The 72,089-nt window shown below is 40.6% G+C and overlaps 4 protein-coding genes across 4 annotated transcripts; 2 read left to right on the plus strand and 2 right to left on the minus strand.

Annotated features, from left to right (window-relative positions):
- Window positions 1-667: 667 nt before the first annotated feature.
- On the plus strand, window positions 668-5,504 carry LOC109856147 (ATP-binding cassette sub-family D member 3). The gene is made up of 12 exons (XM_020431104.1): window positions 668-1,256; window positions 1,319-1,364; window positions 1,438-1,625; window positions 1,784-1,853; window positions 2,028-2,125; window positions 2,486-2,666; window positions 2,910-3,122; window positions 3,414-3,483; window positions 3,613-4,088; window positions 4,191-4,490; window positions 4,726-4,887; window positions 4,966-5,504. Exons 1-12 carry the CDS (start codon window positions 1,141-1,143, stop codon window positions 5,041-5,043), a joined length of 1,998 nt encoding a protein of 665 aa, XP_020286693.1. The 5' UTR covers window positions 668-1,140; the 3' UTR covers window positions 5,044-5,504.
- Window positions 5,505-7,635: 2,131 nt separating this feature from the next.
- Window positions 7,636-31,674, plus strand: LOC109856140 (midnolin-A-like). Its single transcript, XM_020431092.1, has 5 exons — window positions 7,636-8,108; window positions 21,062-21,149; window positions 27,499-28,656; window positions 29,192-29,531; window positions 29,692-31,674. Exons 1-5 carry the CDS (start codon window positions 7,636-7,638, stop codon window positions 29,967-29,969), a joined length of 2,337 nt encoding a protein of 778 aa, XP_020286681.1. The 3' UTR covers window positions 29,970-31,674.
- Window positions 31,675-31,771: 97 nt separating this feature from the next.
- LOC109856154 (E3 ubiquitin-protein ligase MIB2-like) lies at window positions 31,772-45,784 on the minus strand. Its single transcript, XM_020431127.1, has 15 exons — window positions 45,417-45,784; window positions 44,419-44,605; window positions 42,873-44,288; window positions 42,235-42,520; window positions 37,478-37,932; window positions 37,282-37,397; window positions 36,810-37,198; window positions 36,512-36,724; window positions 36,233-36,395; window positions 35,882-36,140; window positions 35,505-35,816; window positions 35,001-35,361; window positions 34,706-34,926; window positions 34,311-34,546; window positions 31,772-34,230 (listed from the first exon to the last, which is right to left on the minus strand). Exons 1-15 carry the CDS (start codon window positions 45,451-45,453, stop codon window positions 33,926-33,928), a joined length of 4,956 nt encoding a protein of 1,651 aa, XP_020286716.1. The 5' UTR covers window positions 45,454-45,784; the 3' UTR covers window positions 31,772-33,925.
- A 10,196-nt stretch (window positions 45,785-55,980) lies between these two features.
- LOC109856163 (nuclear RNA export factor 1-like) lies at window positions 55,981-59,387 on the minus strand. Its single transcript, XM_020431139.1, has 2 exons — window positions 59,143-59,387; window positions 55,981-59,010 (listed from the first exon to the last, which is right to left on the minus strand). Exon 2 carries the CDS (start codon window positions 58,822-58,824, stop codon window positions 57,205-57,207), a length of 1,620 nt encoding a protein of 539 aa, XP_020286728.1. The 5' UTR covers window positions 58,825-59,010; window positions 59,143-59,387; the 3' UTR covers window positions 55,981-57,204.
- Window positions 59,388-72,089: the final 12,702 nt, after the last annotated feature.

Genomic DNA, 72,089 nt, shown 5'->3' on the forward strand with positions numbered 1-72,089 from the left:
TGGTTTTTCGAGAGAGAATTCAGTTTTAATTTTTTTACTAATATCTTATTTATTCTAATATCTTTTTACTAATATCTTATTGTGGAAGGTCCCCTTTGAAGGTCAAACGTTGGAACGTCAGAAACATAGAAAAATATTTGCTTAAATGTTTTTGCGATATATACGCGATGAAAATAAAAAAAATTCTTTTTTTCAAAATCCAATTACAATCGATATCGTTGAAAACGCAAAAGTATGCAAAAGTCTGTGCTTCGGTCTTTATATACGTGCTGTATGAAAATTTGCATGTATAAAATCTATATCTATGTGTATTTCCGCGATTCGCCGTTTTAAAAAACTTAATACGATGAGACAAAAGAAGGAAAAAAAAAGAAATATTGAGACCATTAATATGTAAATATGTACGAATATTTTTATCTTCTTAGAATTGCAGTGATCCGCCAGTACATAGGTAAGTGACAATTGTCCGAAGTATTTAAAAATCTTACGCGAGACGTGAAATCCCGCCTATCTAATTTCACTCAAATTATATTAATCGCCGTATCACTCGCGGCGATTGTTGCAATATCTTGGGCGCACTCGAAGAGGACGTACTTTGTACTCGCGTTGCAAGAGAAAGAGAGAGGATGGAACACGTGAAGTGACAGTGTTTGCTTGAAACGAACTTGCCGAGTTCAAGAGGGGAAGGAAACGAACGTAAGACTAGAATTTCCTTGCACGATACTTATGTTCCGACGATGTGGTAGTTCGTCGCAACTCCGTCTACATAAATGTATGAGTACACACGCTATTATCAAGATTGCGGAATGTCAGTAGCGACTGATTAAACCCAAGAGAGTTGACTCTTCCTTATACCTCCTTTCTCTTTTTTTTTTTTTCGCGGTGTCATCGCGCGCAGCGTGTTCCCCCGTCGCACCGATTATCTCTTCCCTACACTCCCTCCACCACCACCTGTTCGGCGTGACTACGCTCGCTTGGTTGTGTTGTGCCGCGATCAACCGCGATTCCGCTTTTGTGCGCTGCGAGAGCCACGCGCGTTGTCACGCAGCGAAAGTTTTAATCAGTCCTGATCGTGCCCGTGAGCTCTACTGGAGTGAGTCTGCATTTGTAAGAACGTTTGTAAACTGTCGAACATCCGAAATGGCACCAGCTCTCAGCAAATTCGCTACCAGGCGCAACCTGGCCGGTGCGGTCGCAGTCAGCACGCTTATTTGGATACTGAGAAATCGCAGCAGGCGAAGGACGAAGAAGTCTAGGTAAATTGCGCATTTTTTGCGTTCGCAACGTGCTGTTGAGCTGAGTAACGATGTGCTTGCAGGGATCAGTGGCCGGTGAACAATGACATTCAGTACATCATCAAGGAGGTAAGAAAATGTAGAACCCGTGCGTCGATTGCGAGTCGGATTTGCAGTCGTGCTCGTTGACTATGCTTTACAGGAGAAGCCGAAAGGTCCGAAGGCGCAGGTGAATGCCGCCTTCTTCCGTATGCTCTATCAGTTGCTCAAGATCGGTATACCCAGTGTGTTGTCACCTGAATTCGGTTGTGTTGTACTAGTGGCAGTTGCTTTGGTCGGTAGGACTCTGTGTGATTTGTGGTTGATCAAAAAAGGAACTCTGATAGAAACGTACGTGTTGTTTCAAATGATTTTTTAACTACAGTTAAACACATTGATATCTCAAAGTTTGTTTCTACGAGCTGTTTGAAAACGTGTATATCTATAAGATCTTGAAAATTCATGTGTTCAGATCACTATCAGATCAGTAAAATCTTGTATGTCACCAGGTCAATTGTTAACATGGATGGTCCAGTGTTTAGAAGTCATTTGTTGAATCTGCTTGGAATGGTGCCTGTGGTAAGTACAGTGTATTGTTGTCAATCAATAAGGTTGTTTTTTCATAAAATAAAATCCTTTCTCTGTGTGTGATTTGCTAAATCAATTTAATTTCAATATTTGTGACTCCATCTTGTTTTAACAACTAAAATGTTGTTACGTAACGTGATATATTTTGTGATTTTGTTTACTTAGATATCTGTGGTGAACAATGTATTGAAATATGGTTTAAGTGAAATGAAGTTGAGGTTACGTACAAATATCACACGACACTTGCTGGATCATTATCTCAAGTAAGTGACCTCATAAACAAATATATTTTGATAGAACACATTAAATCATCATTATATATCTTATTTATAGAACAACAATGTCAAAGGTATTGTCATAATTAATTCTGATTAAAAATAAATTTATTTTCACTTGGCATAATAAAATTGACTGACTTTTTTATTATATTGTACTGGAAGTATTTAAATCGTAAGCTTAATAAATAATTCTGACTGTATAAATAATAATGACTTGTTTGTGTAAGATACCAAAAAAAATATATTGAAAATGTTTTATTTATATTTTAAGAAATTATGTGTGTAAAATCTATAATAACATAAAAGAGCTATAAATATTTACAAAGAAGTTGTTTGTTTTAATAGGAGTTTTACTTACTACAAAATGAGCAATTTGGATTCTCGTATTTCAAATCCTGATCAGCTATTGACTACAGATGTTGATAAATTTTGTGATAGCTGTACAGACTTTTACAGTAATGTGGCAAAGCCTTTGTTAGACATTGGTATTTATGTATACAAATTAACTTCCACTGTCGGTGGACAGGTATGTGTATTTAATATTTTTTTGATGTATATATATTTATTTATTACTAAAAGGTATAAATTATATATTAAGAAAGATAAATATTTACACACACACACATATATTACATTTAATAACTTAAATGTAGTAATACTTATGTACTGAAATTAATAATATTTATATAAAGCTTATTTCCGAAAGTTTTATCTTGTTTATTCGATAACAATTAAATCAATATAGTAGAAAATGTAATTGTTTTTACAGACGCCGCTTTTGATACTTTCCTACTTAGTAGTGGCTGGCATTTTTCTGACTCATCTTCGCAGACCAATCGGAGCGATGACGGTGAAAGAACAACGACTAGAAGGAGAGTACCGTCATATTCATTCACGATTGATCACCAACTCAGAGGAAATATCGTTTTATGGAGGAAATAATAGAGAAAAATTAACGATGTTAACCAGTTTTCATAAACTGGTAAGTTATAATTAAGTTATAATTAACTTGTTTATACGAAGATATATACATACACGCACATATATATACACACTGTGGCATTGATATTCATTTAATTTATTTTTTGCGATTATTTTTATCGATCCTTGACAAAATTGGAAAATGAATGAAAACATTCAAGAATCGATAAAAATAGCTGCCGATAAACAAATAAATTTGAAAAATTACTTACATCTAAAACACTACATTTGAATATGCATTTAATTCTTTTTTTTTTTTTTTATTTATATCAATTCTTGAATTTTTTTACAGGTGACACATCTGCGTAAATTTTTGGAATTCAAAGTCTTCACGGGTGTCATAGACAATTTTGTTGGAAAATGTATGCAGTGCTATTTACGTATAAATTGTTACTTTAATCTTTAACAATATTATCTAGCGTGCTTTTGCTTATCAGCTGTTTAGAATTTGTAATATTCTAATCTCTATCATTTCCATAATCCATTTGCAGATTTTGCCACCGTAGTTGGCTTCTACGCGGTGAGCTTGCCTTTCTTTCAGAAAAATCATCCTATACTCTCGGGTACGCCCGATCATCGATTCAAGTCGTACTATACGTACGGTCGAATGCTGGTGAAGCTGGCCGAAGCAATCGGACGACTGGTATTAGCCAGTAGAGAACTAACACGTTTAGCAGGATTCACAGTGCGAGTCACCGAAATCAAAAACGTTCTCGATGAATTGAACGCTGGGAAATATGTACGAACGATGATCTCGGATTGCAAGAACAATGCAATCGGTTATCCTGGTGGCGGCAGAATTGTACCTCGCGACAATGTCATACGATTCGATCACGTGGCTTTGGTAACGCCGAACGGAGACGTGCTTATCAAAGAATTGTCCTTTGAGGTAAAGTCGGGAATGAACGTATTAGTTTGTGGTCCGAACGGTTGCGGCAAGAGTTCTATGTTCAGGATTCTTGGCGAGGTACGTGTTTATTTATAAGTTTCTTTGCGTATTGTAATAATGTTTTGTACAAATATTATTCATATCAGCTGCTTCTCAAATATGCTAATTTATATTGTTTAGTTGTGGCCTGTGTGGTCTGGCACTATTACAAAACCACCACGTGGAAAGCTTTTTTATATTCCACAACGTCCTTATATGACTCTGGGTACACTGAGAGATCAGATAATTTATCCGCATACAAAGGCGGAAATGATAAGACGAGGAAATGTCAGTGACGAGGATCTCAAAAAGTTTTTGGACTTGGTGCAGTTGACTCATTTATTGGACAGAGAAAATCTCGTCAATAGCGAAGGACAAGGCTGGGACACAGTGGCCGATTGGATGGACGTTTTATCGGGTGGCGAGAAGCAACGCATAGCAGTGAATATTTTTCTATTTTATTCTTGTAGTTATTGAAATTAATGTCTAATTGACAGTTATTTGAGTTTAGAAAGACTTATTTCTACTTTTCTTCAAGTATTTTAATTTCTACAATTTTTCACGGTTGCATCAGTTTTATAGAATTCATTGTTTCATTAATCTTAAATAGATAATCAAATCTTTTTCATATTTTGTATCATGTTTGTATTTTAATTTGTTTTTATTACTCGTATAGATGGCTCGATTATTTTATCACAAACCTCAATTCGCGATCCTGGACGAATGCACGAGCGCAGTTAGCGTGGACGTCGAAGACTCTATGTACATGTATTGTAGGAAAGAAAATATTACGCTTTTCACAGTTTCGCATCGACGCTCGCTCTGGAAGCATCACGAGGTATTATTACCACATATCTTTTCTATATAATTTTGCTTTTAGTCGTAGCTTAACTACAACAATTTCATTCTTGTGCAGTACTATTTACATATGGACGGTAGAGGAAGTTACACGTTTAAGCCGATCGATCAAGACACGGAAGAATTCGGATCGTGAATTCTTGCGTCCCTTGCACACGCGAGAATGCGTTTGCATGCAAGGGACATTTAACTTAGACTATGTTATATAGTGTAATAGACGAAATTTTAATGTCTGTGAAAAAAGTGCTATATATATATATATATATGTTAAATATTATATAACATATATTTTTTCTCTCTGCAAAAAAAACGTGTACAGGGTATGTATGTACTATACGAATGAGCACTGTATTGCGAAGCAAAAAGTAAATGACGCATTTTTGCGATCATTTTCAACGTCATCGATCCTTTCCCGCACATAGATATTTAAACTTACAAATGCACAAATTTATATTTTGATCTATTTTTCTATCGATGTTTTTACGGGATGTAAAATGATGTGTTCTTGCTCGTGCTCCGAGGTGAAGACCAAAGATGTTTTTTTTAAATATATATATACATACATGTGTATATAGAATATGTGTAATATATATATGTATTATACACAATATATATATATGTATATATATATATATATATATATATATGCATGATATATAATTATATAGTACATATATTTATAAATAATCGAGTTATTAGAGAATCTAAAGTTCTATTGTAATCAAATCGGAGTACAAGCGAGAATATATTTATTATTGTGTATATATAATTCTATAGTCATACATATAGACTAGTTGTTCTACTGTTAGTGCAAATTTGATTAATTAATTAGTGGACGACGGATATGCTTAAGTTATTCACAATTTCAATAAAGTGAGGATTTGCCAAATGTTTTGCTAAGCTAATTAAAATATATTTTATTATATAATGTAAAGCCAACATTATATAAAAGCACATTGACAGACCGACCGTGATTTAAAAATCAAAGAGTTGTCAAATCGTCATGGTGCTCGCATACGATTCATGAAAAAATGTACAATCGTATGCCGCAGGTTTGAACGAATGTACATTCTACAATTGAAACTCTGAAAGAGTTATATCAAAAATCTGTATATATATGTATATGACAGAATTTGTAGACTTTATTTTGTAAGATATTGATAATCATATTAATGTATTACGTGGGAAAGTGTGCAAAATTGCAATGCGATAAGAATTCGCTACAATAAGAAAAAGTTTATTGTAAAAATTATATCATTACGTTATATGAACTATTGTAAAATTCAAAGCAAAGAAAAATATAAGTATGAAGTACACAAAGAAGATGTTTTCTAGAACTGCAGCTGCAAATTTTGTTCGCGCTTATATAAAGGTAACACAATGCAATACCTTTTCCTTTCTATAAAATTGTTATTTTTGTTTACTAAATTTCTATAATAAGATTGACTTTTTTGTTAGAACATTATCAATTAGCATTATGTTTTACAGCGATTGCAAAGAAACATTCCAAGAATTTATGTGAAATTTAAGATATCGATAACAATTCGCGCGAAGAAAAGAATTAAAAGCGCGTGAAACAAATTCGAACGATTCGCGCTCGGTTGGCTTCGCGCGCTTTTCATTCGCGTCGCTGCAATTCGGCGCGCGTTTGCGCACTCGCGCTCGCTTGCTGTAAAACGGGTTTAGCGACGGCCGGCGGGTCTGGGAATCTTGCAGAAGCTCCGGGAGCTCCGGTTTTCGGTTTCTAGTCGCAGGATCTGTGCGCTCCGAAGTGGATTACGGTGCGTGTCGTGTATACGCGAAAGTGCGCGCGTGCGTCAAAACTGGTTAAAAGGCAGTAGCGGCGGATGTAAGATCAGAGAAAAGCGAAGAGGAACGCCAAAGTACACGGTGCAAGGTAGAGAGATAAAATAATAGGACATAAAGGTAGTGCTACGTAAAAGAAGAGTAGGAGTTCTCACAGTGTTAACACGGACAGTGAGCCGTCGGGAAGAAGACGAAGGTAAGAAGCAGTTATCTCTGCGCCTTTGAGACCCATCGGGTTATTCGCGAATAACCTTTATCGCTTATCGATCGTGCTCCTCAACGACTTCTTCGTGTGTCGCAAGGGACAAGTGTGCGATTCGTCTTCCTCGCTTCTTTCGCTCTTCTTTCGGCTCCCGTCTCTCTTTGCACCCATTTTTTCTCCCCTTCTCTCTCTCCCCTCTTATAATATCCGCGCTTGTTGTTCTCCAATTCGCCGCGTGCGCGTTTCTCGCGACCGCACTCCTACCGGCTTTACGTACCCTCCTTCGTTCGTCAACGGGCTCCGTGCCTGTAAAAGTAGCAGCAGCAGCAGCAGTAGTAGCGGCGGCGAAGGGACGCCGAGCGAGAAGCACAGGTGCACCCATACCAGACGGTCGCGACACAAAGTAACGCGCGCGGTGGGCGGCGAACGCATAAAAAGAGTGCCAGATCGGTGTTAAGCGGGGGAGGAAGAGACGAAGTAGCGTAGCAAGAAGAGAGCGTAGCTGAAAGGAGGGGAAGAACAGAGATCGAGAGACACACACGACGAGCGACGCGGAGCAGTTGCGAGCGAGCAGGCGAACGTGTGTCATCGTCGTTGCTGTTGTCGTAGTATAATCGTCATTGCCGTCGCAGTGTGTTGTGTTGGTTTTTTTTTCACACTCGGTAGTTCATTATCGCCGCTTACAGTGCCAGTCGATATAAATCGCCGCATCGTGGCAGGATGGACGAGACCGCGAGCTCTCCGCGAGCGTCGGACGTGACGTCGGCGATGGGAAGCGAGAGCGAGGAGGCCTCTCCGAAGATGCGGACGGTCGACGACAAGTCGGGCGCAACCTCCGCCGCCTCCTCCGCGCCGGATAGCACCGCCGTAGCACCTGATCACGTTGTCGAGTGTCGCGACCAGAGCTCGATCGGAGCCGTGTCCCCGGGGCCACGCGCCGCTGCCGCTACCTCCTGCTCGACGACGCCGCAGTCGTTGCCGCTGGCACCGCAACCGGGGTGTGGCTGCGTCACGGCCACCGCCGCGGCCAACGCGGTCGACAAGGACGAGATCACCGTGTGCATCACGCCGACTACCGGTGGCCAGTTCGATCTCACGGTGGACCGCAACGACACCGTGGAAAACCTCAAGAAAATCATCTCCAAGAAGCTGAAGGTCGCCAAGGAGCGCATCTGTTTACTGCATCGTGAGAGGTGAGTGTTTCCCGTTTTTTTATTTTTTTAATTTTTATTTTTGTTTTTATTTTTGTTTTTATTTTTCTTTTTTTATTTTTGAGCGCGCGTGTTCAAACAAGAAAATAAAACAGCAAAGTATGTACGCGAAACACCGACGTTCAGTTCCGATGAATCAAAGTTCCGAGAATCTCTGATGATATCCGCGTCTCAACTTTAATCGCAAGAATAGTATATGTAAGATTTATCCTCGTGTATTTGTGCAACGCGAGGTGTCCTAACTCTCGCTGAAGTCATCAGGGATTTTAAACTTTAAAAAAGAATTTGTCGAACGTACCACGCCAAGTTTTTTTTCCGCGTTAAAAGATAAACGAAGCACTCAGAAAGAATAGGTAAATAAGAGATAAGTAAAATACGTGAGCGCGATAAATATATAAATGTAAAAAGATTCTTTCGAATTGTATACTCTAATCATCTTCCGTATGTAGAAACTAATAACAAATACGTAAAACTGAATAAAAAAAAAGATATAAAACTTTGCGAGGATACTGAGATGTGACCAGAAGAAAGTTAAAAAACAATAGATCCAAGACTTTGACAGCAGAAACGATTCAAGTGTAAGATTATCTTTTTACGTTTCCTGTTCGTGGATTAAGACGATTATGCTCCATAGAGCATATTTTGAACATTAAAGAAGGGAAGGTAAGATATTGAGATACTAGAATAAAGAAGAGAGATCCTTATATAAAATAAAACAATAAAAAAAAAAAAAGAATTCTTACAACTACACTTTTATCGTCTTCTTTGTGCTATCGGAATAAAACATGTGTATGCGATACGTTCGTAAAATTAAAACAAAAAAAAAAAAAAGAAAAAGAAAAACCACAAAGGTGTAAAAACGATAGATGAATCATGAGATATTATTGGTCAGCTGAAGCGTTCGTGATATCTCGTAATGTTGCGATACGACGCGTCTCGCGAACTCGTGTTAAATCGTTCGCGATCCTATCTTCGAAGACATCAAAAGCGGAGGAAGAAGAAATGCCCCGACGAAGCGGACTTTACGAGTGGCTCGCTCTCCGCGTCGCTTCTATTTTTCCCACGAGCGAACGTGCATTCGAATCGGATCGGACCTCGCCCCCTTTGCCTCGCTCTGTAAAGAAAGAAGAGAAAGAAAAAGAGTGACGGAGGACGTAGAGGGGAAGATACGAGGGAAGGCAGAATAGAGAGACCCGGGTAGAGAACCGGCAAACGTCTGGCTCGTCCTTCGTGCCGGTGCACTTTTGGACGTGCGTCGGTGAGGAAAGAGAGAGAGAAGAAGAAAAAGAACGTATAACTCGCGGTGCATGTATGCTGGCGGCGTATACCGGGTGTTTCAGCTCGACGAGTCGATACTTCGGAAGTCAAACCGGTTCCGTCGAATGCAAAATCCTCACGCACGAATCCACTTTTTGACGTTTGAGTTATTGACGTCATCGCATTCCACGCCTGATGTATTCGAGACAATGTGTGTACATAAATAAGAAATTTTGATAACATTGATAATGTCGGACTATGGAAAACAGTATTGTGTTCAGCTTGTTGGTCAATCGCTTTTTTTATGTATTGTTTTCGCGTTTCCATATATATATACAAATGTATTTCGTAAGTTAAATGATGTTTTGAAAGTCATGATCTCTTTTTTTTTTTTAACTATTCACTAAGTTCTTACGTTCTTACTGTAAACACATTTTTTAAATAGTATATAGATATGTGATAACAGATTTTCGCGTTCTATCGTTCATAACATCATATTTTTTATTGTTGTAATTTAAATTTCATGTTTATGTGATGTCATTTTGTTTATCTTATCGGTTCTACAAATTTGTGAGATTTCTCTCTTTTTTTCTCCCTACGAATACACCTTTCTGAGATTCTTTTCTTTATATTTATTAACACTTAGGGAGGAATATTTAATAACAAAAAAATTTACAGTGTTTCGGTAGAAAAAGAAAAAAATCAGGATTGAGAAATAAAAACCAAAACATATATATATATATATAAAATACTTTGTACGTATGCATATTTCGTATGTGTGCGCGCCTCATTTTAATCACAATACCCGAAAAGAATTCCAAAAGTCTCGGTGATGCCGGCGATGATCGACGACTCCGTATTATTTCCGATGAAGCCAAGGATCGTCGTCGTTGTCGTATCTTCTCCGAGTTTCGCCGAGTACTGATAACCCCGCGATAGCATCCTCGAGGTATCGACCTATCCTCCTGAAACCGCCTGTATACATGCTCTCGTGGGCGTCTGTGGGGGCCGCAGCGCGGATCCCCATCCACCTCCACCACCTCTTGGTTGCCGCCGCTTCGTGCGAACACGCGAGAGAAATATGGTGGAGTAGAAGGTTGGCGCGCGCGCATACATGTACATACATACACACACACATTTAATAAGAGAGATAGAGAGAGGCGAGAGGTCGGAGGACGTAGCGCGGAGGTGGCTTGTAGTAGTAGAGTAGGTAGAGGATATCTCGGGAAATCGCGCTCCCGTAAAGTGGAACAGTGACAGCCGTCTGCAACGGCGGACGGTGCGAGAGAGATGCACCACCATCGTCGCCGCCGTCGTCGTACGGAACGACCGCGCGGGAGAAGAAGGAGAAAGGAATCTATTTGTTATTCGGGGTAAGCCCCCGGTCGGAATGAGTATGACTAAACAGAAAATCGCAGGAGAAAATTTACGGGAAAAGATTCGGCAAAAGTAACCGAATGTACAAAATGAGATAATCATTTACGGTGTAATAAAGAAAAATAATACATATCACTTTGTCGTTGAAAGCACAATTATTACGCGCACAAAAATAATAAAGACACATGAATTATTTCGGGGAGTAAATTTCCTTTTAAATATAGAAATTTGCAGTCGATTTCTGGTTTCCCATTGTAATCATTTTTTAAATCTACGTTCCGTTATTCAAATAAGTTAAAAACCAGTAGTATAATATCTATCGATACACGTACAAAACGAGCGAGAAGGATAAAAGAGAAAGATCGAAATGATGGGACCGGCTGTACCTCTCTACATTGCGCGAGATATCGGCGGCGGTCGCTTCTTCTTTATTCCTTTCTTACCTACTTGCTTGCTTTTTAGTCGTCGGCGTTTTTTTCTGCTGCCTCGTCTCTTACGTGTCTCGATCGGGACCAGCAAAATTCTCTCGGGATCTCTCACCGTCTCCCGATCTCTTTCTGTCTCCTTCTTCTTCTTCTTCTCTCTCTCGTTCGAGCTTTCACGAGCCTGCCCTCTACTCGTCCGTAGCTCGTTTTCTTTGTGCATCGTCGGGACAGTTTCAGGCGCAGGTAGCACCGCCGGATCTTTTTCCTTCTTCGAACAACAGAAACGCACCTGCGTGCGCGTAGACGTGAGGATGATACTGGCAGCTGTGCCGTGTGCGTCAGTTCAGTCACATCGCGTCGGAGCGGAGAGACTCCGGTCGCGTTTGCCGTCAAGAAAATATTCTCAATAAAAGGTTTATCTTCCTCGCTTCATGCGCTACGTTAAAAGGAGGGTAAAATTTATAGGGCGTGTAACGTTGATTAAATCGAGTGTGAGAAAGAATCGATTTCGTGAGAAAGAGAGAGAGAGAGAGAGAGAGAGAGAGACTTGAGAGAAATTTCGATGACACAGGTGACTTAGTCACGTGCAGAAGAGACGTTACAAGTGTGCAGGGAAAGAGATATATATAAATACTTTGTTATATTATTAAACGTTACGCAAGATAAAGGAAACAACAAATGAGAAAGTAACTTAAATGTCACAACATCTTTCCTTGATATTTCTGCCGAATAACATTATAAAATTGAATTGTTAATAGAGAAATTCGAGAGATAAAATAACATTTGCATACACGCGATATTGCATTATTATTTTGTAACCTTTGCGTTGTGTCATCGTCGTTTTATTACGTATAGGACAAAGATAAAATTAGAAGGTCAACAAGGAAATGGAAATATCAAAGGGAATTCGACGTCATTTCCTGTGCGATTCAAATTAAACATAATAAGATTGGCTTTCGCATCGCGAACATAAATTTACAAAACTTGAAACAACACGCGCCGAAAGATTTGCTTTACACAGCAAGCTGTTTTGTCTCTTTTTATTCTTTTCGCAACACACGTGTGCCTGATGTACGTGCATACAACACGCGAAACTGGTGAATTCGATTCGGTTGACCCAACCTCGTTGCGGGATTCTCCGCGACGTCGTGTTCCCGAATTCCCGTCGGGAATATTTCGCGGCGACGATTTTAAATAGTTGACGCGACAGCCGTTACGATAGCGCGACATTGGTTAGCCTTTGTAACACGACATTGTCACCATTGTGCGACATATTCCGTTCTCGTAGAACGTTGCGTCACGAACGTGATGATGAGAGTGTGTCTTATTCTCGTCGCTTACTCTCTCGTCGTATTTTTGTGTAATAAATATATTATCCTTCTTCTTATAATTTTAGTAATTAATTGAATGTAATTCATTTGAGTTTTTATTTTTACTCTTATAAAGTTTCTCGAGTGTTTGTTGTTAGTGAAGGTTTTAACGTCACGAAGATATTCAGGTCAACGTTTACGCTTGTCGTTTATGGACTTGGAAGACTTCTATTGCAGTCTCTTTAAAGTCTGTGTTGATAAAAAAAAATGGCAAGATACGCTCGATATGTCTACGTCAGTATGCGGTCGATCATGCGGATGTGTCATCGTGAGATTTCTGTTAGTCATCAGGTTGCTCGCAGAAGAAGCGAGTTTGAACGTTCGCTTTTAATAAAGATTGATCATGCGCATTGATCATGATGCGCATTTTATTTAATACCAAAATCAAGAAATTGTAAATAGTAACTTGGTGGTTTTTGTTGAATTTTATTGAAATCATACTATTAATTTTATTTTTTGATGTAGACCGGAATTTTTTATACGAATTCCGAGCAAAGAAGCGTTTCTTATTAACCGCGCTAAACGTGTCGCTTTTATTTCAACCTTCTGCGAAATTCGAAGTGAGTAATTGACACGGTGAAAAAGTAAGACCTCGTCTCGCCCCCGCGCATCTCGTTAATTTTCGCTTATATCGGTGAGCGAAAACATGTTTATCGGTGTCGGCAGTCCGGGATAATCCGGGAAAGTCGCGAGGCGAGTGAACGCACGCGTACTTCGCTCAATCAGGTATGGCCGGTCGCCAATTCGAGAAAACGCGCGAGCATGATAGATATAACATTCCTTCTCGCTTCTACGGTAGATTTTTAAAAAGCGTGTACTTGCTTATAGCAGAATTGCCAATCGAGAGATAAAACGCTTCCCGACCGGCACAGCTGGTTGAACTGTCACTGCTGTGTATAAATTGCGAGTTATCTGCGTTTTCCGAGAAGAGAACGTTATCTTTGTTTTGCGATATTGACCGCGATTTGCGATAAACTCTTGTAATAGAACATGAAAATGTGTTTATTTAGAAATATTCACCTTACAATGAAAAATTGATAAATTTTTTAGCTTTGCTCGAGATCGCACGTGATAACTATAATGAGATTATAATGAAGATTATATAATGTCAGTCCTTGCTCGTAAACCAGAGACAAAGTGCGTGGCAAGATTACGCCGTGTAAGACGATAAAATTACGTCTACATAGTTTTTTTCATAGCGTATGCATACGTCTGCGTGAAAAATCTTTTCTCATGCGTTTTACGAGCTGCGCAAACTTAACCGATATTTTGCGAGTGTAAAGTGAGACTACAGTTTTGAATAAAATAACGTTTCTCTTTCATTAATTTTATTAAATATTTTAAATTTATATTTAATTAATTACTAATTTATTTCTTTAATTATTATTTTAATAATGCAACTTATAGTATAGTCTCGTTTTTTTATATTAATGCGATTTGAATGTACTTTTTGTCTCGTTTTACTTTTTAAGAAATGATTATTTTTCTATTTTTATTTATATATAGACACATTAACTTAAGCAATTATTTACGGATTAGTAGTAACTTTCTTCAAGCCAGTTTCTATGGCCCTAGCATCTTACGAAGGCCAGTATTGACAGATATTTGTCAAGCGGAAACTATTGTCCGTAGTTTATCACACTCTCTTGTGTGAAATTTTCTTTGTGACACTTAAGAAGAGATGATTTTGTGTGTTTTATATTTAAATATAGAATATATGCGACATAACACAAGGTTTTAGACTCCACGTGCTGATAAAAAAAATTTCAAATAAATCAATGAAATGGAACCGCGTGTTACGAGATGCTTTTGTGAATGTAAAGTGCACTTACTTGCGCGATGACATTTTGTGTAAATATTTCCGCGTAATTGGGAATCATATTTTTACACGTAATAGATAATTTTAAGTACTTTACACACTCTCTCTCTCTTTTTTCTTTTGGAAAAGTTCGAAAATTCTCTTTGTTTACAAAACTGTACTTAATTATTGTTTGTGAACGCTCGGCCGTCACAAACTATCGGTGTCAAAATCGATTTCGCATTGCTTACACATGTTGACGCGCAAAAGCTCGATTTGCATGCATAGCCCACATATAGGCGTGGGCTAGCATTGTTTACGCGCCACGTGCGGCGATGGATGCGAGGCCGGTACACGCGTGCAGATATTTCGCGCATGAGGAACGCGAGGAAGGTCGCTCCTCCTTGTCTCTCGACGTCCCTGGACGTCGTAAAAAAAAAAAAAAAAGGAAAAATATATTTCGCAGCCGTGCCTCTTCAAGGATTTCGCTGCGCGCGTTTCCTTCGCGACGGCGTATAACGGTTCGGCGAGACTTCGGCCACGTATACATATTGCCGAAATCCACAAAGCGGAACGGGGAGAACAAAGCGGAATTAATCCGATACCTTGAAGACCGAGTAATGTCGTTCTGCGACTTAAACGGCGAATTAAACGAATCGACTCTCTATACACGTGTCTATGTACGTGTGCGCGCAAGTTATTTTTATTTGATGCAGAGGTTGATTTTATTTTTATCGAAATGCGTCCTCCCATTTGTCGCGCAAAAATATTTATAGCGGTGTAAGTTAGGGTTACACAGGTGCGTTGAGAAGGAGAAAGAAATACAAAAATAGTAGAAGTACATTTGTATGTTTTAATTACACGCACACACATACACACACACACGCACTTGTTTGAATTGTGTAAAATGTGCGTGTTTTCTCGCATGCATCACTCTCGAAACGCATTTGGGGAAGTAACGATTTTCCTTGGCCACACTATATCTATTCGCGGCTACATGTGTTAATCTATCCTTGGCGAGATTATCTATATTCCGCGACGTTGCATGCGAATTACCCACTGCAGAGCCTTATCGACCTGCGCGGTTTAATGCTAAATTTTGTTTTTAATATATAAAACCACAGAGAGAAAGAGAGAGAGTGAGATTCTCTCTCGAGAAATTTCAATACCTCTCGCGACTGTGTTCGCCAACGTCTCTGTAATTTGAGAAAATTAATAGTGTGTCTTTGTGCACGCGGCAATTGTAACTTTGCTAATTTCATTGCAATCAATTATTTTGATGCTCTGCAAATCAGAATTATCATTAAAAACAGTGTAATTTACGTAATGAAATTGCATAAAGCACAGTTCCAACAATCGATTATTATACCGGTCCAAGAATAACACTACATTAAAACACATCGTATAGCTATTTATAACCCATAATGAGAGAGAAAGAGAGATTGTTATTTTTAGCCGCGCTTTCTACCTCTATTTTCCGCCTCTCTCTTTCTTTCTCGGAAAGGTGCGTATAATCGGATTAGTTTAAATACAAGCGAATGAGAAAAAGTATTATTTAAAAGACGGAAACTCTCTTTCTCTGAAATGATATTGTACGTATCCGCTTAAAAAAAAAGAAAAAAAAAAGAACTCGAAGACGATAAAGGTACACCTTGAACAAAAGAACCGGCAATTTAGTCGCTTATATTGTTTCACAAAAATTAAACTCGAAAGAAGCGCTTAGCGTCATTTAGAGCGTGTCGAGTGTAGAATACACGTAGCGGTCGAAAGAACGAACAACTTCGCGCAAGATAGAGTTCTATCAGTTATATTCGAAATTGCGCGTAATTGCAAAACTGTGTACGTAGAGTCGTTAGAAAATTGAAGGTTATTTGCGAAGGTTGTTACTCGATGCATTTCGCAGAGCAAAAATTCGCGACTCGAAATGGGCGCGCGAAGAACGAAACAACGAAAATATTTGCGCAATTACAAACGTGTTTATTCCGTTCTTCGCACAAATATACATATGTTCCGCTTCTGACCTCTCTTCTGAGATACAGAACGGGCGTGAACGATAAGGACAGAAACAGAACGATAATATTTATAGTATAAACGTGGATGTATAAGTGCGGGTTGTCTTCTTTCTCTCTCTTTTTGGCGCCGAATATCGCGTCTTCCTTCAAAAGCTTATTTACGCCCGCCTTAGAAAAATGCTTACTCCACCTCTTTCTTTCTTTCTCTTCTCTTTTTGTTTTTGCTCTAGTATCTGCTGTAGTCATTCATAAACTTGATGATATAATTTATGTGATCCATGGGTACATAATTATAAAGCATCCATATTTATTCATGAAACAATTAATTGCTTGCGCAATGAAATATCGCATTGTCCGGGAGAGACGTTGCGACTTCTCAGCCGCTTTACCGTTCACTTTTGTATTTTCGCGATTCCGCCGCCCCGAGTCTCCGTTAGTTTAATTTATACAAAAAGCCGGGAGTTTACCGCTACGAATAAAAGCGAGAAGACGAAGAACAGGAGGACGCTTCGAGAGAGCTTGTTCTATTGGCGTTATCTTCGCCGCGGCTCTCCATATCGAATTATTAACGAATTGTTTCGCCGTCAAATCATCGCGCACCCGCAATTACGCAATTACTAAATACGTCGATTAACCGTCATTCGGGACAATTAGCTCCGATTAGATTCTCGAGAGCCTTGCGCAGACTGTGGCATGCAGAAATTAAATTACGAACGTGTGTGTTTGCGTGCATTCACGAGAGCTGTCCACGTAAATGCTGATGACGGGAATATTCGGCGCTTTTGTTTGCGCAATTGCTTTATCGTGCGCGCTCAATCGACACGTCGACTTCTTCCGAATATGCGCGAGCCCAACATGTTTCGTCGCGCGATGCCGAGTTTTCATTCTTCGCGAAGGAATTATAACGCGAAATTTTATACCGTGCTGCAAAAAGATATCGCACCTGACGCCAGTCGTGAACATCAGAAAAAAGAAGAGAAGTGAATAATCGTCATCGGCAACGTTGAAGTAAACACCGTCTCTCGCACGCACACGACGAAGTATCGGATAACTGCCGAGTGATCGCGATTGGTGCGAGATGCATGGTTGCCAAGGTCGGAGGAGAGTTTTGCCTTTTCTGATTCTCGTTTCGATCCCTTACTTATGTATGTGTTCAGAGCGCGGGGCCGACGCGTTTCGCAACAAGAGAATCGTCGCGCAAACCGTTCTTACCTATCGAAGGAAAACGACAGCGCCGCTAATCTAGACTCCCAACGTAGCCGAACACGTTGCTCAAGTGCAGCCGAGGGTGGGATAGCGGGGCGTTATCCTGTATATAAAATCTTCCGCTGTCGGTTACTCGAGCACCGAGCACAATGCAGGAACGTATAGCGAAAATCGCGTACGAACGTGTTTTTGTATGTTATTGTATTTGAATATTGTTTGCACTAAACAAACTCTGAATACTATTATTCACGCGCGTGCGAAAAGTGTAATTATTTATATGTTAAATTTATTGAATTATAATAAAACACATTTGTGCGCTCGCTCTTTCTCTCTTCCAATATTATTTACTTGCGTAACATTGATCGTATTGTTGAATTGGAGAAATTTATTTCCTCTTGTTTGCTAACAAAATGTAATTTAACGGATAAAGCGAACGCATATATTGAAAATTGAAGGATAACACATTATATATTGTTTGACGGACATAAAAATGTCGCATTATAATTAGTCTCTCGAAAATCATTGTGCAGACTCCGATTTGTTGCGCCATGCAAATTGCTATCTTGTATGTCGCGTAAATATACGCTGAGTAAAGAGAAGCGACGTCAAGAGAATGGCGAAAAAGCGACGAAGATTAGATAAAACCTAGAAAATACAAGCAAGCCTACGCCCTAAAATGTTTTCAGTGTCCGATAACTGAGGATGAAGAAGTAAGAGAGCTTAGGTTTGGTCGTTCGTCAGACTCGATATAATGCCGGGCTTTTGGCACTCGAAGAATGGCCGAAGAGTACAATAACCCGGGTGTGCGACACGCGGCTCTGGCACGACCATTACCTGTCAACATCTTTCTTTCTCTCTCTCTCTCTCTCTCTCTCTCTCTCTCTCTCTCTTTTTTTCTTTCTTTCTTTCTCTCTCGTTTCTTTCCACTTCGGTTATATCTGACCAGCGAAGCGCATTTCTGTGTGTCTTCGTCGGGCGTTAGATCTACGTAAAGTCTCGAAATACGCGACCAGTTTCCTGTGCACGAAGAATAAAGCAGGCCGATATAAGTCAGACAAATAATTCGACTTGAGTATTCGAAATCCTGAAATTTTGCAGGACTAAACATGTTACTAATTTTATGCAGTTTACGCATTGTACAATCATTGTACTATCATCAACTGCCAAAACACATTTGACAGCAACTTAAACTACATGTATATGTAAAACTAATTGCACAAACGATTAAAAAACAAAAGTCAAATCAGAATAAAAGTGACCTATCAAAAGACCATATTGAGCGAAATTTGACATTGGAGCATCGACTTTACATTTCACTTCTTACTTGAAAAAGTAAACCCAATTATATTTTTTATCACCAAAACGGATTGTTGAAAACAAAATTACATTTTAAAATGGGATTGTTTCTTCGAAACGATGCGGTTTTTCGTTCAAAATCAATTTTTTTTTCAGAGGCAATCTCGCGATAAATAGAAGTGGAACACCCAGTGTATCGAACACAGTTTCAAGTTAAATACAGATTCCCGAGAATCAATTCTAGCAGCATGCGCGCTTGCTCCGATTAAGATCGAGCGCGAATCGGAAATGTTACATTCGCGTGCGACAAGGTCTCATTCCTTCGATCGAGGTCCGATGAACAGCGCGCAACCGCCAATGAAAATAGCAGCGTTAGCGGATTTTAATCTTTTCTCTCTCTCACTCTCTGGATTGGCGTTTTCTTATCGACACCTCTTTTTTACATAGATTGTTTTATCGCTCGCCGCCGTCAATGCCAACCGAGGCCGTCATGAATTTTTATATATTCCAAAAGACTTACAATGTGTATTCCTGTGCGTGCGATACGCACATCGCTCGCGTTATATCACACGCACATACATATCGGCAGTATCAGCCAATACCGGAAACTATCGCGCGTTATCGCAATTGTGTTCGCAGTAAAATGATAAAGAAAATCAAGACACCGGGGTTAGTGAAGTATTTGCGCTTGGAAGTAAGCGGACTTGAACGCAAGAGTTAACGACACGGCAGTCGATAACTTTTATCCTATTTTTAGCTTTATCAATGCGTAAATTTTTTTTCTATCGATATATGTATACACACCGGTCTAGAAATAATAAACAGAAAAGAGTATCGTTTATAAAATATAAAATGTTGAATATTACGGCCGATTTGTTTATTTACTTGACATAAATTATTCGCGCAGTGAACTATTTTTATCCTGACAGATCACCGCAAAAAGGGAGAAAGCTAAAGAGATATAAGAAAATAATGTCAAGAGCGAGAATCTCACTAGTTTTATGTAACATTTCTCTACGCACTCCGCTTTTACGCGCGACAATTTTTTCTCTCTGATCTCTCTGTGAAAGGATTGCATTCTGGTTTCCGCTCATTCCTCCAAAGTGGCGTTGTTTTATCGCGTGCGTGTAAACACACGCGTGTTTATTTCGGTCGATTTCCGCTCGTGCTGGCGGTTGCATCAGAACGGCCTCGCGATAGCGCGCGTGGCGTGCGAACCGGGTCGGCGGCGAACTTTGATTGTCAGAAAAAAAACACGAGGCGAGAGAAAGAAGTGTTCCTTCTTTTTTCTTTTGTCGTTATCATCGCGCCATTTTCTATCAAACAGCATCTCGGGAAGGAATTCACGTAACCGAATGAAAATTGACGCGCATTATTTCGATAAAATTTCTAAGCCGGTAAACGAGCAAGTACACATTTCTCGTGTCGGCTGTATTTCACGAGGTATAGACCGGGAAAATGCGATTTGTATCCATCACGATTTATTCATAAGGCTGAAGAAACCCGATATATAGAGCGGGATGTTCTCTCTCCAGGCGAGGCGAGATGAGACGAGGCGAGGCGCGACCCAATTCTGTCGGCTGTTGCATACAAGTATTTTTCATCGACTTGCGATTCTTGCCTCCTCTTCATCTCGCATCGTGCCGGCCTGAATCGCTTTCTTTCTTCACGCCACTTTTCGAACTGCCAAACTGTGACAGCTCTCGTTTAACACGTGTTTGAATGGGATGATTTCTGATGTCTGTGCACGAGTTCAATTTTATATCGTTGTGTAATATTCACGCGATTTGAGTTTTTTTGAAAAAGAAAGAGAAACTCTGACGATTCACAAAAGCAGAAACTCTTCCGAACAAATCGTTTACAACTCATGTACCATCTCGACTAATTAAAAAAAAAAAAAACAAAGATTTCGAAATTGATCTGAAAAAGAGAGAGGAGTTGTTAGGAACTAACTAACTACAATTATTTACCGCACGTAATGTACTTCTTTGACTTCGGAAACGATTAAAGTTTAATTGTTAACAGATCTTGTAGAAAAAAGAAGAAATTAATTAATAACATAAAAAATTCTTGATGATTTTGCGATAAGTATATGCGATAAATATGTTTCCGTTGAAAGTCTTCTCAAGTTTTAATTGCGACGATTCTGAGACGATAAAAACGATAATCTAAGTTATTTTTTTTTCTGTTTCAGGCAGCTGCGTGAGGGTACGCTCGCGGAAAACGGCCTACAGAACGACAGTCGACTCACGCTGCTACCGAGCGTGGAAACCGGACTGCTGGTAAGTTCAACTCTCGTGTCCTGCACTTGCATGCGAAGTTTTAATCAAATCAATCCATTGCACTGGCGCACGAGAATAAGCGGTTATCGCGGTACAGTTTTTTTTATTGATACATCGTTTCCGATAAAAACAAACTACCAATTTGCATTTAAAAAAAAACTTATTTTCTCTATTCTATATTTATCTAACTTGAAGTAACAAAAAGTGACGGTATAAAATTATATCGTGAAATTTGTATTTAATATTTTCTACCACACAACAAACCAATAGTTCGACAAAAATAGTTCTACAGAAATAAACAAGTAAAATTGATGTCGAGACGGATCGCGATTCTTGGAAGCGCGAAGTTTCAGCTGGATCGGTAGAAAATAGCAATAGGTTTGTTTCTTTTTCGTCGCGTCCGCAATTGCAACCCGGATCTCCTCGCGCGCTCGAGACACTCGTCGGCGTCCCATCCTGGAACCGTTCTTCGCTCGCTCGTCGGAACGGAGGACTGCCGGTGACTCTCGAGGACGAAGAGAACGTAACGTATGTTACACGAGGAGGTGCGCACGATCCGCGCGAGCAAGCGCCGTTAACTCCGTGCGTTCACGTATATCGCCGGGTCACTTGGTTTCTCGGTCACACACCATATCGTCCCCGACACCTTTAGCCCGCGATTCGCGGATCCGGCCGAGACCGTCGTCGAACAGACGGCGCTTGCACCGTCTCTCTTCTGCGTTTCAAGAAAAAAAATTGTATTTTTCGTCTTTATCGGTATCAAGTAAATCTTCATGCTTTTTTGAGAATTACCACTGCTTTTGAAATTTAAAAATAACACTATTTTTTAAATAATAGTGTTGTCAATGATAGTGTTATCAATGATACTATAAATAAAAAATATGTAAAAAAATGTAACGAATTTTTCGAAAGAACGTGACACAATTTTTGTATTCGTCGATCACACATGTGCGAGCATCTGTTGCAGAAATCCGAGCGCACGAAACATATGACGTCCAGACCATATGACTGCAGGCGATACAGTCTTCCTTAAAGTAACATAATATAACACAATCTAATCCTAACCGGCCACAAGCATACAGGTGTTGTCCGCATGGAACAGTCTTTAGGACACAAGGTGCAGTTTCACGGAAACTTTTCTCTCTCTCTCTCTCTCTTTTTATATTTCCGCTTGAGAATTACGCGGGGACGTATTCATGAAGCGAGATAAAACAGCGAATACGAAGATTGGCGCGAATGTAACGCGTTTGTAGCAGAGACACTCAAAATCTTTTCAGTCAGTCACGTACACGAATGAAGAAGAGGGAAATGTATGTAGTATACAACACTCTTATTTCCCATCAAGAGATGTCACCGATTCGATTTCGGATTGACGTTATATTTCGGAAAGCGTTTATATTTATTTTTGAAACGCACGCGTGCAATTATTAAATTATAATATTTTATGAAATCAGTTCATAATAAAAGTAAACCTACACTAAATTATTTGTTGCGCGGGGGGAAGGGAGTAATATTTTATGTTTAATTAATGTAAAACATTAATTCTCCAGATTAATCAGGCATCTATATGCTCCGGTTGGGACTCTCGGCTACGAATAAATTCCCAATTCCAGGCGTCGGTTAAGGGATTGAAGGCATTAGAGGGAAGAAGAGGGAACTCGGGGGTTCTTCCCTCTTTACCCCGGTGTCTGAAATTGACTCCGACCCGGGCTCGAGCCGCTAGCAACAGCGCGCGTGCGTTTCCCGGGTCCTTATCGCGCGGCCGAGACTTGTTCGCATGGCTGTCAAGGGGGACCGCCCGCTCTCGGCTCTCGGTCACCGGCAGTCAATTTTAAAGCCCGTCCCTGTGTAGGTACGTGGATACGCACGATCGAGAGCCGAGTGTATATGTGTGTATGTGTGCGTTGCGCGCGCGTCTCCCTTTCTCTCTCGCTCTCTCTTACGCGCCCTCGCGAGATCGCTACGACGCATACAGGGTGTCGTGGAAAAGGAGACGCACACGTGTCGACGCACATAATTACTATGTCGTACAATATCGATTATTCTAGATACCGAATATTTTAGGATGTTTCATCTGTTTATCAATTGAAATCAATAATTTTATGATATACATGAAACATCAGGTTGTACATAAATATACTGCAATAATTTTATTGAAGTTCTTGTTTTGCTATTTAAGCATTAGATAAGTTTCGTTACATCAACGTCAGCATCTGAACTCATAAGAATCGTAGCTACCAGCTTTGATCTCTTGTTTCTTTTCTTCACGCGAAAATTTAATCGCTTTCTCCGATTTGTAGCCGGCAGTTTGCATGCTCGCTGGCACACCCTGTAGATATCATTCGTGGGTGGTTACCGGGGACGAGGCGAGATCCAACGGGGCCGGGTTCGCACAGCTCGGCTCGGCTGCAAGAGCGAGCGAGCGTCTCGCGATCGAAGAGCAGCGCTTTATCTCTGAGTGTTTCTTTTTTCCTCGTCCGAGCGCTCGCTCGACCAGCCGAGAGAGAGTGACAGAGATGAGAAAGAAAGAGAAAAAGAGCCGGGTCTCGGCTTTTCGGACTTCGTCCGGCGCCGCTCTCACTTGACTCGCGGAATCACCGTTAGATGTTGGCAAAATGGCAGAATCCATCTTCGCCAGAACCTGCTCGATTAATTTCGATGCTGTTAAACCAGTCCTCTCACGATGTGTTAAAGTTTATACTCGCCCGGTATTTTTTTTCTTATTTTTAACGCGTGCGAGATAAACCAATTTAATGTAATCCTTAATTTACTTCTGCCGATTGGCATTGGAATAGTACGCTGATATATTTCCAGGTGAAAGTATGTTTACCTCACAGTAGAAAAATATTTTTCTTGTGTCTCTATATGTGTATGATAAAACGCGTAACCTTGCATGCATAAGTTACACAATTTCAAAATATATACGTGCGTATATTACATTTATATTGTTACGTAGTTTTCGACATTTCGAAAAATAGCTTTAAATGTAAAAAATATTTTACGTTTAAAGCTGAATGCACACAAAACTTTATTTCTTTTAGTGAAAGTACAACATCTTTTCGACAATGAGACAAAGAGTCGAAGCTACTCTACTTGCTAAAAAAAATTAGTTCTATATTTTCTGATTATTTCTGACTTCTGCTTATAGACAATAATCTTATTTTGAAAAAAAAAAAAAAAAAAAAAAAACTAAATACCGCGTTCTCTCGTTTTTCTAATTTAAAAAATATTCAAGTCGTCGTTATCGTGTGTACGTATATTAGACCAACTACTTTATTCAATTTCTGGGATTTCCGGCGTTTTGGTGTGAGACTTGATAGCAAACGAGATTATCGCGTCAAGGCGTGCGATACACACCCACTTTACAAATTGATTTTGCGGTCGAAGATGATGACGACGAGTCAAATCGGTGCGTCTACTTCCGTCGGATACGTAAGCCGTAATTAACTATCTCGAACGATTACAGTAGAGAGTTCGGTAAATCCATCTCCGCGTATATTCACTTTTGAATCTTGAGTGTTTGATCAATCGAAATTTTCCTCTCGTCTTTGGAATTTTCAGTAAAGCAAGACAATTGAATTAAAAGGGACATGTAGGCGGGAGCAATTTTTATCTGGAAAATAAAGAGGCGAGAGAAATTTATCTTTTCTAGGAAAAAAAGCGCTAAGAGACCGGCTTGCAGTTGCTATTTTAGTTTTTGTACTTTTTTTCTTACAACTTATGAATAATCTGTTATCCTCGTCGAAAAGTAATATCACAATACGACAATTATATCACGCTGTTCCATTTAAAAATATACTTTTACCGGGTTTTACATACATATATATATATATATATATATATATATATCGCTTTATCCAGTAGTTCAATTAAAGTAGCGGAAAGTGAAGAAGTTCATCGTCAATTACGTGATCGGCTACGTGGTATTCAATTTGCTTTGGCCCGTGTCGCTTTTATTGTCGCTTTCACTTGTTTTCTAGGTGGATCAGCTTTCGATGAGTTCTGAATATACACGTAGACACATTTCCCCGAGCGATCTCCCGGGTGTAGCTACAAACATTTGAATGCGAACAGCAGTCGTGTAACAAACGTATAACTGTATTTAATTAAGAGAATAAACCGAAAGTCAAGAAAGTGAAGTTTTGGATTAACTTTTATTGTCGAACGCTTATGGAGCGAATTAAAACGCTTCGCGATTCTTAAACGGTTCATCGCGACTCACGAGTGGTCTCATCCGATCGATCCGTTGCGCATCGAGGAAGTTCTCTGCGAGAGAGAGAGACGATTGGGGAGTGGGCCCGATTGGTTAATCGTTTTGCAAGAGCGTTTCACCGAGCGATGAGATCGGACTTTGCTGTGTTCAGCAACGAAGGAGTGTTTGATTTGGCGGCGTGAACGAAGAACGGAATTTGAGGCTCAGCAACAGTAGAACAGTAGATTGATTGATTAATTGATTGCGATCTAATAAAATGTTTTTTCAATTTTATTCAGTGTAATTATACAAAAAGAAAGACAATGTATATGAGAACAACCATAAAAAATTCGCGTTACGAATACAAACTCCAAAATAAAAACATGTAACAAGCTAATTGAAACTAAACATATTTTAATTTACTTTGGTTGTTTTTTTATTTATTTTTAATTTTGTGTCCGCGCGTTTAGTATAATTTATGTTACTTGGAAAACGTTTCTATGTCGTGTAAAGAGTTGTGATGCGGAACGAACCTATAGTTGCGAAAGATTTGAGGACACTTTTAAATAAATAACAAAGAGAGAAAGAGAGAGAAAAAGAGAATAATCACGTTACGATACGTCGTGTTGCACTTGGTCAAACAAAAACAGCTCGACCGTGTCTTGTTCTATAGCTGCGAATAGAATTCCGCTGCACTTTGACGCGACACGTGGAGCAAGCGCATAGGGTTGGATAGCGCGTGGCACTGCATGTTTTCGATGCAGCGTGTTGCAACATCGTCGGAAACCGCATCGGCACAGAGCGAGTGGCAACAGTCGGTTTCTTATACTTAGCGTCGGCGATTCATAATTTATAATGTCGCCGAGCGTGCGAATAGCGTAAATTTAAACGTCCGCGATTCTCTTCCGTGCCGCGATTCTCTTCGTCGCATCGATCGCGATAGCTATGAATATTGACGTAGAAAAACAAAACCCGATAATAATCTCGGAAGAAAATCACAAAATCAAACTCGTCGCGTTGTAAAAACATCCGTCTGTGTTAATTATCGACATTTGATACGACTCGTTTATTCGGTATCTTCTTCAACTTAATAATTAATTGTACGATACGCACAAACAAGTGCGAAGGTCGTGTTTTGCAGGCATTTTCATCTTAAATGTGCATTTTCTATTTCAAATATGCATGTAAACGACTCAATGGCGATAAAAACGTAGAAAAAGCAACGACTTATGGGTGACAACAGGAAGAACCTAATTGACCGGAAGCGCTCGCTGAAAAATTTCTGACAATTATTTTGACATTATTTGTCAATCAAATTGTTTTCTTATTGAATTATTCGAAGATAACAGATCGAAGATTTCGGATGAATGTAAAATAGTAAAGGCGCATGATATTTGCACGAACTCGATTACTTCAACGTCCTATATAAAAGTTTTATTCATCATGCAATTCCCCGGATGTCTCTTTGTTACAAGAATAATGCGCTTCCCGCGAAGTCGAGGCTTTCCTTAGAAAGAGCTCGCGAATCGAATTACCGAATCCGACGGTGACCGCCGCGTCCGGCGAAAGGAAGTCCGTTAGGTGTGCGTGAGGGATGCCTAACTGTGCGCCTGTCGAGGGTTCCGCGAGGTTTCCTCTCTTCTGCAGGTCTTCTCGCGCTTCTATCTCGCGTCGCGGTCTCATCGATTCGCGTTTCATCTTGCACATACCTATCATTTGAAAAGAAAAAAACGTCACAATATGACACTCGAAGGAATACAGGAAGTAAGAGAAGAGCAATTAAGAATGTGAATTAAGATTATTTTACACATACATTTTGCTTTATCTGTTTATCGTATTAAAAATGGCAGTAGAATAGAAATTGCATTTAATGTTAATCAATATATTAATTTGATATATCAATATCAAAAGATCAACACATTACACACGATTACTTTTTATTACGATTCATTTTATTGCGGCTATATATAATTACAGCTTTCGTTACTCGTATCATGCGCCTCGTTACCTCGAATGAACAACGAACAGCTTGTCAAAGTGATCGGAAATCTCCCGACGGCGATGTGTCGAACGTACAATCAAACCGCGACGTCCGTTATCACGGTTGAAATAACGATCACCAATAATCAACCGCCTTCTTTTCGCCCATTGTTTCAGGCGCAACGACCGGAGCAGAGCGTGATGCAGGCCTTGGAAAGTCTCAATGACTCACAGGTGAACGACTTCTTGTCCGGCAAGGCGCCGCTCAATCTCACAATGCGACTGGGCGATCACATGATGTTAATCCAGCTGCAATTGTCCACTGTGACTCCAACTACTCCGGCGGCCAATCAGGCGGCGAGTTCTACCGGCAACAGCGGTCACAATCACGGCAGCAGCAACGGCACCGGTGTACCGATCGGTAGCAACGCTAATGTATCCAACGTATCTGGCAACCATGTCTCTTCCTCGTTACAAACAAGAAGGTGTTTGGCAACTAGATCGCCCGGCAACACCGTCAAACCGCAGAGCGCGGCAAACACGTCCGTTGGAAAAACTTCGCACTTGATTAACAGCCTCGCCAACGTTTTGCACGCTGCCGCCAGCTGCAGCAGCAGCAGTAGCAGTCTGCCCACTGCCAGCATCATCACTACCACCAGCAGTCCAGTGTGTTCCAGTCGGATCACGTCGCCTACGCCACTTAGTCCAGCGCATTCGTCGTCATTGTCGTCGTCATCGTCGCCGTCGTCGCCGTCGTCGCCGTCGTCGCCGTCGTCGCCGTCGTCAACTGGCAACGCAAACCAATCCTCGCAGTCTACACGCACCAATTCGCACGGCGCTCAATCTGGCAACAGTTCCTCCGGCGCGTGTCAACCCTGCCCACTTTACCACCATCATCATCATCACGGTCATCATCATGGCCATCATCATGGCCACCACCATCATCATCACCATCACCATCACCATCATCATTCGAGGAACAAGCCCAGCTTGCTCAATCTTTCCCCTTCCTCTTCTTCCTCTTCTTTGTCCCCCGTAACTTCGGGTTCTACTTCTACTCAGGATCAATCTACCGCCGAGTCCTACGACACAACGCTACCCAGAAAGAAGCTCTGCACCGGTCATCATCATCACGGCGGTCAGCAATCGTCGTCGGTTACCTCTGGTAGCGTGGATGCCATGAGAAGTCAATACGATGAGTCAAGTCCGCAGAGTCCTACCTCGTCTCTGATGATGGAGCAGCAGTCTCCCACTAAGCCTGCCACTCTCGACACGCGGGCGCTCGCCGAGGCTTCTCGGAATCTTACGCAAAAACTGAAGCAACTCTCCTCTGAGGTACTCACCTCGCGGGTCGACCTCGCAGAGGTATACATTTGTTACCGAAGCCAGTTCTCCCTGTGTATCATTCGTTACTTATATTCGTACGTATTAAGGTCCTAAGAGGTATATTTGACGATTCAAATCGAATGAATTAGAGTATTTATTTTAAAAAGACAATCTTCTGTTGGTACTGAATTTATTTTTTTGCGAATAATAAGAATTTGAGAGAATAAATGTTGTTGCTTGTACATACTCTCAGGCCCTTAAAATCATCACATTATACTTTCAACGTGTCATCATTCAATGAAATACATACAAAGTTTACTACTTCATGTTGTATTCTTCGAAGAAAGAGTTTATATAGCAATACTTAAATTTAAATTTGAATTTATTAATTGTATTCAGAATTTCTTGAATAATACTAAAATATATGCAGAAAGAGAGAGAGAGAGAGAGAGAGAGAGAGAGAGAGAGAGAGAGAGAGAGAGAGGAGAAAATAAAGAACATATTTTTTATAAATGTAACTTGGAACATGTCTCTTTAAATTTAGGAAAACGCGAGACGTAGACAAGGTGCGATAATAGAGAGTATGCATCATCACGGTAAGGGTGTATATTCCGGCACGTTCAGCGGCACTTTAAATCCAGCCCTCCAAGACAGACACGGTAGACCAAAGAGGGACATCAGCACCATTATTCATATCCTGAATGATTTGCTCTGCGCAACGCCAGCTGCATCCGCAGGTCATTACAGGCATCATCATCATAGGCATTCGCATGCTCGTCAGCAGACATCCTCGATGTCCCCGTCTTCTGCAGGCGCAACAGCCGTCGCGAGTGGATCCGCGACATCGGCTGGCTGTCAGGAGTCAACACCGGGATACACCAACGGTATGTCATAAATATAAAACAAATGTTTTTATGCTAGAACGTTTATTTTAAGATTTTCTTTTTGATAACTGTAAATGTCTATGAATTATGTATTTAATTATGTATTAATGAATATATTGTTATACATATCAAAATATGTTGTATTAATATTCGTGTACAGAGGAGTTGTCGAAGGAAAACGAAGCGACCAAGGGAAAAATGCGTCGGCTCCGCTTAGTCATGGAGCAACGACGCGCCAAGAGAAAAGCCAGACGACAGGCTCGAGCGGCCCCGTACACTACTCAATGGGCGGCGATGACTCCTGCCGATCCGAACCACGAGTCGAACACGTCAACGGCGACCTCGAGCACCACCACTGCCGCCGCCAACAGCACGGAAAACAGCACGCAGAATGAGCCGGAGTTACAACCGTGTAGCCCCGAACCGGTCGTGGCTTAAGCATACGTCACTCCGTATTCAGTCAATTCACGGCACAGTAGTATCCTCTATATCGTACACATAGAATAATTGTCTCTCTTGTTTTTCGTTTTCATCGCACTGATTTATTCCAGAAGGCATGCAGGGTCGAAACACGTGTCCTATCACGTAGCTACCAATTTGTTTCGTACAGCTCGTTTCGATCAGAGTCAAACACTGCAACGTCTTCAACTCGAGACTCGAGAGTTTTTTGTGGGCAGCCTTTATCTAAATTATTTCCACGAACTTAGTGAGAAAAAGACGATAAAGTCGCAGTGTTTGACCGGATTCGAGTCTCGATCGTAGTTGACAATAATTATGCTCGACGATTGAATCAGTGTGATTTATGTATCCACACATCGACGTCGCGTGAAAAAAAAGTCGATGAAAGTCGTTTTTTGAAGAAAAAGAGAACAAATACTCCTATTAAGACTCCTACATTAAGAAATCCTATTAAGAATTTCCTGCTAGGATTACAACTCGCCGATAAACATGCCACGCGTTCAAAAAGAAGAAAAAAAACTAAAGAGTTATAGTATTCGTTGTTTGAACTGCGCAGTTACATATTACGCTCCACAATTATTATTCTCTCGCTATCGGGCACTTTAATCGAAATCTTATATGTAGATGCGAACGGAACCGTACTTTCGCGCATTGTGTGCACAATGCTCGCGAATTGATGTATGCAAGACTGTTTCAAAAAGCAATGCCAAAGTTCGCGCATCGCCAGACTCACGATGAAGAGGACTATTATCCTGTGTGGTAATAGAAAACAAAAAAAACTAATAATTATTCACGCGAATAAACTTTGTTGCAAAAATTTCACATCTCTTAAGGACTGGTTGATCTAAAAATGAGCGACCTTTTGTAAGTAGCAAGTGCACTTTCCAATGTCTTCTTCACATTTGTTTCACAATACGTACACAAGAGCAATGTTAGGTGAAAAAGATCTTGATTTTAATTTTATTGTCTATAATAAATTATAAAACACATAATATTATTATATTATGTGTTTTTTATCCAGTCAGTTATTTTCTTTTTGCCTAGCATAATAAAGGAAAAATATAAAGCGCTAATAGACGTGCCGGTCTTATTCAAGGTCTTCCTCGTCGCATTTGTTGATAAATGGTTTTTGATACATTAATATTATCATATACGATTATAGATTTCAAAATTTTTGTGCAATTTTTTCGAGGCCTTGAAGGCAATATATCTCAATGATTAATGTTGGCTCTATTTTGCTTGAAGCAAGAAAAGTGAGACTTCTATTTTGCGTTATGTGTAATTTATATGTATTTGTAGCATATGATTGAGAAACAAAGGAATTATATATGATATTTAGAGTAGAGAGTTTGACTACTTGAATCGAATCGGGAATACTATATTCATATCAGTTTTTACGGTGTATGTACACATTTTGAGATATATATGCTGTACTTCTTAATCTTGCTGGTAAAGTCATATCGGAGAATGCTCTTTGTTTAGAATTATACTATATATTATTTTTGGAAAAGAAAAAAAGAAAAATACGAAGAAAAAACACGAGAAAATATATCCAAAACAATTCTATAGTTATAAAAAAAAATTATATTGCATGGCATGCTAATGACGCCACGATTTGTTTAAGTTGATTAGAATATTACAAATACAAAAAAAAAAAAAAAAAAAAAAAAAAAAAAAAAAAAAAAAAAAATAATAAATAAATAAATAATGCAATGTCCCATATACGCTACTAATAGAAATATATATTATGTTTAGATTACTTTTAGGAGAGGAGAAAAAAATATTATTACCATTATTATACATTATTATAGTACTGCTATTACAATTTTTGCAAAACTGGCTCAATATTGTAATATACGACTATCAGAACCTTTATCGAGTACCAAAATAAATAAGATTGCTTGCTAAGGTAACGACAAGTTTATTTTCACTTCTCATTTAATTCGTTTTAAAGTGTCATGTATATTGTGTGATGATTTGTGTCACGAACGTAGTATTTTCTCTATAATATTGTACATATATCGACTATATCAATCTGTTTCCTCTATTTTTATTAAGAAAACACACGTGGTCCATATATGTCCTTTGTTTTTGTTTTTATTAGTCGATATATTAGGAAATATAAAAAAAAAACGAAATATACAGTTCGATAAAAAAACTTTCTCTGTCGTAAAATTGTTTATTTAAATTATATATCTTAAAATTTTTTTACAATTGTATAGAAATCTACCGACGCGCTTAAGTTACATACATTATATAGTTCATCCGTAATATCTTTTGTAATATACGTCGTATCATATATCTATAAACGACAATACAGCTAATATTGAAAACAGAGAGAAAAAAAGAAATCTTCGTTTGCTCTAAATAACCTTCTTTTTTTCTATTTGTTGAGATTGTAATGTACAGAGTTCTTTCTAGAAAAAAAGTTTTAATATCATTTTTGACAAATTCAAAATTGGCACTATCGCAAATTAAACGTTTTTCGTCGTCGCGAACGTAAAATTTACGATGTTTCTTGCTTTCTAGCATGATTTATAAAAATCATTTCTCGCAATCATTCGAAAGAAAAATTACGCTGACTTAAATATATATATACACATACATATATACATAAATAAAACTCGATTAATTACTTATAGTGTATTCCGATATATCGCGCGGGATACATTTTTTTACTTGTATTAATAAATAGAATTCTCTACGCGCCTCGAGTACAAGTTTTTCGTTGTATTCAGTAGAAAAAGGCAAGATGTTTAATACTGAAAAATGATATTTGTGTTCCTTTAATAAACTTTAGAATTTCTCGAAGATCAATATTCAAATAAGCTTGTACCTCGGCTTATGTTGGCTTGTTATGTTATTAAATACGCAAAGTATTGTTTTTAACATGTTTCCTATAACAATAAGCGCGCTTAAAATTAATTGGTTCCATGCTGTCGGCACTCGGTCTTACGAACGTAATTTTTTTATACGCGTACAATTCTTTCTATCTAAAAAATTTGGCTGTAAAACAGGATATTTTTATCCTTTTCTTTATAAAACAAAATGATCGTCGAAGAACAATGCGTATCAGGTTTTATTGCAACTACAATACATATGAAACATCTTTGAACGTTTCTTAATGTTTACAGCACAAAAGACATCTCGCACGCTAAAACGAGAAGCTTGTTTTCTCGTTTATTCGCATTTTCTTTAAATGTGGGTAAAAAATGGACGGGATAAAGCATAGGCGATACGCCAATTTGGTAAGAAAGATATATATGTAAGCTGTACATTCTGCGCACATATTCGCCAGGACACAAGACTTTTATATATATATATATATATAAAAACTAATATTCTCTACAAAAATCAACAAAAAACATAACGTAAGATTCGGACTATCTCGTATCCGGGCGATTCTTCTGAAATGCGCGCGTGAAATTTTTTATAACTTGTTATGGCACGATGTTGGTGCAATATAATGCTGCGGTTTTTCTTACTCTTTCGGACGAATTATCGCCGAAAGGTGTTTTGGCAGTAAATTCAATTTTTTTCCTAGCACACATCGATTTTTAACGCACGCATCGTACAAACCGTCAAACATCCATGCTAACACCGTAGTCGGCAGTTATTTTTCACCGTTTGTATACAGAGTCTCGAAAGGAATGTGCAGTACTTTGCAAGAATAATAATAGCTAAATATTCGAGTAAATAATCAAAAATGTAACACTTTTTTTTCTCTCGTAATCGTGTTTGTCGCTATATACCATTCAAACTGTTCAGAACCGCTACCAAGGCTTACCGTAAAAAATATTTCACTCGTGATTATTATCACTAGCGGAAGTATTGATCCTTTCTCTTAAGAAAAATCTTTTATATACACGTACGTATCGCATTTCTCGAAGAATCAAATGAATATTTTGTGATACAAGCATCTTAGCGACAATCTTCTAATACAAATTGATCTTCTTTGTGATTGTTTTACGGCACATGTGACAAGTTTTAAGCGGGGCGGCGCAGTGTTCACAAGCGCCATGTCCGCAAAGAAACGCGACGTTGCGACGACGTTCCATGCAAATACTGCACATATTCGCCTCCTCGAGATCAGCGACTCTAGTTTCCAAATAACGTAATCGCTCTTTGTCCTTCTCCTTCTCTCGATCGTTGATCTCCTCCTTTCGTTTTCCTTCCGACGTTACGTCCTTCGATTTGTCATCCGCATTTGCTGAAACCTCACCAGTCGCTAGTTGACCATCTAGACAAACATGCACAAATAAGATATTCGTAAGTGAGATACAATTTTCTTTCGAAAATCTTATAACTGTACAAAAATACCTTGAATAGTTTGAGTTTTAACAACGGTGTGACCGCAACGCGCACAACCCATGAGTGTAATGCTATTGCTCGGATCAATTCGAATGTCCTGCTTTGTATTCGTTATGATTTCCGAACAATCCCGACATTCAGCAACTTCACCAGAACCGGGTTTCATCGCGTTTCGCAACCCTTCCGACACGTTATCTATTCCATACGTAGATGGTTCTACGTAACCGGTTGATGAATTTTCTATTCTGTAAAATGATTTAAGATCATTTCTTTACATATTCTTAATTAAGTTAGTTAATTTTCTTTATTTTTGAAATTAAACGCGAACAAAAAGAATCATTTTAGAAATTAACTTGTGACACTTTTATCTACAAAAAATAATAATATTCTTCGGGATCTCTTACTCTAATTGAGTGTTGTGACTTTGGTATTTGTAAGACCGTAGAAGATCGGCAAGCAACGTGACCTGTAGAGGATCGACTGAATCCTCTAGCAGATCGAGCGGAGTCTTGTCCTTGTTATTCTTGACTTGCTCAAGTAGTTTGCAACTTTTGTCCACGCTTATCAGAAAACACGCTAATGCTAATTCAGTCTTTGCACCTTGCCTCGCCAGGTTTTGCCAGATCTGATCGACAGAAAAAGAACGGTTAACCGCTTATCGTCTCATCGTCGTTAGTCTCAAGATCTTAGATATCCTACCGCGTATATGAGCGGCGAATCCCGGCTGCTTTCAGGTGTGGGCGCAACAGTCTGCTGATTCGGGCTCTTGGCTATTGCGATGTGCAGCACGGTGTCACCATCCTCGTCCGCGCTTCCTATGTCCGCATTATGATGCACCAGCAGCTCAACAAGCGACCAGTGTCCTTGTGAGGTTGCCAGATGTAACGGCGTTTGCCGTCGATTGTTACGCAGATCGACCTTGGCGCGACCGCGCTGCGAGAGAAGTGTGGCCGCGACTTCCCGGTGTCCGTTCAACGCTGCCAAATGCAACGCTGCAAATCCGTCCTCCTTTTTCACATCCACCAAGTGACGCGCGCGTGTCACCAGCCTGTCCATTGCGCTATGAATTTTCGTTCGAGTTAGACGAGAATTAGATAAATATCAAAAAAACATCTCAAGTTAATATCAAGCTCTTAGATATCACTCGAGCTTTTGACTACATTGAATCGTTACATGATTACTGAATTTGTCTCGTATACATACTGAGCATTGCCTTTGAGTGCGGCGTGATGCAGGACGTTAAAACCCCGTTTGTTCCGTAACGTGAAGTCAACTCTCTCGCAGGCGCACAACGCGTCTATCACATCCAGCGCGTCTTTTCCGATCGCGTCGTGCAGAGCCGTGTCGCCGTACGAGTCTTGCAGATTGACGTCGCAGTGGTAACGTAGCAACACTTTTACGCACTGCGCGTGTTGCTTGTTGACCGCTACGTGTAACGCGCTACATTTGCCGTTGTTGACGGCGTTGATAGCTGCGCCTCGTGACAACAGCAGTTCCATTATTTCTGGCTGATTTCTGTTCAATTAGAGGAAAGAACATTAATATATTGCGAAAATTTAAGAGGAACATTAGTGACATACCCAAATGCCGCGTAATGCAAAGGCGTATCGCCATCCTCGTCGATCGCTCGCAGAGACGCGCCGGCGTCGAGAAGAAGAGTACAAAGCTCGCGTTGACCCTGATGCGCAGCAACTTGCAAACACGTTTTTCTGCCACCACCAGGTGCACGCGCGTCTACTCTGCCGGGATACTTCTGGAGGAACTCGCGAACAGCAGCCACACCGGCTTCGCCTCTGGCTGCATCTCTTAATATTTTCTCTACTTCGCTGTCGGTATCGTCTGTATCACGCGAATAAGTTAAATAGATGACGAATTCGTCACGCGATGTAAATAATATCATCTAACGATAAAACGCGAGAAGATAAATATACCTGGACGATCTCTAATTTTATTCGCATTATCATGCGCGGCAACCACGTTTGAAGATACGGGAACGACGCTAAGTGGATTAAACGTCCACGTGTGGCCGTCCAGCGCCACACGCAAATCGCCATCGGAATAGATTTTAATTACTTTCCCGGTTTTTCCCAGAGCCTATACAATAAGCATATAATCAATATCTCGTATCTGTGTGTGTTTACTATATTTTTACATAGTTGCAATACAAGTTTAAAAGTGTATAAGAATGTGAAAAAGGCAATCGGACTTACATTTTTCATGACGTCTATCCATTCACCGTGACCGCGCTGATATTGCTTCACGGCAGCCAAGTCGCTTTTTACGCGCACGATATCACCGAGAGAAAATGCTTCTTTGGCGGTGACTTTTGTTAGAGCGCCCGGATGAAAGGTCCATCTGTTGTTGCAGCCTTCGTATTGTACACGAATATCTCCCTTGTCTGTAATCCGGTGCACCGTGCCAATCTAGATTAAAGAGAGCAATTAATTTATATTACACGTGTGTGTGTATTACGAGTTTTTTTTACTTTTTTTGACTTTTGCAACATACCTTTCCTATGTAATCGGCCATGCGTGGGTTCCACCCGCCGTGGCCATCCTGCATTTCTTTCAAGGTGTCGACTTCGATTAGAACTTTTACCTTGTCGCCGACATTGAAGGTCAGATGAGGCGAATTAGACGGCGTACCGGAGACACCGCTTCTAACTGGTAATGAGGTATTTCCGTTGTCCGATATGATTGGTACCGGTTGGCCGAGCAGCGGAAGGTGCTCCTTATAATAAGTACCAGCGTTGGCCTCTTCTACGTAGCACAAGTCCACACAACCTTTATAGCCTAAGCGATAAACATTGGTACTACCAGTAGACCACGTGACGGTCGCGACAGAGCGACTGCTTTCGTTATCCCATCCGCGTATATCCATAACTCTGCCAGTTTTACCTAAAATATAAAAAAAATACATTGGTTTAACAAATTATTCTCTATTTGTATCTTTGAAGTTAATTCAAATAGAGTGTAATTACCACGTCCGCCGTCTTGATTCCCCCATTCCCAGTCCGGTCCACGGATGACTTTCGCTCCTATGAAAATTCCTTTCAGTGGTATTTTGGCGCAGCCTTCTCTTGGTCCCAGTTGAACTCTATGTTTAATCAAAAACAGTTACGATTTTATGTTGAGAATCAATAACACAAATTGTATTTCAAAATCTTGATTACCAACCCTGCAGAATTGGCTGTTTGAAATCTCTGAAATGTGTGAGTCAAATAATGCTCGTCAGCCATGTAGCACTGAGTACAGAGATCATAGTCGAAACACTGAGTGCACTTCCATCTGATGCCAATTATTCCATGTCTCTTGCAGCCATCGCAAATAATGTTGGTGTGCTTGACACCAGCGGCTGCATTGTCAAACACCAACAGATCATAAGCACTTTGATAGCCAATTCTGTAATTGCTTCTGGCACCATGGTCCCACTGAACAATAACTGTCTTATCCGGTGTTCGATCAGTAGGATTTGGACTGGAAACAGAATTTCCTGTAGATGGTGGCTTTCCAATCTCTACTACTGTTCCGGCATGACCTTCACCACCATCCTGTTCGTCCCATTTCCAGTCCTGACCACGGACGACTCGCAAACCAACCTCCAACATCTCCAGATGTAGATAATTTGGCTTCTGAAATTACAAATATATTTAGTACTTTAAATAAGAAAAGTAGTATTTCAAAAAAGTCAAAAAAATATACACAAAGTTTAATTTCACGCGATTGTAATTTATCACAAAACTTAATATTTTATGTTTTAGCAGTTTGAAGTGTAAATTTTTTACAAAAAAATCACACAAAACTTTATCCCTCCAATTCTAGTCTGACCGAAAAAAATCGCATGATATTTGATTCAGATTTCATTTCTAAAGAGAAAATTGAGTGATGAAAGAATGTTTTTTTTTATTCTCACGTACCTGAAAACGGCTTCGAGCTCGGTCTCGCGAGCTGGAATTCTATGAATCATATGCGGTGGTGCGGTGGCGCGGCCGATAATCCGCGAAACCGTGCCTGGCGGGCACTGACGAGACGACGCTTTCCGCAGCTGGAAACCGGTCGTGAAAAAAGGTCGACATTACGTAGCATTATCGCCAGGAGGATTACGCACACTCCATCGCCGGAGAAGACGACAGGGATGAGGACGATGACGGCGACGATAAAAGAGTTTCTATATTCGCGCTGCTAACGACTGTACTCTCGTACATAACTGTGGGTTCGCTAAGTGATGGCGCTTTCTTCGGCCCGGGTAGTCGACCGTCGACCTGCCGATCCGCGATGCACGGAGAAGTAATTAAAACCTTAATTTTCTTTCCTTCTCTTTCCTCCATCAAATCTTCCTCTCTGTTTATCTTTTTTCTTGCTCTGTTGGCACTCGGAATGAATCCTTTTTCCTCACGCAAGTTTATTCCGCGACATTTTCAATAAAACTAAATGAAATTTTATGCGCTCATATTATTTTGTATATGCTTACATTCAGTACATAGATAGATAGATAGATAGATAATGTTTATTGATTCCCCTTAGGGTTACAATACCTTACACAAAAAACTTACATCTACTCTTACAGCTAACTCTCTTACGCAAAAAAAAACTTACATCTACTCTTACATCTACCATCTTAAATCTACCTTCCCTCTGCCATTCTTTCTTTTCGCTACCCACCCTAAGGCTTAAGCTTTCTCCGCCTTAATGTTGTCCCCAGGAATTCCCTAGGCCTCTACACCCTCTGCCCCTTCTGCACTCTCTGCACCTTTTACTCACCACCTTCCTTCCCTTTGCTAACCCTAACCTCCCAGCTTCCTGCCACCCTTTAAGCCTGTTCTACAATACAGTCGTAAGTCGTAAGAAACCGAGGGTGTTAAAGGGTCGTCTACAATGGAGAGTTTTAGACTGTAACAGTAAGAAACTGACAAATCACAATCGATTATTCTTCTGTACTTTGCCTGTGATTGGTCAATTTCTTACTATTACGGCCTACAACTCTCCATTGTAGACGGCTCTTAAGTCGTAAGAAACTGACCAATCATAATCGATTATTCTTCTGTAATTGGTCTGTGATTAGTCAATTTCTTACGACTTAAGAGCCGTCTACAATGGAGAGTTGTAGGCCGTAATAGTAAGAAATTGACCAATCACAGGCAAAGTACAGAAGAATAATCGATTGTGATTTGTCAGTTTCTTACTGTTACGGCCTACAACTCTCCATTGTAGACGGCTCTTAAGAGTTTCTGTCATAGCTTTTTGTGGACATGGATCTATTCCGTGCTAAGTTTGTGGACATGGTTCTATTCCGTGCTATGAAAACACCAACGTGGTGGGGATACGCACACAAGCGAGAACCGTCGTCATACATCAACATAATATGTCTGCACAACTCCACGAGCGCACACGGACAACGGTCTCGCTTGTGTGCGTATCCCCACCACGTCGGTGTTTTCATTTTAGCACGGAATAGAACCATGTCCACAAACTTAGCACGGAATAAAACCATGTCCACGAAAAGCTATGACAGAAACTCTTATGGCCGTGGCCGCTCTCAGGCTTCTCTCTGGTACACGTCACTTATAGTATAGATAAATGCGAAAGTTTTCGCAACATTAGCCACATACTGGCTGGATGTGCGTAGTTACGCTTGGATATTTTTGGACTTTTTTCGGTGTTTTTTACACCGATTTTTTAGTTTGTTTGTTATTTTAACGAACATGTAACTCCGTGACTTGGTGTTGAGTACCCAAACCACGGTTTTAGACCTAGAAGTACGAGTACGTAGAATGGCATGTGGACTTGCGTTGTAAGTTCATTATGCCGAGGGACACTTAACAAATAAATATTCGTGATCGTGTAGTACATGTGAGTCATAAAATCTTGTTTACAACAAAGACATAGCCTACTTTCACGTATTTTGTTTACGGTGTTTGAACACACCTTATCAAAGACTGGCCATTACCTAAACCCCTCGGGGGTCGGCGCCATATTAGCAAAGAAGAAGAAGAAGAATAGATAAATGCGCGCATATACGTGAAACGGAACGCAGCTCAGACGTGAAGCGTTTGATGCAGGAAGTGATGCATTGGCGGGATCGAATTTTTCAAATGAAATTTGTTTACTTTATCGATGCCGAAATTTTGCTCGTGCAAAAATGGATCTCGATCTAATCGAGTTTCCGGTTATTATTGACGAAAGCAATGAGATTATTACACTTTTACTAAATAAGGAAACTGCTGAAAAAGCTACTCAATGTAGTAAACATATTAACTTTACATATGTAATTACCTCAAAAGTAACGAAAATAATTTTACAGATGAACAATTTTTACAAAGTATTATAAGTTTTACTATACAAGAGCGTTTTTCTACAAAACTTACGTTATAAAACAAGTGATAAGAAAAAATATTACCAAGTACACTTGTGTACATTTTAAATTATTAAAACCATTATGTAACAACTAAAATATTATAAATATTATAAATATAGTATATTATAAATATACTATTTTAATGATATTTTTTAATAAGACTCGATTGATAAGGACTTGAAATAAAAGTCGAAACGTTTCGAAACATATAAAGATTTATTAATTATCTGCACAACATCCTGCATAGGCTCTACATAGCCATAATTCGATTTGATACTTGTATAAGTATATTTTGCAAGTCAATAACAAAAACGTTAAGATCGTGCTATAGCAGTGACATATTCAATATCTAGCACGAATTATTAACAATAATTTCTGAGTGTACGTTATATACTTCTTAGTAGGTTTGCTTATAATTTTTTTTCTATTATTTTATGTCACATATGTGTCATACAAAACTAAAATCTTTCTCTATTTTCATTTTGTGCGAAACATTTTATGTAGTTTTGTACAAAAATATATGCATAATATTACTATACTTTGTAGGTATATATAAGTTTTTGTAATCTTGTATATTTTTTATTTATTTAATATTGGTTTAATTTTCATATTTATTGATATAATTTTCTGTCGATTAAATTTTATAATTATTATGAATACATATAATAAAAGATCGTTAATGTATTTTCATAGAAACACTGTCGTCAAATATTTTAGAAGTATTTTAATGCAAGTGCAAATTATAGCGAATCTCTCAGTCTATTGTTAAAATATGAATTTATTACATTTCTTATTTGCTACGTAATATCTTTCAGTAATGCAGATCAGTAAATTAATTCTACGGACAAATAATTTTTCTATGTGTATAAAAAAATAAGAACAATCTATACATTATAAAGGATTATTATTAAAAAAAAAGAATAAAATATAGAACACGCCATTTTAGGCTTTTCTCGTATAAAATAGTGTGTTAATATGTACAAAATTTAGTATACACACATTTTCGGATTGTAAATAGTAAAACAATCTTATTGTTAACTTTGAACACGGTTCGTGCGTGCTTTTGTCGATGTCATGTTTACAAAAAAAAGGTATTGGGAAAAATAATTCGACAGTTGAACTTCGCACTACTGTATCAACATATAATATGTGTATGTTTTCGTATGAATTCTCTTTTTAAAAAATAACACAAGTTTCGCGCTAACACTGTTCAGAATCTCTCGATTATCCCGTATCTCGTAATATCGATGCGACGCTCAATGCTGCGATGGCATTGAGCAACCTAATAATTACATAAACGTATAAACAATTAAACTACTGAAATACCGGCAACAAAATTGTATATCGCCGAAAAAGCAGTTCAACAATTTCATACAAAGATATACATATATGTATACTAAAGCCGATCAATATCGACCAATGATTCTTTCTCTCTGTCAAAATCGGTATTCAATAATAGTTATTTCCTACGCACGGATATTCGTAATCGAAGACCGATTTTGATACGTGATAATGACTGGCCGCTTCAATGAACGATAATTTAACACGATTTCGATTGCAAAAAATGTATTTATTAATTTCTCGCGATTTTCGTAGACTCTTTGTTGCTGGTAACATGCTCGAGATCGACTCCGTCGTACTCAAGACCGCCCGTATTATCATAATACGCGTAATCGTAATCGTTCTTTTTGCCCGATTTTGGCGATGTCGTACTGCTGCTGTTGGGTAACCTGGTCGTCGACGTGAACGGTCTCGCGGATCCGCTGACGTAGGTGACTCCACGTGGCGTTGTCGTTGGCTGACCGGTCCTCTGAGCGCTGGAACTGAAGCTGTTCGGATTGTACGTGGTAGCGCTGGGAGGTCGCCTACAAGATAGATCAATTTTTTATTTATTTCTTATAAAGCGTTTATGTGAAATTATATATTATAGAAAGAATATTTAAATATTTAACATTACATAATTTTTTAGAAAGACAAATTTAATACTAAGTCACTATCAACGAGTCGTAGAAGAGCATGCAAAAATTGGTAATTTTGCAATACTGAAATTCTTCTCTTGTCGATTAAAAACAAATTATTTAAATTTAATTAAATTATTTCTTTGGCTATATAAATAATTTCTCTTATAAATCGTACAACATTCTAATAGAACTATCAGTGCACACGAAAAGTATGATAATAAGAATTAAATTTAACACATGAAGCTTGAAAACTTACCTTGGTACTGGCGTGGTGCTCTTCGGCGATTCGGCGAGATGATTGATACTCGCGGGACTAAAACCGATACCGGCAGAGGATCTCACCAGATCGAAGCCGCTCGTGCTGGTCTCGATGTAGTACGACTTACCGCTGCTTCCGTTATCATAGCTGTACTGAGTTGCTTTCTTGGGTGGTTTTGTGCTGTCGTAATACTGAGTGGAGGGCTTGATTGCTTGGCTCGTCTTATCGTAGTACTGACCGCTATTGTCGTTGCTTCTCAGAGCAGTTTGCGCGACGTTGTTGTCTCCGTTCACGTACTTCTTCGTCGCTGGACTGTAGGTGGTAGGCGTGTAACTATTGCTCGCAAAATTGTTGGTGAAATATTTCGCAGTGGTCTGAGAAACGTCCTGTCTGGTCGACGTGATCGGTCTGTACTGTCCGTTGTTGTTATTGTAATTATTGTAATTATCGTAAGCAGCGGACGCAGGTGTGGTAGACTGGTACGCGACGTTGCTGGTTCCTCGTTGGATGTTGTTGTAATTTTTCTGTTGGTAATTTGTATAATCAACGGTCTGGTACTTGGTGCTTGGTTGAATAGTGGTGGACTGCTGGAACTGACTCTGATAATTTTGATAGATCTTTGGGTTGTAGCTGCTAGGTCTTAGCGTTGTGACCTGAGTGGAGCTACCGGTACTTTGTTGATTGTAGTTCGAGTTGTAGATGTTATAAATGTTTTGCGGAGTCGTTCTGGAAGTTGTGCTAGGCGACTGGTAGTTGTTGAAAGCTTCCTGATATGTCGTGCTCGGTCGATATGTGGATGACGGTGCGCTATATCTCTGTGTGTTCTGATTTTTATAGTTCTCTTGAGGTCGAACGGTCGTCGATGAGACGACGTACGTTGTGGGTCGTTGATTGTATACATTACCATTATAATAATTGCCGTTATTATAATTGTTCTGATTGGATACAGTCGGTGCCGATGTTGTGCTCGACGGTGAATAATTGCCATTGCTAAACGATTGCTTCCTGCTGACCTTCCTAACACCGCCCTTCTTTTTGTTGTCCTGACTCGCGTCTTCCTTATACGACTTCTCGTTCTCGTATTCGTCTTCTTTGTTGTTTCTGTTGTAGAAATTGCTGCTACTGCTGCCGCGCAGTATGTCGCGATTATTGTAATTTGACGAGGACACTCGGTTCACCGCGTTCGCGGAGGAGCGCACCGCGTCGCTGGTCTCGCTACGCTGAAGATGATCCTGTGGTTCGGCGTCGCTGCGTAAGTTGTCATAATGCACGGATTCCAGACCGGAACCGATTCTGTACAGATCGAAGTTGTCGCTGGCATAGTACAGAGTAGCGGCCTCGCAATCCACGTCGTACCAATCCGCACAGGTTTGACTTTCTTGGTCGAAAGCAGTATCATTGGGACATAAGAACCTAAATAATAATTAAATCACCATTGACTTCTGATAAATTTAATGATTCGAACAAACTTTCTCTAAATGTGTAATTTAATTATGTAACTGAAAAATTTAGAAAGTTCAACGTATAGCATACACGCACTTACTTGTAGTCTTGAATAGTACCAGCTACAGAGACGCAAACGTGAAAGACTTGACAGTCTGTCTCAGGATCTGCATAATAACTGCCGACAATTTTGTTGCGACAACTGAACGAGGTTTCCGGCATGTACTGCTGAGAATACCTTGGCGGTGGCCGCTGCAGACCTAATACGCAACCCCATAATATTCCCACTGCAATCAGATACCCAAACATTGTATATGACGATATATTGAGGAGTAGAAAAGAGATAGAATAGTTCATATTAATATTTTAACGAGTATGACTCGCGATTTTTTTTCAATCTAAAAGAACTGATGCACTTTCATGAGATCTATAAAGAAATCTTTCATCAAATCTCTTCGATCGAAATATATTCGGATATTCGATTGTAAACACGCGACCGAAAACTCGAACACACGGTGAATGTCTTTTCACGGATCATGAAGATCCAGTAGCGATATAGTCTTGGCGGATGTCGATGCACCTTTCTATTTCGGTGAGTATCTGTATGCATAAAAGAGTGTGGATATTTATGCAGTCGTGATCACACGCACGAGGGAATTGTGTTCGATCGAAAGTAACACCGCGTTTTCTACAAACGTGTTTTAAATGAGATCTTTTAAAACTATCACCGAATAAACACACACCTTTTCGAGAAGCGCATGCCAAATATTCAAATGTTTAGGGACAAGTAGCCAATCTACTATAGTCTGCAGTATTGTGTATTCTTAGTTTTTTTATATCGGCAATTTATAAAAAAGATAGATCGAACGAATGTTAATTTGAGAAAATAAAAAGTTTTTATTTTATTTATTCAAATACTTGAAGAGACAAATTTTTGGATTTACTCATATTGATTTAATATTTTTTCACGAAGATATATTACCATACACGTAACAACTAATCCATTTTTACGAATAAATATTGTTAGCACGAAACAATTTTTTTCTCGAGATCTATTTTAGCAACTAAACTCAATATCACTGCGTTCGAAACACGTACCCGATATCAGAACAATGTGCCGTTTCGTGGACTCCATGTTGCTCGTCGGATCTACGGGGGTGATTGCTTCTCACTCTCGATTGCGCTTTGGATTTTAGTTCACACTCCCGCGTTACCTTGCGCGATGGGACTCGTAGACGCGACTGCAGCAGCGCGAAGAACGCTCGAGCATGAGAAGAGCAGAGAGAACACGGTCGGAGAAGATACCTTCTGGGAGGATGAAACTTTGCCGGGTGAGCCGCGTGAGAGACGATGGGGTAGGGGCCCCGTCATGTTGCGGAGAAGAGAATGTGTACGGGATCCGCGCTGAAGAACGTAACGACGTCTTTCTCGTTACGTCACTTCTGGCAATCGAGCTCGCTTCACCAAGCAGCAGCAGCAGCAGCAGCAGCAATAGACTGCGAGCATAAGTATTCCACAAAATATTACCCCAAAAGTAATTAGATTTTTCGAATTATAGTTTTATTTATAAGATAGAAATCTGCTCTCTACACTCAAATTAATTTTATGTCCAAACAGATGTGCGGAAACTCGCAAGCTTGTAATTCCAAAATTGCCTTCTACAATTACGTAACATATGAAATTGCATTCAGCGTAGATATGCGCATACCGGTGTATTACCGTGTAACTTGCACGTTTTACCGCCACGTAGATAGGTGGATGCAACAGTGGATGAGTGTCGACGCGGAGAGAAACCGCGACGCGGGAAAGCGGGAAACATTATCATCTCTCGAAGACTTCTCCCGCACGCGATGCATAATAACGTAGGTGGTCGGCAATTGTGTCGCCTGCTCACGCGCGGAAGAACTTGTTCGGCTGGAAAAGAAATTGCAATTTCTGTAGTTTAAGGTTCTATTTCCGTTTAGAGACTTGTGTCAAGGATAACAACGATCGTAAAAGGCGCGATCGCGCAAGCTTCAGGCGTTGGAATAAATATTGAAGTTTAGCGAGATCTCTAGAGATATTACTTCTTTTTTAACTAGAGAGAGAGTTAGATACTGTTAAAAGAGAGCGCAGAGAAAAACATCGAATTCGTTTTATCTCATTTGTCCTTGCGACGGATTGCTTCCGTGAACGATGAGCTTTCGTAGTATCATGGCGCTGTAAAAAGAAAGTTCGCGTTTTGCATTGAATCGTTCGTGGCGGGAGGTGGCGACAGATAACATCACATCGCCTTGAACGGAGATAAGAGAAAGAAACCGATGCCCCTTAGCGACAATTATTGTAATGGAATTTCAAAGCAATTGCGTTTTGTGTGAGAAACCACACTTGCCGCGTGGTATATAGTTACCGTAAAGTTACGTGATACGATAAACGCTGCATTTTTCAACGCAAAAAATTTACATGTTTTAAGAATTTGGAGAAAATAACCCTTTTCGACATTTTTAACTCGAATTTTTTTTATTGTAACGCTTAAAACAAAATAGAAAATGTGTGTGTCTGTGCGATGATAATTTTGCAACACTTCTAAATTTATCTTCAATAGAAAACGCGCTTCTCGAGAGCGAGTTACACCGTTTGCCAGCGCAAGTTCGGCGTGACCGGTCGTTTGATGGCCTTTGCCAGCGAGATCGCGAGACTAGTTGGGAGGGCGCATCCAAGGAGTGCTCGGCTGCATTCCTTGCAGCAACAGCGACGAGCGAGGTAAACGAAAAGAAGCGAGCCACCTTGTCGTTTAGAACGTTCGGGTCACCGCGCGTAACACACACTTTAGGCCGGGTCGCTCCATTATCTCCGGAGACTGCATTCTAACGATGTTAGATACTTGAAATAACTGGACGAAATTTGTCGGATAATTGCGCGCGAGAGTCGCGCGGATACAAACGTAGTGAATTCTTCGTCGGCATTTAGATATCTTCGCTATGTCGCGCGAAACGACTTTTGGCATCTCGAAACACTGAAACTAAACTTTCTCGCGGATTTCTCGGGATACATTGCCGCACACAATTAGTAACGAACACAGGTCTCACGTGTTGTACACGGATAGAAATCTTTTCGATCACAGGAGGAGGTTTCGTTATAAAGTGGAATTGCAGCAGTCGATCGTTTCGGCGCGATAAGATCGCTTCCGCGGGTATCTTATATGCGGCGCAGAAACATGCGAAGGATTCGTCTACGAGTTGCAGCCCAGGTCACGTGGCTCGATTCACTTGCCGCAGTCGCACGAAGATCGAGGTCGTACCTCGACAGTCGAAATTTCGCAATTCCCCGCCTATGGCGTGCATCCTGCACGATGCCGTTGCGATACCTTAAAAGAGAAAGAGAGGAGCAAAAACACCTTTGCGACAGTTTTAGAATAGAAAAGAACGTCGTGCAAAATCGTCGTCGCTCTTGTCGCGTTCGCTGGATGAAGCGTGAAATTAGACTTTTTCGATCGATGTCGATCTTGAACAAAAGAAAAAACTTGCAAGAACACATTTTTAATTGATATTTATTGCAATATAAACATATTTATAAAATAATTTAATCATCTCTTTATATTTTATAATAAGCGCGCATAAAACGTGCAAATTCGTTCTGATGCTCGGTAGACATCGGATCATACTGAGCTCTCGTTTAATTTCATTTCTCGTTAGTATTTCGCGATATCCATTATAGTAATTAGAGACTCATTTCGTCACCGTATACGTATATGTCTCGGAGGTAATGGGGTAATTAACGAGTTGGGGGCATTTAGATTTTTCAATGACCGTCCGTCTCTATTACGCGCGCGGCGATGAGCTCTGCGCGCCGCGCCGCGAGGAATCTTCTCAGCCTTGGAGGGCGAAAGTTGTTTTCGGTTCGTTCGTAGATGGAACGATATTTGCACTTACAGAGATAATCCTCGTCGTCGTAAGAGAGTAGGCGTAAGGACTTCTCTCCGTCGATGATTCCTGCAGTCGCGCTTATTGCCGGCGATTGCGAGCGTCGGCTCGGCTCGATAAATCAGCCCGAATGATAGGTGGAATTCTGTAGAATCGCAGGTGACGACGGGATATCTCCAATTACGGTTTATTCCACCGAGCCTGTCTCCCTTTACTTTATTCACGCTCCATATCAAGAAGCAATTTGTACGGTGCGACTTCTAACAATTAATTACTTTAATTACGATTACTTGACAATGCGTGTACAGAGTCTTTGAAATTGCGAAAGTCGTATGAAATATTTAAGTTTAGAAATTGATCTCGGTCTTTTTCTTTCCAGATACTTGTACCATTTAAATGTCAGGCTCTCGACAATTTTATTGTATCTCATTAATACGTCTCTTTCTAAGAGCATGACAATTTCTGAATAGAACGTCGGCACGCTGACGGAGAAAGCGAGCGGAAGGTCAAAGGTCTTCGTGAACTATTTTTTTTGTAACGATGCTACGGGCTGATACTTCCGCATTCGTCTCAATGACGAATCCGCAGCGCCTCTTTAGTTGCGAATCATTTTATTCGCTTTGAACAATCGCAAAGTTATTTAAAAACAAAAACACAAAAGTGTACATCCTCTAACATTGCGCTACAGTCGCTTCGGATTAGAAAATAATTTTTTTCTCTAGAACAAAAGTTGTCCCGAAGAAATTGACCTGCTAATTTATAGTTCGCTCGTTATTCCACTTGATGGCATTTTTCGGTCGAAATTGCCGGCGATCTTCCCGATACACACGCCTTTCTCCTCTAAAAATACGTAACGTTGCGCAAACAGGCACGCGCTTCCGTTCCCGCTCGTTTCTATAAGCTCTCGTGTTCCACAAGATTGTCGAGCGATTCCTCCGTACAAGGTATCCTTCTGCCGAGGTATCTTACAAAAGCGGATGCAAAAAAGGTGCTAAGTGTATGCAGGTACATCTCCGGGCTTCCGTCAGGCGCGCACGCATGTACATCTTCCGCGCCGTAAGGTTCAGCCTTGAAGATGTACGTCCAATAAACGAACCAAGTTTCCCGTTTTTTTTCTTCTGAACTCGCCGACCACGTTCGTTGTCACGCACTTCGATTCGAGATAGTGAAAGTGTCGAGATTTTTGTCGGGAACGTCCTCCACCGGAATAACACGTGCGCGTTTGGCGCGAGTTCATTCGCCAAGGATATCTCTCTCGCGTGTATGTACAACATTGTACGGCTCTTTGGAAAACAAGCGCGAGAAGACGAGCGATTAGTTTTTTTCGCGATAGAGAACTAGGCGCGGAAAAGTGTAGCAAAACTGACGCCAGGGGATTTTCTGTTTTTTGAGTTCAGTCTTCTTGTAAATAATGCGCGTTTCGGTATTTTTATTTAACTCGGTAAAAACAAACGCATTGTCAAACGCAAATGTCAAACACGCAACTCTCGGTGGATCGCGCCATTACGCGTCTCGCGCCATCAAAATGACAAGATGAAAAAAAAAAAGTGGAAAATAGCTTTACGAGCTCTGCCAATTTTCTCGTCGTAAACCTCGTTAAGGCGAGGCGTTGCAATTCCTTCGCGGTAATTACCGCAAATGTCGTTCTTTTCGAAAACGAAGTACTATTGAAGGAGAGTAGAAATTCTTTTCGTGCAAATTGCGCACGTGAAATATTGCGATAACAGGTTTTGTCTACAGAGAGGCTACACACTCTCGATCACAAATCGATTCTTTACGATCCTCCGACCTGTGACATTCGTCGTTACATAACGCGCGTATTTGTGTGTATATGCAACATTTTCATACAAGAGAAAGTGAATGGATTTCATTTTAATAATTATCAACATATCGGTGTATTATAATTGCGTAACGTTTATTATCATAATTACCGTGCATAGTATCGTGCACATTCCAATACGTTAAATATTAATTACAAAACAAGCTAATAAACTGTCTTATTCTCTTACTCTTGTAATTTTACTTATTTTAAAACTGCTTGTTTTCTCTTTTACTTGTAATTTTACAATTCACAGTCCGAAGTTATTAAAAAACTGTGGTTTGCTTCGGCTTATTGTGACCTTTCGCGTGACTTTGATTTCCTGGTATTCGCGAACTTTTGTGTGTGTGCGCGCGCGCGTGGCATCATTTTCTCGCTGCAGGATACAACATTAATAAGCAAAAGTCAAATGTCACTCTTCAGCTTTTGCCTGTGACGCCCTTAGCGCACAATGACCACCGGGATTAACCGGCTAGCAAATAATTCAGCCTTGCGGCGATGGTGATGCTTATATATATATATATATAGAGGGGGATGTCTTGCTCATCTCTACCACGTGAGAAAGTGAAAGCAAACGGCTTGTACACCTCGAAGACGAGGCTCCGAGTCAAACACGATCGTCCCGGCATTCGATCGTCCTGAAAATCACCATTCTCTATTTTTGCGCGCAGCTGGATCTTCTTTTCTTGTTATATATATAACAATCGTTTGTTTTCGCTGTACATCTTTCGACTTCTGAATCTCTCGTATACTTAGTTGATTTGAAAGTTTCAAGAAATATTTTGCATTCCTCACGTAACAGAATTCGATTCGATTAAAATTAACAAAATAATATCTTTTTATGCTACTCGAATAGTTTTTTTTTTCTTCCGTGAGTGATAACGCAATCTGTATGTTCTGCAAAATCCGTAATAAAGAAACGAACGCTTCTTGCTCGTTAACGTGATTTCTCGATCGATCCAGTTGCTAATATAACTCTCTCTTCACGGCACTCAACATCTGCGTCTGACAATTCATCAATAATGAAATAAAACTTGAGAATTTTCTAAAAAGCTGAGTAATAATGTAATAAGAGAGAGTGAAAATAAAATAAAACAAATTTGCACTTCATTGACAGACGAGCTAAGTGTGTGTATCTTCTTCCGTCTCTTCTTAGTTGTAATTATACACCCTAAACGGATCGCTCGACAACTCGAATGGAGAAGCGGCTAATTAAAGCCATTAGTTCTACAATTGATAGTTGAACCGAGTGTAATGGCTTTCTCGATCTTAAATCATGATCTCAGTTCCGGTTTTAAATATTCTTAAGTACACGGCACGGTGGATTTTTAACTATACATTGTTATACAATTCTTTTCGAGAATAAAATATTATTGATATTATAATTTTTATTTTGTACACATGCGCATTATCGCGCGCACACACACACACACACATTCTCTCTCCGTTTCACAAATTTAAAATTAAATTTACACAATCAGTTATTTTTAGTGCACATAGCATACATAGTATTCCCGTGGATGTAATTAACGTATTTGTGCTAAGTTTAAGCAGGTACTCGAGGTCTTAATTACTCGGCGAAAGGGGCTGCCCGTTATTGTGACATAGCGCGGGCATACTACGGCGCAACTCCGTGTGAAAAAGAAAATTATCCACTCATCACCGTGATACGCGGGGCCTCCTCTCACTTATATAACTCTCTCAGAATCCTGTTTGATAGTCCCTGAGGTGACGAGTGCGTAGATACAACATACGTATCTCGTTTCCTGTTCGCGCTCTTCTTTTTAGCGTTTATACGAATTCCTGCGCACGCGCGCGTATCACATTTTCCGTATGTGATTCTCGTCGGCTGAACAAGACAGAAGAGGTTCTGTCATTTGCATTAACAATCATATATATAAGAGATAAATATCCCGCAAAAAGCTATCTGTGCGCGCAATTTAAGTCCGCGAAAGAAGACGCGCGCGCGCATTAATTCTGCATACGTAACACGCGTAATAAATCATATCCGGCAAGAGAAAATTCCACTTCGAATATTGTATTATGAATCATCACTTTTCCTTTGTCAACGCGTCTCCTTTGTTACAAGGTTCTGTCATTTTGTAACAAAGATTTACACAATATATAATTTTCTGAAATATATTATCAGAATCAAGCACTTTATTTAGAATAAAACCTAACGTTGAATTGATAATTAAAATTAAAATTTTTAATCGCAAGGAGAAAGTTTGCGTATATTGTTAACGCAAAATAAATCAGAACAGAATTGAATTCCTTAGTTAGCGAACTTGATAGATCGAATTTGCGACTGAATTGCCGTTAGATCTTGATCCTTGCTCCCTTCGGATCAGATTCCACCAGACCACGTTGCTTCCTCCTTAACACAGGAAGCGATTAGCGGTTTTTGTTTGGCCAGACTACCGCGACGGCTGCTCGAAGGCGATTTATAATCGTAGGTCATGCCGATACGATGTCAGTACGCGAGTCCTAGAGAACACGGCATAAACTTTCACTCACGACAGTGTCGCGGGGGCCTTATGCCCCCGGGCACAATCGGCACGGCCACACATCGACGCGATCATTCCGCCGATGCACACGTACGTGCGCATCGTGCACACAATCTCACGCAAATGTTGCATAAACGCACGCGCGTGAAGCCGCCGGTGGCTCTTACGTGCGTTGATACGCGAACTCGCGCTCGTGAAACGTGGAAGTGCCGGGGTTATACAAGCGGTTCCCACACACACAGAAGCTATCTTCCCGAAAATACCGGGGATTCGAAGCGGATCACTGACGATAGTCACGAACGCGATTGGTCATGCGATTCGAAGAATGAACGCGTGCAGCAATTATTCGAATGGAATCATTGCAAAATGATTTTTCATTTTTACGCATCTGCGTAATTAAATTGTAACGCACATTTGTGTGTTATTTTTACATTTATACAGAGCGAAAAAAAAAAAGATTAATGAATAGGATTCGTTCTCTCGCACACGTTTCCCGCCGCGCATACACTCGTGGTAGAATTTTAATGCTTAATTCTCTACAACTTTTAGCACGATGAGATTTTTTTTTATATCCCATAAACATTACAACGAGATGTCGTCACGTGTTGTATATACGCGTCTTCCTCATATCTCATATACAATTTCTACAAGACGATCAGTGAGAGAAAGAAAGAAAGAGCGAGAAGTGACGTATATGCGCAACTCGCCGTGAGAGATTTTCGCCGAGATTCTTTATAGACAGGTAGGAGAGGCGCGCACATACAAGTCGAGGATGAGAGAGAAGTGCGGACTAATTAGTCCCCAGCGAAAACAATGCCACGAAAGTAAATCCTTACACGATCACAAAGTGTTCCGACGAAGCAGTCTTTAAGAGAGGAACGAAATATACTTACGAATTCATCGAGAGGAATGAAAGGTTTTGTGTATAAGTTTGTGAAAAATATTTTAAAACAAAGAGAGATCTTTGAACACACACATTCATTGCGCACGCAACAATGAAATAACGTCGATAAACGGAGGAAATTTGTTGTCGAGAATCAAAATGTAAAAAACAAAACGCACAACCGAAAAAAATGAGAAAAACTCCCGAGATGCGCTCTCAGATTTATTATTTAAAACGCGATGTTAGCCGCGCTTGTACACGGGGGGTCCAGTTAGATAAGATCGGAAAAGGAAGAAGACTCTCTTTCAGCATAATTGCAAGGAAACGCGCGTGTATTCATTAACGGGAAAATGGTGCGAGCTTGCCCTTTTTAATTATTCACGTTTCACGTAAAATCCCATGAGCGCATCTGCATGCGCACACAGATATGCGCAAGTGATGATAATCCCGCGGCAAATCGTAGGTACATATTGCTCTTCTCTTTCTCTCTTTCTCTTTGAGCAAATGAATGTTCGCATGAATGCGGACGGGGCTTGCGAAAATCCATCTTGCGCAATTGCTCCCGATCGTGGACCGTGTTCCGTCTAAGAAGATCACCGACTTTGATTTCCTTTCGCAGAGAATAACGCAATGTCGCTTTCTGCAGCCGATCCGCGCGGAATGGAAATCGAATTAATTCGCCTCCGATCGATTATAAAGCTGAGAGAAAGAAATCGTAGCAATCACGTGTCGCATTAAATCGCATGTAACGCTTCCTGTCGCAATTATATCTTGCAAAGCGAAGAGATTTTTTTACCGTCTGTTAAATTCAATCTCAGAGAATATTGTATTTAATAGGTCTGTATGGTGAACGCACTATATAAATTATTTATTAGCGAGATATGTGCCTCTCCACAGATTCGACTGGCTATTCCCAAAAGTTAATTCGCGCGTGCAAAACAAGCGGATTTTTCCGCTTTCGTAATAGCCATTATAACGTCATTCGTGGGAATCAGTCCAGTCTGCAAATGTTACTAAATCCTATGGTCGATTTCTTCACTTCGCGATAATTTCGTTTCGACCCGTGAGGAGAGGAGGGAGGAGAAGACGACTTGAGGACTCGTTCCGTCGCTCGATACGAGTTCCCGATCTTCCCCCTTCTCTGTTGTTCCTTCTCTGACATTCTAATTCGATAATCCGATATGGCTTTAATTCTCCGTGTGTGATAAGCGATCTCGCTCCACTCGCACACAATTTCGCTTCTTGTATATACGCATACACATATCATACGCAATTATAAAAGTTGTGTATCATAGATTTTTCTGACTAGATTATACCGTGCGTGAAACCGCCGACGTTTACACGCACGTTTTCCCTGCTTATTAACATCGGTAAGCGAACAACACACTGCCAGATATCTCGTGTTACTTAACTGAGCGCTTCTCACTTTGCATAATTGAATTTATAACACGCGCGTTTCTCGCTCCAATTCGGTTTGCTCGTTAATTTTCTTTTCTCACACAAACTCATCCGTCGCGCCTCGAATATATTTTATATGTACGACTGTACACGAGAGTTTAGCGTTTCTATATTTGTCGATGCCTTCGGAAAGGCGACATCACAAAATTTACATAGATCCTGCATCGTATGACTTTCTCTAAGGAGGGTTATCGACAAGAACCATCTTCAAGCACGTTACGTCGTATGCGCGCGTCTTTTATGAGCGTCTTGACACAAGGATGTCTCAATGGGCCATCTTTTTAATCATACTTTGTTTCTTTCGCTGTGGTACCCTGACCTACATCCTGACACGTTCGCGTGTGTATACATGAGATTCGCGCATAAAATGCCAATTTGTAGTTGAACGACGCGTTAGAATTTGAATAGAAAAGAACAAACATATGTTCAGGAGAGAAGAGTTCTTACATAGAACGAAGTAATATTTACTTTATAAGCAACGCATGAACTACCCGACAGATTCGTTTTATTGTTTATAGTTGAAAATTGCTACAAACACAACCCGATGAAATATCCAGTTTAGTCTGCGTTAGTTCGTAGAAAGCATCGAACTCTCATCGAGAAGGAAGTTCTAATTACCGCAAGGGATAATTGATCCTGGAAAAAAGCGTGCGCGGTTTCCTATTTGGACGCAGGCGGTTCGAAGCAACGATCTCGTGGGAGGTTGTTGTAAGTCTCCCAGCGCGAGTAACAATCATTTTATTACGTCGTTACCTATACGCATATCCTTTCTCGGCGCTCGTAATTATTAGCAACAGCTTACCTCAACGTTTCTCTCTCAATCTACTTCGGAACCATTTCCGCGGATTTTATACTTGCCAATTACGGTGATTAAAGAAACGTTTAATACGATACGTAAGAATGATCAATGTTTATTGTTTCTTTCAATTAATATTTTTTTTCCTGTGAGTTTCAGAGGAAAATTGTTTTTTTTTTTTTATTTTTTATTTTTATTGAGAATCAACAGTTTATTCAATCGCACGCGATTATATTTTTTTTTCTTCGCGTGTGAATGACTGTTGCAGAGCCTTGACGATCCGGAAGATTGCACAATAGAAAGAACTCAGGAAGATACGATCGAAACATCGTTGAACGTATTATGATTGTTTATTTAGCTATCGCGTCATTACATTATTTCCTCGCGACGGTGACGCAACGCAAAACAAAAAAACCTCGTAAACCTCGTTTGCGCTACGTTTTGTCCTTTAATATAAAATTGGTCTTTCGTAACCTTTTCACGTAGAAATGATGATATGATTACTACTTTCTAATTCTTAATGATCACACGTCAGCTTTCATTTAGTTTTTGGCTAGAGAATTTATTATTTCTATATATGGCACCTCACACAACGGGAGTACATATCAAAGTCTCCAATGAGACTGTGAAACGTGCAATTACGGATGACAACACGTGTAATTTATCGGATATTATTCTTATTATAGCGGAGCAAAACTTCTTCTCTCTTCTTTATTACAACGTGTTTTTCGCGATGATAATTATAACAATTCGCAATATTATATGTTGTCTCTTTTATTACGTTATTATTTAACTTATTAATAAGTCGTAACACAGATCCGCGTACGAGACAAATGATTTACTTAATCGCGTGTAACATCATCACGAAGGTCGTCGATTGCTTTTGCGCGTGTTATGCGCAACGCGCATAAGTTTTATGTTGGAAGAAAGGGTAAAAAAAACAACTTGCCAGCCTTCGCGCGATTTTGTTTCATTCACATCGTCCGGGTGATCACTACGGTCCTTGAGTGCATAACCTTTGGGTGAAGTCACTGAGAGAATCGTTCCCCATGAAGACTTTAAATGCCATGCGAGTAACATAGCATTGTGATACGCTTGTTGTGATATATACGATGCTATCGTCTGTTTGAAGGTAAATATCCAATATAGAAAATGCATAATTAATCGCGCGATTGAATGTGCTACTTTTCATTACGAAGAAATGAGACGAACTTTTTCGATGCGCTCTTACGTGTAATTGCGACGATGATTTCTTTAATAAACGGAAACGAGTTCCGAGCAAAGTGTATTTTTTGACTCGGTTCAAATTTCAACGACATTAAAAAAGCTACTTATTAGATTAGCATATTTGGTATGTTTATTTAAAGAAAAAGTTATATTAAAGATGATAGTTTTTCTAGATAGTCTAAATTATTGCCGAAAGTAACAATAGATAATGAAAGTAGAAATTGCAGATACACAAAAAAATTACAAACAAAAAAGATTAGTTATTAATATACATCTTAAACTCTGTAACATATTTTATGTTTTCTTCTTATCTTCTATAACAAACGCGTGATCCGGTACCGAGGAGTTTTTTAAATCTTGCATAAAGTTCGTCAGTGCCTCCCGCATGTTCCACTGAGCTCCCAGCAGATAGTTTTCGGCCCATTCTTTGCTCAATTTGGTGATCTGTCTCATTCTGGTGAGTAGCACCGCTTTTTCCTTCGGACTGAAGCACATGTCTTCGACTTCGTTGTACGTATATTTGACCGTAATGTGTTCGGGTGTCAAATCTTCGGGCGCCGCGAACACGTGATACTGATCGTTCAGAATGTGATACTCGTCATCGTAAGAGGCCTGTAAAACGAACGTTCTCGAAAACGACAGTATGTTCGTGCCGGAGCTGAGTTTCTTAAACAATCCCGAGATAGAAATTACCGTGCAAGTGCCGTTGTCGAACAGCACGTCGTACTTGAAGGAACTTTTGTCGTGATAGGTCATGGGCAATTTTGCCAGACTCGCTAAAATTTCATCCGGGCCCTGAAAGAGAAACGTATATACATTTTTCCTCGCTTTCCGAGACTTAGCTAATAGATTTCTGTTCGATGTGTACGGTTGAAGCTTGGACTTTTGAGCGATGGGGTTGGGAATGGCGCAGCTCATTGAGTAGAGCGCGTTCTTATGATAGAGTCCTCTTAAAGGTGTTCTGTCGATTCGATCGTACAATGCAAAGAAATGCGAAGCGAATTTATGTACGAAATCTTCCATCCTGTCATTTATAACATAGTCTTTGTACACGAACGGCATGTTCGGCATAATGTTTACGCCGTCTAGTTGCTGCAAATTCGGACAATATTTTTTCGCAGATTCTACATATTGCTTCGCCGTCGAATAATTTTCACAAAGAGGATTTCCATCCAGCCAAAGCTTCTTAATCGGTAGATTTTTTAGAGAAGCTAGCGCGCTCATATTTAACAAATTATTATGTCTCAGATCGAGATACTTGATGAACGTTAACTCTGCGCTCTCTATCGCGGAAATGTTAAGTAATTCGTTGTTTTGTAAACTTAAGTGCTCAAAAGTGGCTATAGCAGTTTTGGCTAGTTTTAAAACAAAAATGGAAGTTTTGATTTGCGATAAAGGACAATAAACGGTCTTCTCTATGCCCGGATCTCTGTGAAAGTTTTCTAAATTCAATATCTTCTTGTTTGGGTCGTATCTCTTGGTCAACGCAGTTAACAGAAGTGGTTGTACATTGATTGGTCTGTTGTATATTGAAGCAAAAGCCAAAGTTATCATGAGAATGATAGCGTCTCCAGCAACATTTTTAATAATTAGATTGGTTTTGCACAGTTGTTCCAGAGCAGGACCGCAATTTCTCGCTATGAACCACGTGTCATCACCGAGGACTTGGTAATTCACCGGTATTAAGTCATGTGGTTCTATATTTTTCAGAATAGCCTTCAAGACTGTCTCTTTGTCAAATTGTGCACCTCTGAGAACAGTAAATCTATGCCACAGATCTGGTCGAGACATTAGTGATCTCTCGTGAGTCATTTTTGCACCCATAGCTATTCTTATAGCAATTGCAGAATCCAATTGAACGGGAGCAACCGGTGCGGGATGTTGCTGCATGTTTCTTTTCTGCACTGATGTCATTTCACTTGTTATATCTCTATAACTTTTTTCAGAAATCTTCTCTAATTTATTTTCTCTTCTTAACTCTGTTTCTTCGCCTACTTTCTAACACCTGTTTACCAATGTTTGTTTTCATAGATTCCTCGATATTTACATCGATGTTTACTCTTTTTAAGGTTAATTCGCATATTTTCTCTGAAAAAATCGCTAGGGAAAAATATTTTTTCATATATTTATGTTTATTCATACGCCGAAGAGAATATTTAGAGATATTGTAAAATAATAATTATTAAAATCATTCTCAATAAACAGATATAATAACAATTTTAAAGAACTCACTTTAAATAGCCCTTCACTAGGTTAAGAGGGTACTGGATACCGACTATAGACACCTGTAAACCGACATTTCTAGAAGTCCTCTGGTGTCGTATTTACTGCATAAAATCCAAAATGCTTTTCCAGGAATAAAATGTGCCAAAATTTATCGCTAGCTACTTGTGGTTGTCGAAAATAAGCATAAATTTTTACTACTAAAGTTTTCTTCTATAACCTCATTATATATTCAAGTGGCATAATTATTTATAAACTTTTATACGTATTTAAATTTAGCTAGCGATAAAAGTACGACAAAAAAGAATACAATAAGACATTCTGATTATGATTGAAATGTGTAATTGATGAGAAAAAGCGATTCTCGTGATGACAGTATAGGGTTATCATATGCTATTTATGTGAATGAAAAAAAAGCATTATATATACCCATTTTCAAGAGCAATATGTAGTTTTTTATATTTATTTGCTTCTGTAGGAGCATTTTTCATGTGATGCAGTACACAAAATTGGAAATTAGAGAAATTTAAGTTTCTAAAACGTCGATTTACAGGTCTCTATCCAGTACCCTCTTACGGCCGAAGCACAGATTTTGCATAAAGGGTCGTCTACAATAAAGGTAGTAAAGAGCCGTCTACAATGGAGAGTTGTAGGCCGTAATAGTAAGAAATTGACCAATCACAGACAAAGTACAGAAGAATAATCGATTGTGATTTGTCAATTTCTTACTGTTACGGCCTACAACTCTCCATTGTAGACGGCTCTTTATGCGTTATGCAAAAGTTTGTGCTTCGGCCTTTAAGTTTCTCTTCTTTCTCATCTTGAACGCAAGAACTTTTACCGGTAAATTCTATCGATAAATTACCGGTAATTTTAATCCATGGTAAAGAGAGTAACAATGTAAATTTACTATTTGTTGATACGAACAGGAATCTGTAAAGATCTTGGTGTTTTTTCAAGGTGCCACATTTTCTCGGTAGATGTCGTTACCATTATATTTTCGAATGTAATGTTTAAACAACATAGAAAATGTCATTCTATCTTGTTGTAAACCATGTATGTTTAGTCTTTACTTTGTTCACTATAACAAACAGTTTTTTTTGTTGACACATGTGTTTGAAATTACAGAGACGAAGCTTGCAGAAATATGTTTGAAGAGAGAGAACCGCATTGTGTGAAGACTGAGGAGGCAAGCCGCCATATTGGCGTCTAGTGGCGGCCGATCTTTGATCTCGCGACACGCAAAAGTTCATGCGATTCATAAAGTCGGCGCGTTCTTAGGCGAACTTCCTCGTTAATTACAACCAGCCCTACCGCCTCGCGCAGACGTAATATTACACCGTTTTTCTTTTTCAGCAAACAAGCAATAAAGACTGCGTTTTTTTTTAAGGTACGAGATTTATCGTACGTACAAATTGGTGTAACATGTCGGTAGAAAAAGACGAGAGAAATGAGATGTGAATTTGCCGTAATTGTAAGCACAAGTAATGTACAATCGAGATCGCGATCGAGATCTTTGACGTGTGTGTACAAGTATTTAATTTAATTACTCGTTTTCTCTTTCTCTTCCCAGCATTGTTAATAAATCGTCGAACAATTTAGCCGCACGCGTTGCGAAAAAGATTGAGTTACCGCTCGTTTGCAAAAAAACGGTCGTACCGGGCAGTTTGCATCTTCTTCAACAGTCGCGGCGCCTCATAATTCACTTAGACTCAGCCCGGCTGTCTGTATGTTGGTCGAGACAGCGGCAATTACGTTCTGTCGGCAAAAAGCAAGCGCACTCGAACGTTTTTCTTCTCGTGCGCGTTTCAACAAACGTGTGACGCGTCTCAACGTTGTCATTTGTCACCGTTAAGTTACGATCTAGCTAGAAGAATGACGATAATGATAAGGGGAAAAATTTTGTTCTACGTTAAAACGTAAGAACTTAATTAAGAATTGTTTAATTGCAGCCAAAATATTTGACTCTTGTTATATTCAACATTCTAAGCAAAACATTAAACAATAAAGAATTGAAAGGATCTTAAACATTATTCTCATCACAAGTATATTTGCTTTGTTTCGTAAGCGCAATGCAAAAAATCCGTAAAGTGCCATTTAGACGTGACTGTTCTCTGTATCGTTTCTTCTTAGAGGAAACGAATACTCGGGACGCCGGAAATTAATCGAATCGGGGGCGAGAAAAAGCGATCGCTAAGCCGCTCGATCGTACTTATAAGTACTTCAAGCGGGCGCGGGCGAAGAATCCGCGCGGCGAGTTAGTCCGCTTAGCGAGCACGTACGCCTTCGTTCTCCTTCTCATCTCATCCTTTTCTGCTCGAGTCGTAATTCATTTAGACGGTAGTCAGACGAGACAGGCTCAATTACATCCGCGGCAAAAAGCCGCGCGGGTCGACCGCCGCTTCCTCGTACAACGTGCGTGGTCCGCGCCCGTTCGTCGACGAGCCGACGCGAGACGAGACGACGACAGAAGCAAGTGTTATGCCAAAGTCGAGAGCATCAGCGCGCGGGTGTCGTCGTCGGGGGTGGGCCTCGTCGTCGTCGGCTCGTGTTCCTTGTCAATCGAGCGCGAATTGTTACAGGGGAATCCTTTGTCCGCGTGCGCGAGCAACGCGCCAAACCGGCGACATATCCGAGAGTGGATCGTCCGCGGACGTCCGGACGACGCGACCGGAATGCACGTCGAGCATTAATCGTCTCCGCGTCGGCGAAAAACTCCTGGCTGGAATGAAGTGAACGCAGGTATCGCAAATGCAGACAAAAACATTTCTGACTGAAGTAACGAGACGTCGATGTCAGAGACTTGGAAAGTTTTTGGGAGTAGTTGAAACCTCGTTGCATGTTTGTAACGACGGCTGACGTGACGAATATGTACGAGCTTTTTTTGAAGATATATCAACAATTTTTTTGTAAAAGAAGTGTTTTGTAAGTACATGAAGAATCGCGAAACAAAAAATTGCAATGCTGTTGAGGTGGCTGTCGATGCGCGATGCGCTTACTGAAACGAGTTCGCAGGAATCACGCTTCTTGCGCGGCTTGTACGCACAAAGAGGACGCAGTGGCTGTTCCCGGAGGAGCCGAGGTGGTTAATCGGCCGGTTAGCGTAGCGGGAGCAGGGATATGGGCTCGCTCTGAAGACAATGGCCCTCGTGTTGATGGCAATATTTTAATGAAGTTAGCGAGTTCCTGGTACAACCAACGGCAGCGTGGTTCCAGGAGCGTAAACGCTCTCCGGGGGTGGCAGACTCCCCTCCTCGCACACGGAGAGATGGAGAAAAAGAGAGAGAGAGAGAGAGAGAAAGAAAACAGGGGAGTCAGCACAGGCGCCACTCGGCCACTGATTTCCACTTACCGATATCGTTCTACAAAGCTGCCTTCATCTACCAGCCTACGCGACCGTTCTCTCTCTCTCTCTCTTTCTCTCGTTAACTCGATATTACGAGACTTAAACTCGCGGAACATGAGCCGAGCGTTATCAGGATGCGTTATCGGCGAAAACATTAATCATCGCAAAAGAAAAACAAAATCGAACGTCGTGGAAAATAATTATTGAACATTTTATGTGCGCATTATTTTGCACCGCGTGTTTTTTTATCTGATTACTTAATCCAACCATTTAGATTTTTTTCGAAGATACGTCGCAAAATATGTTTGCTTGTGACACAGGTTTCGCATAATCTATTTGAACGGACAAACAGAATACACGCCGAAGGCTTCGGATAAGAATGAGATTCACAATGAGAGAGACTGATGACGATCACCATTAGCCGTATATCAGTCGAAGAAGCCGGGATGGAAATCAGATGTGCAAACAAATCGTTTTGCATGCTACAGCGGGCGCGCCGTAAGAATAGACGGGGATTAATTTGATCGATGCTTTGTGCATATACGAAACGAAGTAGACACCGATTATGCAACGTACCTACATGCAAAAGCGATAAAAGCGTTTTTGTGTTGCAAACGTTTTCAAATCTTTTGTTGAGGCGCGCGCAGATTTGTGCGTTTATTTTTTCCATGAGAAGTATCGAATAACGCGCAAATGAATTTTTTGCAACTCGATGTTTCTCGCACTCGATTTATCGATCGGACGCGCGAACGTTATTGAGATTTTCCACTTTGTATTGGCCTTCGGGCCAAGCTAATTAATTTGCCCCCAATTAATTACCGACAATTGCTCTACTCGCTCTAATTACGCGCGCTCGATTAGAATCTGCGAAAGTTACGGCTGAACGGAACAATCTTAAGGTCTCCCGACACTCGCATGCGAGTTCTCGTGAATAGAATTACCCGTGATAAGGCTTGACCACAAAGCTCTCGCTCTCTCTCCGTGGACGCAGATGCATCGGGAAAATGTATCGCCGCGGAGAGAAACAGAGAGAGAAAGAGAGGCAGAAAGAGAGAGAGAGAGAGAGAGAAAGAGAGGCAGAGAGAGAGAGAGAGAGAGAGAGAGAGAGAGGGAGAAAGAGCGCGAGAATAACGCTCGCATGCGAGCACGAATATTTCGTTAGAGCTCGATCTCTTTTTACATCTCGCGACGACGCAATAAATCTCGCCGCGTTTATAATCCACGTTCTTATTTTCGACGTCGTATCTAACGAGGAATCCGAATAAATTATGCAAAGCAACTTGATACACTTAGTTCGCTATTTCGCGGACATCGATCTTCAGCCCTTCAGCCCGAGATCACGTCCGATGCTTTCGCGCTTGTTCATTCATCATGTATGCGTGCTGTGACTTTTGTATTCGAGGCAATGCGAGCCGCGCGAAGCTCGAACAGCAACACCGCTACTCGGTTTCCTCGGTTGTCAAATCCGCGTGACGTTAACTTACCCGAGAAACTTCCCTTCTCGAAATCCGCGGGACTCTGTCGTCTAGATCCAATTTGATAACGCGAATGCGTGTATGTGTGTGTAAGTAAATAACGTTATTACTGACACACGTACACACGCGTCCAAACGTTCACGTGTGTTAGTTAGGTGGACCGAACACAGATAGGACTATAAGGGGTGCCAGGATCTCGTCTCCGAGGTCTCGGAGAGAGGGATATTAAGGCTAAAGCTATCTGATGATTTCTCCTCTCTCTTGTTCGTCTCCTTCTCTCTCTCTTTCTCTCTCTCTCTCTCTCTCTCTCTCTCTCTCTCGGCGATTCCAAGCTACGGGAGGGCGGTTTCGCGAGAGAGACTACGGGGATGAACAGGGAGAGCGGCGGAGAATACCGGAGAGAGAAGACGGAAGAAGCCACGACCCGAAATTACTGCATCGATCCCCAGCAGACTCTCGTGCTCCACCTTAAGCGACAGTAGATGAAACCAATTTCGGTCCTTAAGCCCGTCTTACACGTCGCGATTCGCCGGCTCTTCGTTGTCCTGAGTCTTTGCTAGTCGTTGATCTCGAAGCTCTCGTAATTATGTGGATCGCGCACGATCTTATCGCGAATAGACGCAATGCCGACAAATGCAGATCTCACTTCCTATTTGGTTGTTGACGTGTTTGTTGTCCTGTGTGTCATTTTAATTTTAATTTTATCACATTTTATGTGTGTATTGCGAATCAATACGCACGTAGTTGTGAGATAAATACGCAAGATTTTGCAAAAATACAATTCTTTATTTCAAAGAACTCGCTGAAAAGACCCGGTTCCTTTCTTGGGATAAGATATCGTCGGAAGAGCTTCCGGATAAGGTACACTTTACGAGGGATTACGCAGTTTATGACTTTCTTCGACATTTTTCGCCGCGCTTTTTCTCGTCTTTTGTCTCGCGTCTTCGCCCTATGACCTCCTGCCTTTATTCTCGCGCTTTACGATCGAGGTTTTCGTCCATTTTTCTTTATTCCCAACCCTTAAACTCTACAGCGACTATTTTTACTTTTTTTTTTATACGTTCTTTTTCTTTTTACGACCACGTTGAGTACGATTACAGGGTGTACAGATGAATATCAGTTCATTCACTCAACTCAAATGACTTTCTCTCTTAGACGTTTAATCGAAAACTGCCATTTACTCTGTTAACGAGTGTATAAATCTAAAGTATTAATTATCTTCTAGTATACACAAATATGTTTAAATTAGCAACTTTTATTTGACTTTCAACGTAATGATAAATTACGTAGAATTTTTTTAAAAACTTCTTTTTCATATACATTTTTTCTTTATTACAATGCGATAACGACGCGCTGCGTCGATAGAGAAATTTCTCCGAGCGGTTTTATCATAAATTGAATAATCCTCTCCGACTCCTCTTTGCTCTTCTTCCGGAAGTGGCAATCCGACTTTTGAATTAAAACACCCATCGGGCGAGTATCTGCCGTGCGCGAGAGAGCGGGCGACCTGTCCCCTTCCCTATCGCTCAAAAACTCTCAGCAAAAGATATAAAAATTTAATTCTTTCGCGGAGAATGACGTGCCGCCGGCGCCGCGAGCTTCTTTCAGAAATCTTCTTTCTTTTTCTCGCCCGCGCCGTATTTCTTCCCGTTTCTCTCGTTCTCTCACGGAAAAGGATCCTCCGCTATCGCGTTCCCGTGTCCACCTATTTTTTAAACTTCCTCCCCGTGTCGGAAAAGTTTTTTCATTCTTCCAGTCGTTAACGGGATCGTTTACGAAAAATTTAACGTGTCGCTTCTCGTGTTACATAAATAACGCGAGGCATTAAGCAATTTCCTCGGAGTAACAATTGTGTAATTTGCAATTTACAAGCAGTTTTTTTCCGCAAAGGTAAGGTAATTAAATTAATTATTCAAACGTATTAGAACGTAATAACGTAACACAGAATCAGCGCTGTTATTGTGCAACAACGTGATAGCACGCAGAACTTTTTGCGCTCTATCCCACATAGTCTACCGCGGCTTTAATTGATTCGTATATCGCGATGTTCCTACCGCTTCCGTTCGACCCGTTTTTGCACCGGATAATTCAGCTCCCTGTCTTCGTTTCTGCAACGTATGCTTATTGACTTTTGCGTGAATCGATATAGTTTTGCGTTCCACATGCAGATAAGCTCGGCAAAGAAGCCTTATATACATTTGCGAAGACTTCAGTGGTGCCGTTTATTTCATCCGGTAACGCCTTGTAAATGCAATTAATAGCGTTATCGATAAAACATTAGCGATACGACTCCGACGTTACGCAACGTGAGATGCGTACTTTCTTTAGCGGCTTTATACACACCGAGGCACACGGTAGTTAACACAAGCGCAACATTTCACTCCAGTTGAACTTCCATCGAAGCATTAAAAAAAAGTTCGCCACAAATCAAAATTTTCTTCTGTGTCGATTTATAAAAAAAAAAAGTAGAGAAAAAAACTGCAAATTTTTCAACGTGTTTTTGATCGATTTAAATCGACGAGATCTGATTTTTGCTCGAGACACGACGAGTTCTTCCACGGAGTGGCTTCGAGGAACGGTGAAAGATATCCCGGATGCGTTGCTCTTCGGTAGGGTTTCGTAAGGAACAGGCAATCTCTGTCTACGCTAGATAACGCCGCCGGGGGTGCCCGGGGGGAAGGCGTAGCTTTTCATCTTACTAAATCACCCGCTGACTCCCACCCGTACCGCGCCGGTATCCGGTCGGTGTATTACCAGGCTCAGACCTAAACAAGAACCTCGCCCCCGCGCCCGTTTGTCGCAGATGCTGGGAAACATACGTATTATATGTGGCAAAATAATCGAGCGGCTTTTCAGTTTATGAAGACACGCAGGAATTTGTCACGTCGCGCTCATTTTGTCTCGTGATTAACTTTTTGTATGATGATAATTAAACGCATTGGAAAGAAAAGAACAGCCGTTAAAAGAATGTTTTTTTTTTTTTCCTATAAAATGAATAAATTGTCAAAAAAATTAAATGTACACTTATAGTCAAACGCGAAGTGCAAAGTGCTTCTTAAATTTCTTGATAAATTTATTTACCACGCTGTAAGCAACTTTACGTCAATATTTGTGAAGTGAACAGAGAGCAGAACTGCAGAATTTTTCGGACAAAAATTTTCGTGCTTTCGACTTTCCTTCGGCGGTAATCCTATCGACCCATGTAATCTGTTCCTCGTTGCGCGAGGGAAAAGGGGAGTTCGGTCGCCGACTAGTGACATCACTGGGCCATACATCAAATCGTTATCAGCGCCGGTTTCTCCCTCTTTCGTTTGGCGGGATGCGAGGGCGGAGAGACAGTTCGGAAAGAGATGGAAAAAGAGGGAAGGAGATTGGGAAAAGATAGAAAGGAGAAGAAAAAAAGAGTCGGAGAGAAAGAGAGAGAGAAAAGGGAAATGATGGACGAGGGTAAAGAGAAACGTGGGAGAAAAGATGAAGCATGAGAGAAAGAGATGGCGGCGAAAGGGAAAAACAAATCAAGAGATATTTTTTATCTTCTCTGCGAACTCTCTCGTGAAAGAATCAACGAACAATATTTTTTTTTATTTTCACGATGTGCACGCCGCGTGTAATCCGCGCGGAAAGTTAATCAGTCTCGTGCCTTGATTGAATTTCTGACAACGCAGTGAGAAAAACGTTTTGGAAATGCAAATCGGAGCGATGGACACAGAAATGGTGAGAAAAATTTCGAAAAATTTCCAGTTGACCGAAGAGGACTACTTTTTTTGCAACCAGGCGCGTCGCAAGATTTTCAGAGAGAACAGGCATCACAAGTCGGGAGGGTATAATTTTATTGCGGCAGATCGAATCGCGGACGACGTCGTTGCATCCGCCCCTACGGGTGTCAATCCTCTTCGGGGCGAAAGTCGACGGCAGGACGAGGAAGAACGTAACGGCGTGGGTGAAGAGGAGTAACGCGCAGGAAGAGAGAAAGAGAAAGAGAGAGAGAGAGAACGGGTGAAACGGAAGCTGAAGGCGGGGGCGGTCGGTATCTGACGAGATAAGGGCGCAATCTCTGCTCTCGTCCTCTCACCCTCTCCTTCCCTTTCCTATGTCGCTTCTCGCTGTCTCTTTCTCTCTGTCGTCCTTGATCGTCCTTACTCTCTACATCTCTTCGTAGCGAGGGATGGAAGAGCTCTCCCGTAGAAGGGGTTGAGAGGGAGATAGCGCGGAACACGAGAGTAACCGGGGGTGAGGAGTAAGAGAGGGAGCGAGAGAAAGAGAAAGACGGAGAACGAGAATGGTTGCCAGGCAACGGTGAGAGGGGCGACCAGCAGTATAGATCGCTATCCGGCCACCTCCTCAGGGGCGGGTTGCGTGGGTGGAGAAGGAGGCAAAACCCCCCTTAGCAAGATGGCTTTATTACCCTCCGTCGAGGACTCGCCGATGTCGCTGCAGTAACTTGGTCCTCGCTCTCTAGGAAATGACGCCAGCGTTAGTGCTCCTTGTACACAGAGATACGCGCGCACACACATACACGTGTAGATACACCGTCGCCGTGTATGCATTACATGTTGTATCCGCGTTGTTTCCGTGCCTTGAAATCCTGCGGTTAATCCGCTCAAACGTGCGCCCGCGCCGGCTCTGCACTATAGCGCCAAGGAAAGATTTAATCGTCCACCATTGCATGAATTTGAGAGTCGAGAGAGCGATATGCGAGATTTGATCAAATCTCAAGGTTTTTTCGTGCAAATGAAAGTGCTTATTTTTTTCTTTTTATTATTAGAACATTTTCCACACATGTAAGGCTAAAAGTTAATTTTTTATTATTATCTTGTGATGCTTTTCTCACAGAATTCTATATCTTTCATAAGTTTATACATGTACATATGTAGATGTATCTAGCCGGTGGCAGTAAACAGACTCATGCTCCGAGTAATAAATCGCGGTCATGAGTGTCCACCGCGTATTTTCTCTCTTGAGCCGTGAATTTCATCGCGAAATATCATGAAATTTTGCTTGTCGCGGCGCTCGCTCATCTCGTCGTTATTATTGCGGGTGGAAACAGTTTGGCGACGCGTCGTGTTGCAGCGTCAGGCCGGCCGAGAGCAGACGGGAGAGAAAGAGAGAGAGAGAGAGCGGTTACAAGTTTAATAACTCCGCTCGACTTTGCGCCAGAGAGCGGAGTCGAGTCGCGTAGCCGCGCCAGGCACCGCGACGCTTTCTCAACGGTGCGGTGGCGAATTCCGCCAAGGCGCACCACCAATTCTCTCTCTCTCTCTCTTTCTCTCTCTCTTTCTCTCTTGGCGGCACAACACCGGAGATGGAACCCCAGACGTAATTTCCGGTTTCGACGCGGCAGCCGCGCGTTAGCCGAACCAAAAGACGATCGCTCAGCGCGAGCGAGATAGCCCCGAGATAACTCGCCTCCCTTAGCGGCTTTTCTCTCTCTCTTCGCCTCTCTCTTTCGCACTCCCTCTCGTCTTACTCCCGTTTCCCACTTCTCTATCTCCGTCGCTTTCTACCTCAGAGCTTTATCTCATTGTTTCTCCTTCCGCCCTCGCAAGCACAAACACAGCCGCTAATCTTCTCCCCCCGTAACTATTGACGTCAACGTTACACAAGATGGATTTCGTTGTCCCTCAAGAATTGCTTTTCTCGCGTCGCTCCGAAATATCCGAGCGGTCGCTTTTCGAATCGAGAGAGAGAGAGAGAGAGAGAGAGAGAGAGAGAGAGAGAGAGAGATGCGATGTATATAATATAATAATACGCGGTAGTTATTTTTGCTAGATCGCTATTTCTCGATACATAAAGCGAATATTCCTTTCGGCTGTATCGACAACACCACCTGGCACAGAGGGTGAAATCTCGATGTATCGCAACTTTGCCGCGTCGAAAAGAAATTCAAGTTATTCCGCAGAAAGATCGCGGCGGCTCTCTCGCGCGATATTTCTTCGAAACGATCGTAAGGAGTACGGCGCGCGCGCTGGAGCCAGTTTCACTTGAGGGATCTCTCTGTGAATCACGACGAGCGCAATATCTCGCGAGAACCTAAATGGCCCCGCGCCGTAGAATACGTTTTTACTGTTGAACATCCGCAGGGGCTTCGACGTATCGCGGGCGAGCCCGAGCGAGCGCGGCCAACATCGCATCATGAATAATAAACGAAAGTATCCGTCGTGCATGATACATGACAACGGCGCCGCGAGTAGCTCACGGCGCGTAAATCCTTCGACCTTATACACCCGCTACCATTTATTACGGATAAATATGACTGCAGAAATTCCTGGTTGGAAGATCTAAAGTAGATTGTACACCGCGCGCGAAAAAGATAGCAATTGGGTTAGTCATGCATTTGAGATTGCTCGCGCCCGAGATACCGGTAAAAAAAATGTCTTCTTCGTCGTCGTGAATATTTATGAAAAAATACGTAATGCAGAGCAGTTTGTTTCTCATCGGGTGTAGTAATCGTCAAAACATGAGGTAGAAAACACAGAATTCAGTAAAAAAAAAATATCTTATTTTACGCAAAATTTTATGAATTTTTTATCCCCGATTCTACGATGCGACGCGTAATACATTGAAAGCTTACAACTGGAATTTTCATTTTAGCGCGATTTTCTTCGGCGATTCGCGAAACAAAGCGTCGGCGTGTACGATAGAGCTCGTAAAACCAAGATATCACCTTCGAAGTAACTTTGCTCGTTCGGGGTGGTGTGTATAAATGCGTGCGTAGGGTAAATATATAGGCGAGATCGAGCTCTCTCGGCTGTTGTAAAGCGCAGTTCAAGTTTTAAAGGGCAGTTAAATTTAAAGCGATTTTAAGCCCGAGCAATAGAACGGCGCGTGTCCGAGCAGAAGGGAGGACTCGGTGAAGGGAGTGAAGCGGGAGATGATGGATGTTTAAATTTCGCACGTAACCCTTTCGGAGAAAAGAGGGATGCAGGCGTGGATTCGCCCGTCGATCGGTGGGCGTAGTGGGAAAGTATTACGACTTTGTCCAATACTTTTTTTTTCACAAATTTTCGACCGTGTGGGAGAACCACGACCCACCATCGGCGATAAAATGTTGTCGTCGTCATTTCGCTCGTCGTATTTGCTAACAACAAAATCGGCCTTCTCTCTCGTTATATCGACTTGTTATGTTAGACGTTATTGCGAATTTTTACGATCCGCCGTAATCCCTGCGTTACGACGCAGTTATCGCTATTTTCCTCCGTTTTCGCGTCCTCAAATATCGAAGGTTTCGACGGATAAGAAAATCTCGATATCGCAAGAAAAAGAAAAATGACAATCGCTCATAAATTAAGATCTTAAAGTTATTTAAAGAGAATATCAAAATTAATTGACGTATCATCACTAAATGCTAAATTTTTAATCACATTCCGTCGTAATGTACATGAAAAAAACTTTTAGAGATAAAAAACATTTGCGTTCTCGTTTGCCGAAAGTGCATCACTTGTCGTTGCCGTTTTATTGTCTCGCGCGAGCGAACTCGGCCATCGACAGAATTCTCATGGGTATCGAGTACGTATATACGATGTGTTACAATTGTCACTGTCATAGCCGATTGGACCATTGAAATGGTAAAGAGGGGGCTTCGCAGACAAGCGTCCCGCAGCTTCAGACTGGCACGCCCGCCATGCGGAAGTAAACCCCCGCGATGTGTCTTGCGTCACGTATTCTTTTTTTTTTTATTTCCCCGTGACATGCGCGACGTCTCTCCTTCGCACACAATAAGCGCTAAGAAGCATTGTGCCCGGTTTTTGCATTCATACGCGGTTACGCAACTTCAGCCGTAAAATAGTCGGTCCGTTGGAATTGAAAAATGGAACGCGTGAAAATTAATCTTAAGGTTGGGATCGCATTTTTTTTTTTTTTTTTATCTTATCAAGCAGTGAAGTTTCTTCTTTCAGGTTTCTGAAAAAAATCACTACCAATATATTATATCAGATGGGTGTTCTTATCAATTTTACGACGTAAAAATCGGTTCAACGACGTCGAGTCGCTAGATCGTTGATACTAAATCGTTTTTTCGAAACGACGTCGGAGGACACGTGACGTGCCGAAATTTTGAGCAATAGTGTCGCGAAACCACCCTTTTTCTTCCACCCTTTTTTCGTAGCATATTGTCGTTCTCGCAAAACGACATTCGT

The sequence above is a fragment of the Pseudomyrmex gracilis genome, unplaced genomic scaffold (genome assembly GCF_002006095.1).
Source record: "Pseudomyrmex gracilis isolate BER0280 unplaced genomic scaffold, ASM200609v1 scaffold_109, whole genome shotgun sequence".
In the NCBI taxonomy this organism is placed as follows: domain Eukaryota; kingdom Metazoa; phylum Arthropoda; class Insecta; order Hymenoptera; family Formicidae; genus Pseudomyrmex; species Pseudomyrmex gracilis.

Coding starts and splice junctions, on each gene's coding strand:
- LOC109856147 (XM_020431104.1), top strand. CDS start 1,141: ATGGCACCAGCTCTCAGCAAATTCGCTACCAGGCGCAACCTGGCCGGT. Junction 1,854..2,027: donor TGCTTGGAATGGTGCCTGTG/GTAAGTACAGTG, acceptor TTGTTTACTTAG/ATATCTGTGGTGAACAATGT. Junction 4,089..4,190: donor TGTTCAGGATTCTTGGCGAG/GTACGTGTTTAT, acceptor TATATTGTTTAG/TTGTGGCCTGTGTGGTCTGG.
- LOC109856163 (XM_020431139.1), bottom strand. CDS start 58,824: ATGACATCAGTGCAGAAAAGAAACATGCAGCAACATCCCGCACCGGTT.
- LOC109856140 (XM_020431092.1), top strand. CDS start 7,636: ATGGACGAGACCGCGAGCTCTCCGCGAGCGTCGGACGTGACGTCGGCG. Junction 8,109..21,061: donor TGTTTACTGCATCGTGAGAG/GTGAGTGTTTCC, acceptor TTTCTGTTTCAG/GCAGCTGCGTGAGGGTACGC. Junction 29,532..29,691: donor AACACCGGGATACACCAACG/GTATGTCATAAA, acceptor ATTCGTGTACAG/AGGAGTTGTCGAAGGAAAAC.
- LOC109856154 (XM_020431127.1), bottom strand. CDS start 45,453: ATGGAGTCCACGAAACGGCACATTGTTCTGATATCGG. Junction 36,725..36,809: donor TGGCCGATTACATAGGAAAG/GTATGTTGCAAA, acceptor TCTTTAATCTAG/ATTGGCACGGTGCACCGGAT. Junction 36,141..36,232: donor TAAAATTAGAGATCGTCCAG/GTATATTTATCT, acceptor CGCGTGATACAG/ACGATACCGACAGCGAAGTA.